General features: G+C 39.2%; 4 protein-coding genes across 4 annotated transcripts; 1 reads left to right on the top strand and 3 right to left on the bottom strand.

Moving 5' to 3' along the window:
• Positions 1-29,954: 29,954 nt before the first annotated feature.
• On the top strand, positions 29,955-33,151 carry LOC138871771 (uncharacterized). Its single transcript, XM_070149671.1, has 6 exons — positions 29,955-30,392; positions 31,138-31,268; positions 31,323-31,479; positions 31,731-32,059; positions 32,174-32,953; positions 33,061-33,151. The coding sequence occupies exons 1-6, from the start codon at positions 29,955-29,957 to the stop codon at positions 33,149-33,151; spliced, it is 1,926 nt and encodes a 641-aa protein (XP_070005772.1).
• A 9,597-nt stretch (positions 33,152-42,748) lies between these two features.
• LOC138871770 (uncharacterized) lies at positions 42,749-43,610 on the bottom strand. Its single transcript, XM_070149670.1, has 2 exons — positions 43,485-43,610; positions 42,749-43,378 (listed from the first exon to the last, which is right to left on the bottom strand). Exons 1-2 carry the CDS (start codon positions 43,608-43,610, stop codon positions 42,749-42,751), a joined length of 756 nt encoding a protein of 251 aa, XP_070005771.1.
• A 495-nt stretch (positions 43,611-44,105) lies between these two features.
• On the bottom strand, positions 44,106-44,696 carry LOC138871769 (uncharacterized). Its single transcript, XM_070149669.1, has one exon. It carries the CDS (start codon positions 44,694-44,696, stop codon positions 44,106-44,108), a length of 591 nt encoding a protein of 196 aa, XP_070005770.1.
• A 16,519-nt stretch (positions 44,697-61,215) lies between these two features.
• LOC104227318 (geraniol 8-hydroxylase-like) lies at positions 61,216-63,373 on the bottom strand. Its single transcript, XM_009779544.2, has 2 exons — positions 62,498-63,373; positions 61,216-61,839 (listed from the first exon to the last, which is right to left on the bottom strand). Exons 1-2 carry the CDS (start codon positions 63,371-63,373, stop codon positions 61,216-61,218), a joined length of 1,500 nt encoding a protein of 499 aa, XP_009777846.2.
• Positions 63,374-72,089: the final 8,716 nt, after the last annotated feature.

Genomic DNA, 72,089 nt, shown 5'->3' with positions numbered 1-72,089 from the left:
AATATTTATATACCAATAGTGAATCTCATATGTTGTAATTATGTACATGTCTCCAACTGGCCGTAGTTCAGGCTTGTAACTCAAAAAAAAAAAAAAAAAAAAAAAAAACACAAAAGAATAATTATATGAAATATGTTCGTACCTGTAGATGCCACCATAAGCTACTGAACATGTATATTAGCCAATGAACTTTTGCGACGAAAGATCAAAGCTGGCTGTTTTACAGTTAAATTGACATTCAATCTAAAGTACAAACATAGGAGAAGCCTACAAACATACTCTGCTTGGTAGAGAGCAGCTACCTCATCAAATGATTAATTGCCCACCTAAATTACGAAAAGATTCTTGTTTACTAAAGTCATGTTGTAAAAGTAAATAAAAAATGAGCTTAATTGAAAGCCAAAAAAAAAAGTTCAATCCCTAAAGCATGTTAGCATCTGCGGATGTGATTGTAAGCAATTGAACATCTACATTAAGCCAAACAACATTTGTTTAGAATATAGGACAAGCTATGTTTGACACTATATTGCAGTTAAATTCATGTTTTTGTATAACACAGAGTTTCTAAATTCTAAACACATCACTCCTTTTTGTACTTTTGTTTAGAAACAGTTCAAGAACATTGAACCTGTTAGCTAGATTAATTATTATTGTAGTAGCGTCATAATAGACCGGTGAAACTTATTCCCTACATCATTAACAATGCCATGCCATTAAATTCTCTAACATTTATATTCAAATTTTTTCGTTGTTATCATGCAATTTATGAGATTTTCAAACGTCAGAGTACAAACTGATTAGAAATCTGTTAGATAGATCTGGTATTTTCAAATGCTCAAACATATATATGTAGATGCCGATCTAGCTAAAGTGCATTAGCAACATCCATCTCTAGCAATTTTGTTACGCACCATCTCTTTCCCTTTTCATGTGTGTCTCTGTCTTCTCTACTTCTCTACCTTATCTAATTTTTCAAGACATAATCCAAATTAGTTTCAAAGTGCCAAATAAAATATTAAACCTATCCAATTACAGTTACATATTCTATTTGATCATTCGTATGTCCTTAACATCCTAAAGGGGATATGTTTCAACAACCTTATGCAGTCTTTTTTATTCTAAAAGTTAATTATTTATTCAATGACCTTGCTAACTTGTCTTCTCACAAGTTATTTGTTAACAATTGCTTTGCTGGTGTATATATTTTGTATTAAAAAAGTAAAAGAGAAGAAAGGTGCTGATAAAAAAAGAGTGAAAAAAAAATGTTAAAATGAGTATATTTCAAAGCTAAAGGTGTAACGATTTGAAGCCATTAATACATGATAAACGGCCAAAAATGCATATTTTTCGATGTACTTTCATCTCATAACTTGTGTGGTTACGGTAGGTTACATGAGATGTTGTAGTGAATTATGCTCATTACGTGCATTCTTATGTGTAGGAGCAAGTTGGACGAAATGTGAACAAAAGAAAGACTTTGCTCGTTTACTCTCGCGTGCACACGAGAGAGTGAACGAGCTATTGAGGAAGAGCTTGTAGAAAAAATTAGCGAAATATAGCAAAAAGGCTTGGAAGTGCACGAGAGACCTAGAAGAAAAAAAAAGAGAAGAATTTTGCTCGTTCACTCTCGCGTGCGCACTAAAGAGTGAACGAGCTAACCTAAAAGGGATGTTTTGAAGTGGGCTTGTATTATTTCACCACGTGCTAACCCTATCCCATATAAATAGTCTTTAAACGCACTTTTGAAGGGGGAGGACATGACTTGTGAAGAGAGACGCCACTTGTGGAGAGAAATTACAAACGAGAAATATTCAGGAGCAAAGATATCTCTGACTTCATCATCATTTCTTAGTATTTTCAATTATCCACACTTAAATTTATTTAATACTATCATGAGTGGCTAAAACCCATAGTTCTGGGGTTGTGTGACGATCCGGCCGGTCGTTTCGAGAGTAATAGTCTGGTTTCCCCATTTCCTGCTTCTTTTGTGTTCTACAGCTATATTATGATATACCAGATTAGTTGGTTGGGGTCCGGAGTGGTTTCGGAGTGAATTGAGACACAATCTCTTATTTGGAAGCTTAAGTTGTAAAATTGACCGTATGTTGACTTATGTATAAACTATCTCGGGTTTGAATTTTGATGGTTTTGTTAACTTCGTTAGGTGATTTTGGACTTAAGAGCGCGTCCGGAATGTAATTTGGAGGTCCGTGGTAAAATTAGGCTTGAATTGGCGAAAGTTAGAATTTGGGCGATTTTGGCTGGCAGTGAAAATTTTGATATCGGTGTCGGATTGGATTTTCGGAAGTTGGAGTTGGTTCGTGGTGTCATTTCTGACTTGTGTGCAAAATTTGAGGTCATTCGGACCTGGTTTAGGAGGTTTCGACATCGTTTGTGGAATTCGGAAGTTTAGAAGTTCTTAGGCTTGAATCCGGGGGTAATTTGGTGTTTTGATATTGTTTTGAGTGATTCGAAGGTTCGACTAAGTTTGTATGATATTATGGGATGTGTTGGTATGTTTGGTTGAGGTCCTGAGGGTTTCGGGGTGAGTTTCAAGTGGTTAACAAATCAATTATGGCCTTTGAGAGATAGTTGATCTGCTGGTTTTTGTTGTTGCTGGTTTCCACTTACGCGTTTGCGAGGCAGGTCTCGTATTCGCGAAGAGTATCTAGAGATTGAGGAAGGTTGTTCTTCGCGTTCGCGAAGTAAGGGACGCATTCGCGAAGTTTTAGGAGTAGAGTGCATCGCGGTCGCGGGATGAGTAACGGGTTCGCGAAGAAGAGAAAAGGCAGATGGGGACCCCATTCATTTGGTCTACGCGTTCGTGGGGGTGAGGTCCCGTTCGCGATGAGAAGGTTCAGCAAAGGTTCGCATCAGCGAGTGGTAGATCACGTTCGCGTCGAAGGGATTTCTGGTCAGAGGCAGTTTGTGCTTCGCGAACACGAGGGTACTTCCGTGTTCGTGAAGAACGAAATCTGGGCAGGTAGTGTTACATTCAAAATTAAGGGTTTGAGCCCATTTTCATATTTTGAGCTAGAGACCACGAATTTGGGCGATTTTTGAAGGGATTTTAGGGAGTTTATGGGTAAGTGTTCCTCACTTGATTTTGGTTATATTCCATGATTATATCTTGATTTTTATCATCTAAATTGTGATTTTGGGGTAAAAATTGGGGGAAAAGTGGAAGAGTTCTTGATATGGAATTTTGAGGTTTTGAAAGGGATTTTATTATCGGATTTGAGTAAATTTGGTATGGTTAGACTCGTGAGTAAATAGGTTTTTGGGTTTTGTGACTTTTGTCGGATTCCGAGACGTGCCGGGGGCCGAGTTTGTGCCAATTTTAGGTTTTGAGTCTAATTTAGTAGCTTTTCATGTGGAATTGATTCCTATAGTATATATTAATGGTATTGTACTTCTTGTGGCTAGATTCGGGATGTTCGGAGGCCGATTCGAGAGGAAAAAGCATTGCGGAGTAGAGATTTGCTCGGATTGAGGTAAGTAACAGTTGTAAATCTGATCCTGAGGGTATGAAACCACGGATTTTCTGTCATGTGACTATTTTGGAGGTGACGCACATGCTAGGTGACGGGCGTGTGGGCGTGCACCGATGGAGATTGTGACTTGGTCCATCCCATAGAAACTATAAAGTTGAACAACCTATTGTTAGCTATATGCTCCCTATGTGTTATAGAAAGATTGACTGTAAATCATGTTAGACACCATGTTTAGACTTTATGCCGGTGTTGTTGGGACCCTTAGTAGTCGTTTCTTGCTGTCATTTCACTATTTTCATTGATATTCCACACTCAGTCATGTTCATGCATTCGTATATCATATCTTAGTCTCTGTTATTCTATTTGATGCATCATATTATTGTTGTTTGGGCTGATTATCTTGATTTCTGAGAGCCCGAAAGACTGGAGAGATTGATGACTGAGTGAGGCCGAGGGCCTGATTGTGAGGACAATTATGGGATTGGGCTACACGCCGCAACATGTTTTATTGATTCTGCCATGATTGACATTGATATAGCGCTTGGGCTGAAGGAGCCTTTCCGGAGTCTGTACACACCCCTAGTGAGTGCAAGTACCTACTAAGTGCGAGTGCCAAGTGTCGAGTCCCGAGTGCTGAGAGATTGTGAGGAATGAGTGGCTGTGAGGTTGGAGTGATTGGGAGGGCTGAGTGATGATTGCCCGAGAGGCAGTATATTATTTCATTATTAATACACATAGTTGCCTTATGTTCTTGTTTTTATGAACTGTTGAGAGATATTTTATCTGACATTACGTGAACTTGACTTAAACCAACTGATTTGACTTAAACTCTGGATTGAAAGCATGCCTACACATTACTAAATTTAATGAAATGAACTGTATTTGCATAGCTCGTCACTACTTCTCAGTTCTCTATTTATTTCTGTTACTTACTGAGTAGGTGTACTCACGTTACTCCTTGTATCTCGTGTGCAGATCCAGGAGTTGTAGGTCGCGGAGAATGATGATAGTCATCGTAGCTGGTTATTGGAGATATCGAGGTAGCTGCCCGATTCGTAGCCTTGCTTTCTTCTTCCCTATCTTTCCTTGAGTTGTATTTTGAATTTCAAACTATGTTAGTCTTATTATTGTCGTAATCTTAATGCATTCTTAATAAATTGATTTCATAGGAATACAGGCGTTAATCTATTTTGAATAGTCGAGTAGTACTTCGGGAGAAGGCTGTGAGAGCAATTGTTCGATTAATTAGCAACCATGAGTGAATTGCATGAAAGAGAGAGTTAACCAGAATACAATAGGATTGATGAAATGATCACAACCCTGGAATATTTATCTCTACTGAATACATAACAACCATTTTACTGCTTGATAATTTAGTTACTACTTAGAATTATTATTTAGTATACTTACACTCTTGAACTCGAATTTGCTCGACTGAATAACAATCTTGGTCAATTTAGTGTATAGTTGATACAAGTCTCTGTAGGTTCAATACTCGACTTATCATTTTATTATTTGTACGACAACGTATACTTATATGTGCGTTTGGAAGCAACAAGTTTTTGGCATCGTTGCCGGGGACTTGAGTATTGACTACTTTCTAGTTTTTGCTTTCATTGTTTATTTCGGCAAGTTTAACGTTACTTGATTGTTGCTCTGATCTTAGGAACTTTGATTGAATGCACAAGGTCAGAAGCCAGGACAGACTTCAAGGCTTTGACCCCGAACCTGAGAGAACATTTCACAAGAGGTTGAGGGAAGCAAGGGACAAAAATAATCTTCAGGCACTTGTTCAATTTCTTGTAAACATGGTAGAGGAGCAACATATGGTTGTTCAAGAGGTGGCGATGTCCAACATTGCTAAAGTCACCTCCATCATTGTGAAGCCCAAAATTACTGGGCAATTTGAGCTGAAACAAAGCATGATCCAGCTATTACATGCGAACAGGCAATTTATGGATCTTCCACACGAGGATCCACAACAATATATCCTGAACTTCTTGGAGATTAGTGATTCTTATATCACTAACAGAGTCACTCCAGACTATGTGAGGCTCACACTTATCCCATTCTCTCTGATGGGCGAAGCACAGTGATGTTTGAAGGCAAAACCAGCTAATTCTATTACATCATGGAACGATCTGGCAAGGAAATTTTTGGCAAGGTTCTTCCCTTTAGGCACAAATGTAAAGATCAGAAGTGAGATAGTCGCCTTCAAACACAAAGCAAGGGAGTCTTTATACTCAGGTTGGGAGAGGTTTGTCACACCTCCTTTTTGCGCGCCCCACCCCGAAGGGTAAAAATGCGAGGGTGGGAGTTTTTCCAATTTAAGTGACAATATTCGAAATGGGATTATTTATTTAATTCAGAGTCGCCACTTGGGAAAGGTTTGGCTTTTGGTGTCCCAAGCCACCGGTTTATCTTGAATCCCAAATCGAGGAAAATATTCGACTTTTCAAATGAAGTCTGCGAACCAGAAATTCTAAGTAAGGAATTTTGTTGACCCGAGGGAAGGTGTTAGGCACCCTCGAATCCCGTGGTTCTAGCACGGTCGCTTAAATTGTTATAATGGCTAAATATCTGATTTAAATACAGGTTGTGACTTATGTGCTTTTATTAAGTTTAAACCGCTTTTATTATTATCATTTATTTTTATAGAATTGCAACGTCGTGAAAATGCATCTTGAACCACGTCACAATCAATGCACCCGTAGTTGTTAACACATTTCGACTCCGTTGAGATTTGGATTCGGGTCACATCAATGCGCACCCAAGTTTAAGAGTTGTAATTCATTAAGGATGCCTAAGGGGTCTAGCGCGTTATTATTTGTAGAAGGCCATGAAATTTATTAAATGGCCCATCCTGAATTCTAGATAATTATCAAGGTTATTTATTGAGGGCCCCGCGATTTACATCTCATTTGGCGAGGCTCGTCTCATTATTTTAGAAGGAACATCCTAAAACGGTTACATTTCTGATGTGTTTATCTCTTAAAAATAGAAGAAAAGATGCGTGCTATTTTTAACTATGTGTTTGGCCCAAATCCGGATTTTAGCTAATCGTCCGATTAATTATTTACGGACTGAAGAAACATTGTACCTCATGAAAACATGCTTTGAACTTGATAAAAGAAATGTATATGGGATTGATGAAATGCTACGACTGTTACAAGAGCTCCCTAACTTTAACTTATTCGGACAAGATTAATTAAAATTGCTTGTTTGGGAAATGCGACTAGTGGTATTTGAAACTCATCCTGTAAACTGCTTCACGCAAACTGAAACTCAAGAGTTTGAAACTGTATTGTCTTTAGCTAGATCTAAACAATCATTTGCCCTTACATATTCGAAACATGCTTAAATAGCGAGTATGAGTTAACAATTGTATTAAAATGGCTGCACATTTCATGGATTGTATTTACATCTTATGTACTACTAAACGAATAAAATGTCACAGTTTCAGATTGGCATAAACTTTAATTAAGTACAACCTTACTAATGTGTCTCTATTAGGCTAACAGACCAAGAAACTACATATCTTAACAACATTAAAAGGCAATTCATAAGCAATACAACAGGTGCTTCTAACTCCTTCAAATCTTTTGATTCATGCTTTCATTGTTACATCAAATGCGAGTCTTAGTATGTACCTGGATATTGGATACAACAGAAGGAGCAAGGGGTCAGTAGGACAATAGAAGCGATACCAAACAGCAGCAGTAACAGCAGGTACCAATAGAACAACTCCCAGTGCAAGATACAGTTAGAACCGACAAGAAATGGTAGACAGGTAGCAGCAAACAATGCAGTAGGAATAATACTCCAAGACAGACCAATCCAGGGGAAACGAACAATATGAATCAACTAATGAACTCAGCTGATACTTGGAAGAAAACAGAGTTGATTGAACAGGTTGAACAAGACTGGGAATCAGACAAACAAGACAGAAGTAATTGCTGATTTTCTGTTTATCCCTTTCCCTATCTTCTTTCTTTTCAAGAATCCAATATCAGTCTGCAGTCTTGAACTTATACTTAAGTTATCAGAAAGAGACCTTTTCCAGTTTTTTTACTGTTTTCCCCCAGAACTTCAATTCTCAAAATTTCAGTTTAGGCTCCCTCTGTGTCTCTCTATGTATGTCTGTGTGTGTATACTTCTCAGTGTGTATTTCAGCTCTCTCTTTCAAAAATTCCTCACAGTCTGTCTATTTTCTCCTCCTTTTTTTTGTGTCCTATCCCCCCCCCTTTTTATAAGCCTCTATCCTACTCTTTTTAACAGCCTGTTTTCAGAAATCACAGTACCCTTCCCATGTGCCTTCCATTTTCAATTCCAACTTTAGCTAATTAAGTATTAAAACCCATTCACATTCCCTGGCAGATTCAACTTTTCATTTTATTATCTAAAAGCAAGTATGGGCAGTAGAATATATCTGACAGCATATGCTGTCAAATTGTTTAAAACTTAAAAGCTTCTTAATGCAGAAAAACAGGCTGTGCACAAGGCACATGAGGTGCACCAATGCACATGCTGTGCACGAGTGCACATGCCTTCCAATTCAGAATTTAAACATAAACAATCCTTTTTACATTGACTGATCCAAATCAACAGCTATAAGTAAACAAAACTGGTTCTGAATTGATCTCAACAAATGTTCAACAGAAGCAAATCGATTTACTATGCTCAGACAGTTGAAATTAATTGACGACACATGTCGACTCGACTATATTAGTATTAACATACACAAACGTAGCCAAATCAGACATTCAAAAGCATGGGACACATGACTCGACTTATACTGATTAAGCAGGATTATACTTTGAGGAATCAGTAAGTCAGTACAAATTTGGGATACAACCAATACACATGTCTTATCAGAATAGGAGGGGTTCAAACAAAACACAGTGGTTCAGGCAAAGTGGTCAATCAGAAGGTAGTAAAATTTAAAGACACAAATTGAAACAAAACATGACCAGATATTTAAAACAAAACACACGGACTAAAACAAATAAAGGAAACCAAACAAACTCACCTTAAAGCTTGCAAAGTTAAAAATTTGAACTCGGATTTGAACAACTTTCTTAAGGCTGAACGGGCTTTAATCGAAGTGTTTCTCAAATGAGAAACACTTGATTAAAGTCCATCAGACCTTAAAACTCTTTGGTTTGAACCGGTTTGAACCAGTGACGAGGGACCTTGTGGTTTCAAAACTCAGATCTAATATTCGTGCTTCCCTGGTTAGATTCGGACCAAACCAAGTATGGTTTGGTCACGAGGAAGGTCCGGGGAGTGTCTGGTATGAAGCTGGGGTTGTTTGGTGTAGATCGAGTTTGACTCGAATCTTCAAATGAAGATTCGAGGACCTGGGGGGTGATTCGAACCAAACGGTCAACAGGTCTATGTTCAGGGTGGTGAGGGGGTTCTATGGTGTTCATGGCGAGGTCACCGGTGTTCATGCCGCCGGTTTTCATGGTGGGGGATACAAGGGCGGCTCTAGGGTTTGAAGGGGATGAGGTTGAAGACGAAGGCTGGGGTTCGGATAGGGGGGGCAGGGTAGGATTATGACTTTATATAGTTAATGGGTGGATTGATCTCGACCGTTAGATCAATCTAGATCTACGGTCTGGATCTGATAGCTTAAGTGGAACGGTGTCGTTTCAAGGGTAAAGGGTTGGGGTCGGTCCGGGTGAGACGGGTCGGGTTTATTGGTGGGTTACGGGGGATTGATCTTGGCCGTTGATCATTCTGAGATCAACGGTCCAGATCAGGTATGACTCAAACGACGTCGTTTGGACGTCCTGGGCATCAGGTGGCCTGGACCGGGCAGGCCTGGGTCTTGGGCTGTTTGTTTGGGCCAATTTTGTTAAAATTGGCCCAAGTCCGGAAGGGAAGGGGTCTATTTTTTATTTATTTATTTTTTTATTTATTTATTTATTTCTGATTTATTTTAAAACAAAACTAAGCCAAAAAATCAAATTTAAAATTAAATACACACTCAATACAATTATTTGCACACACACTAAAGTATTTCAAAACAGGTAAAGTCAAACCAAATAAAATCACGGACGAAAATGCCTATTCATGATTTTCTATTTAACGACCGGATTACGGTTTGAATTATGCAGGACACATATATTTTTTTTGATTTTTATTTTAATAAAGTAAATAAATAAAAATGGGCTAAGGTCACAAATAAATCAACAAAGTGCCGCACAGAAATCCGAAATTGTACAGCAGGGCCAATTATATTTGTTTTTATTTCTTTTTGGAGCGATTGTCGTGCGAAAACAAAAATCACGTGCTCACAGCTGCCCCTCTTTGTTTGGAAACACGAAGGGTTTTCGTGCAAAGATAAAGTGAGCGTGTATGAGCGATTTTTGCCTATAGACCACTCCGTATGAAGCATTTTTTGAAAGATCTGACCGAATCTTGCTTCAAAGATTTCCTACATATCCTGGGCTAAACAGGAATCAGGTCAATGTAGTTCGGGAAGTTTTGGTAGCTGGGACTACCATGGGATTGCAATGCTTGCTGCTACTGCTGCTGCTGTTGTCACTGCTACGTTACTGACCGCCTTATTACAACCAAACGAAAATTAGAAACTGAACTAACTACTTATACGTATGTCAACTGCTAGTTACAAGATTCCTATCTATGATTCTTTCACGACTTGATCTTGGGTCTTAGCTGATTCTGCTTGTAGACTCTGATCTGAATCTTGATGCTTGCGAGTTGCGGCGACTGGTTTAATCTCCGGGATACCGAATAAAATGTGACTGGCAGAGTTCAGGACCTTAGTCAAATGTAGGAGTCGATCTGCTTTTCCTTTACTCTGATATCTCGGGACATCTTCTTTTGTCTTTTTCTTCTTTTGATTCCAAACTGGGATTTATCTCGTGGGTCATTTCGATCCATGTGGCTCGAGGTCAGACCTGCGGGAGAAAACAAACAAACGAACGAAATTTTCTGCCCCAGTTTCACTAGGAAAATTTCGTTAATTATTCACCAGGAAGTTCATAAAATTGATGAAAGAGGATATGCATGCTCAGTTCAGGGTTGGAGTCCTAACACCGGCTAGCTGGGGAGAGGTTCGGTTTGGGGTTTAAAACCCTAATGCCGAACAAAGGAAGAATTCAGTTTAGGGTTCAAAACCCTAATGCTGGCTGGAAGAAAAAGTTCAGCTTAGGGTTTAAAAACCCTAATGCTGACTAAAAAGAAAATTCAGTTTAGGGTTTAAAACCCTAATGCTGATTGCATGGAAAAGCTCAGTTTAGAGTTTAAAACTCTAATGCTGGCTGAAAGGAAAATTCAGTTTAGGGTTTAAAACCCTAATGCTGATTGCATGGAAAAGCTCAGTTTAGAGTTTAAAACTCTAATGCTGGCTGAAAGGAAAATTCAGTTTAGGGTTTAAAACCCTAATGCTGATTGCATGGAAAAGCTCAGTTTAGAGTTTAAAACTCTAATGCTGGCTGAAAGGAAAATTCAGTTTAGGGTTTAAAACCCTAATGCTGATTGCATGGAAAAGCTCAGTTTAGAGTTTAAAACTCTAATGCTGGCTGAAAGGAAAATTCAGTTTAGGGTTTAAAACCCTAACGCTGATTAAAAGAAAATTCAGTTTAGGGTTTAAAACCCTAATGCTGATTGCATGGAAAAGCTCAGTTTAGAGTTTAAAACTCTAATGCTGGCTGAAAGGAAAATTCAGTTTAGGGTTTAAAACCCTAATGCTGATTGCATGGAAAAGCTCAGTTTAGAGTTTAAAACTCTAATGCTGGCTGAAAGGAAAATTCAGTTTAGGGTTTAAAACCCTAATGCTGATTGCATGGAAAAGCTCAGTTTAGAGTTTAAAACTCTAATGCTGGCTGAAAGGAAAATTCAGTTTAGGGTTTAAAACCCTAATGCTGATTGCATGGAAAAGCTCAGTTTAGAGTTTAAAACTCTAATGCTGGCTGAAAGGAAAATTCAGTTTAGGGTTTAAAACCCTAATGCTGATTGCATGGAAAAGCTCAGTTTAGAGTTTAAAACTCTAATGCTGGCTGAAAGGAAAATTCAGTTTAGGGTTTAAAACCCTAACGCTGATTAAAAGAAAATTCAGTTTAGGGTTTAAAACCCTGATCGTTCCCAATTGCTTCGTTGCGTCTTTACTTCTGTTGCGAAGTCCCGCCATTGATTCGAATTGAATGGCGAAACCTTTAGACTGCTCAGGCTTGTATTTCCGGATTCTGTGATGATTTGCCTCGTAAGGCCTCTTTTTTTTTCTTTTTGTCCCGTTTTGATTGAAGGTTCTCAACGGGGATTTTATTGGAGGTGTTCTGTGGGGAACTTGTACAAGAGGAAGCTATGTGGGGGAAATATTTACAAAGTGGATTCTTTGTGCGGATTCTGTACAATGGGGTATGCTGGGTTTTGGTTTCAAAACGGGTTTCCCAGGGTTTGTTGGGGTAAGCTTGTTGGGGAATATTTACAAAAGGACTCGCTGGGATGTGCTGGGGAGACTCTGTTGGGATTTGTACAGGGGGAGACTCTGTGGGGATTTGTCCGAAGGTGGACTTGCTGGGGAAGATTTCAAGATTTCTCTCTTTTTCCTTTACTCCGGAACACCATCAAACGTCATGATTCATCATGCTTGGGTAATCATATCAACGAGATGAGGTGCTTTCCTTCATGAGACGGGATTCCGCGCAAACAAACCTGCCACCTGTCCTTTCCGGTGTGTCCTGAACTCGGGGTTAAAATGCGAAAGGGATTCGAAAAGAAACAAAGAAAAGAGAAAACAAATCAGAAAAGGAGGAACCTTTTCGGAATGAGAAAGACTTATCTGAGGAAGATAATGCTGGCTTTCAATGACATGACATGCTTTTTGGACTGGACGTCTGACCTTCTAAGAGCTTGCGTTTTCCTTAACCAGAACGGATCTGTGATTCCAAACTGGTGGCACTCTACCGAAACTTTCTTGGGGTGGCGTCATTCTTTTCGGCCAACAGCGCCCTTTGCGGGTTTTCGCTGGCTGACCTCTCTCATTTCTCTTCCTGTCATCGCTTGATAGCACTCTTTGCGAGTTTTTACTAAACAAGCTCTCTCATTTTGGTTTCTCTTCTCCCGTCGCCTCGTGGTGCCCGAAGGTTTTCACCGCCGAGACTCTCTCATTTTATCTCTCTCAATTCAGAGTGTGATGGTCTTCGTTTGTGACGCTTATTGATTCCCCACCATATTTGGTAATTGATTTGAAGGCTTGTGCTTGGTAAAGAGAGGTAGTGATACTAACTTCTCAACTGCTCGACGTGCCCCGGTTTTCAATTTCAGGGTGGATGGGATTTTATTGTTGGTGTGACTGAACCTCAGGGAGAGGCTGCCTACGTATCCTTTCGGAATCAAGTCAAACGTAGTTCAGGCCTCAATCAAATTTTGTTTTTGTTTTCTTTTTTTTTTTGTTTTTTTTTTGTTTTGTTTTGTTTTGTAAGCGGCTCAAAAGTTGGTGGAGAGGATTGGGTAGTGTTTGAGGAGTAGTGGGGAACAAACGCCTTCGCCATTTTCAACGTGTCAGGACCACTGGAGTATGCTTTAGACGTAATACCTCTTGACTGCATCTGCATTTACTGCTGTGTCGGGGTCATTTCCTTCGATATCACCCAAATACAATGCTCCTCTCGGCAATATCTTCCTTACGATGTATGGGCCTCTCCAATTTGGGGCAAACTTTCCTTTTGCTTCTTCATGATGCGGCAAAATACGCCTTAGTACCAACTGACCTACTTCGAAATTCCGGGGTCGGACTTTCTTGTTGTAAGCACGGGCCATCCTTCGTTGGTATAACTGTCCGTGACAAACTGCAGCCATCCGCTTTTCATCAATCAACGTCAATTGCTCCAGTCGAGCCTTGACCCACTCGCCGTCTTCGATTTCGGCTTCGACAATGATTCGAAGCGAAGGAATCTCTACCTCTGCCGGTATTACAGCTTCGGTCCCATAAACCAAAAGATAAGGAGTTGCTCCCACCGATGTGCGCACCGTAGTGCGGTACCCCAATAATGCAAAAGGTAACTGCTCATGCCACTGTCGGGAACTTTGTATTGTTTTCCTCAAAATCTTCTTGATGTTTTTATTTGCAGCTTCCACAGCACCATTGGCTTTTGGCCGATAAGGAGTGGAATTCCTGTGTGTTATCTTGAATTGCTCGCACACATCTCCCATCAAGTGACTGTTCAAGTTTGCTGCATTATCTGTAATGATAGTCGCAGGAATACCGAAGCGACAGATAAGATTTGAGTGTACAAAATCCACCACAGCTTTCTTGGTGACCGACTTGAGAGTGACGGCTTCTACCCATTTTGTGAAGTAATCGATGGCAACCAGTATAAACCTGTGTCCATTCGAAGCCTTTGGTTCAATTGGTCCAATGACGTCCATGCCCCAAGCGACAAATGGCCAAGGTGCGGACATGGGATGCAGTTCCGTGGGAGGTGCATGAATCAAATTACCGTGCACCTGACACTGATGACACTTCCGAACAAAGCTAAAGCAATCCTTCTCCATGGTCATCCAGTAATAACCTGCTCTAAGGATCTTCTTTGCTAAGACATACCCGTTCATGTGAGGTCCGCACACACCTGCGTGTACTTCGTGCATGATCTTTTTCGCTTCCTCGATATCGACACATCTTAGGAGATTGAGGTCCGGAGTCCTCTTATATAACAAATCACCGCTCAAAAAGAAACCACTTGCATGTCGCCTAATGGTCCTCTTTTGATCTCCAGTAGCGTGCTCGGGGTATTCTTGTGTCTTCAGGAATTTCTTGATGTCATGGTACCAAGGCTGCGTATTTGATCCCGCCTCGATTACACTGCAGTAACCGTGTCTTTCCTTGATTTGGATTTCCAAAGGATCGACGTGGGCGTTGCCCGGGTAGGGTAGCATAGAAGCCAGAGTAGCAAGTGCATCTGCCAATTCATTGTGACACCTTGGAATATACCTGAACTCTATTGAGGTAAAGCGCTTGCTGAGGTCCTCCACATGTTGTCGGTATGGGATAAGTTTGACATCCCGAGTTTCCCATTCGCCTTGAACTTGTCGGATGATCAGGTCAGAATCTCCCATAATCAGTAAGTCTTCGACATCCTGATCGATTGCCATATGCATGCCCATAATGCAGGCTTCATACTCAGCTGTATTGTTTGTGCAAAAGAAACGCAGTCTAGCTGTGGCGGGATAATGCTGACCAGAAGGCGAGATCAAAATTGCCCCAATCCCTACACCCTTGGCGTTCACGGCTCCGTCAAAGAACATCTTCCAAACATGAGCTTCCTCCGAGATCATTTCTACGGTGTTTACTTCTTCATCTGGGAAGTAGGTATCCAATGGCTGGTATTCCTCATCGATCGGATTTTCGGCCAAATGATCTGCTAACGCCTGGGCTTTCATTGCCGTGCGGGTGACATAAACTATGTCGAATTCCGTAAGCAGGATTTGCCATTTAGCCAGTCTCCCAGTAGGCATTGACTTCTGAAATATATACTTCAAAGGATCCAACCTGCTGATGAGGAATGTAGTGTGGGCTTGGAGATAATGTCTCAGCTTTTGTGCAACCCATGTGAGAGCGCAGCATGTCCTTTCCAACAGTGTGTATTTGGCCTCGTAACCGGTGAATTTCTTGCTCAGGTAGTAGATTGCTTGCTCCTTCTTTCCGGTTACGTCGTGTTGCCCGAGGACACAGCCGAAAGAGTTCTCTAAGACTGTCAGATACAAGAAAAGTGGCCTTCCCGGTTCTGGAGGGACCAAGACTGGGGGATTCGAAAGGTATTCTTTGACTTTATCAAAGGCTTCTTGACACTCTATTGTCCACTTAATCGCCGCATCTTTCCTTAACAGCTTGAATATGGGTTCACACGTGCTTGTCAGCTGGGCAATAAACCGACTGATGTAGTTCAACCTGCCCAACAGACTCATCACGTCTTTCTTTGTTCTTGGAGGAGGCAAATCTCTGATGGATTTTATCTTAGTTGGATCCAGCTCGATACCTCTCCTGCTTACGATGAAACCCAAAAGTTTGCCCGACGGAACTCCGAAAGCGCATTTGGCTGGATTTAGCTTCAAGTCATACTTCCTTAGCCTCTCGAAGAATTTCCTCAAGTCTTGGATGTGGTTATCCTGCGTCCTGGACTTGACTATCACATCGTCCACGTACACCTCTATTTCCTGATGCATCATGTCATGGAAAATGGCGGTCATGGCCCTCATGTAAGTAGCCCCAGCATTCTTTAAACCAAATGGCATGACCCGATAACAGTAGGTGCCCCAAGGCGTGGTGAAGGCAGTTTTCTCGGCATCCTCTTCATCCATCAATACCTGATGGTATCCAGCGTAACAATCTACGAAAGACTGTATCTCGTGTTTGGCGCAATTATCAACGAGGATGTGGATGTTAGGCAGCGGGAAATTATCTTTAGGACTTGCTCTGTTCAGATCTCGGTAATCTACACATACCCGAGTTTTCCCGTCCTTTTTCGGTACTGGAACCACATTCGCCAACCATGTTGTGTATTGGACTACCCGGATCACTCCTGTTTTCAGTTGCTTGGTGATCTCCTCTTTAATTTTGTCACTGACCTCGGTTTTGAACTTTCGTTGCTTTTGTTGAACCGGAGGATAATCAGGATGAATTGGCAATTTGTGAACCACTAGATCGACACCTAGTCCTGGCATGTCATCATATGACCAGGCAAACACGTCTTTGAATTCAAGAAGAAGTTGAATTATCGCCTCTCGCATTTTCTCGTCCGTGTGAATGCTTATCTTGGTCTCCCGGACTTCTTCCGGGGTTCCTAAGTTTACCGGTTCAGTGTCATTCAGATTTGGCTTAGGTTTATTCTCGAAATATTCCAACTCTCGGTTTATCTCCCTAAAAGCCTCTTCCGCATCATATTCTTGGTTCTGGGTTCATTAATTCGCAGTTAAATAGCTCATTGTGGTCTGGGCGTGAAGTCCGCAAGCATGTCATATTTAAAGCCGCATTATTAGGACTGAAAAGGAAGATAAGAGGAAAAGTAATAAAAATCAGAACAAGAGAAAGAATAGGAAAGCAATGATGATTTTTTTGTATTTTTGTATATTTCTTTTGGAAAGTTGGAATACAATAATGTTTTCAACTAGGAATTCAAAACAACAATCGAAAAGAAGAAAACGTTCAAGTTAGGTCCCGGGGACAACTTGTGATACAGGAAAAGTGGCAGGGCAGGTCTACCCGGACTTCCGTCTAGTCGGGAATGGCGTGGCCTTCTAGTTTTGAAGTTGGGCGTTCGGTCCCATGTACAGCATCTCAGCAGTGCTTGTGCCTTCACCTGGTTGAACCATGTGGACCTCGTAGAGCATTTCTCTCATCGCCCCACATATTTCCTCGATTTCCTCAGCTGTGAAGACCTCATCATCTTCTTCTTCCGCGTACCTTGGCCTGACGAAAGTCGCATATAAATCCGGCAGCGGTTGAGGCAGCTTCCAGCCCTCATTTCTCCTTTTCTTTGCCCATTTTTCGTCTGTTGGAGTAGGTTTGAAACCTAGTCCAAAAGGTTTCTTGATGACTGGTAAAGTAATGGGTTCCGTCATTCCCTGAAGGGTTCGTCCAAGCCCCTTCCCTGGCCTAAATCCGTGTCGGATCATCTCTTTGGCCACCATAACCGAAGCGTTAGACAAGAAAGGCTGGGGGCAAGGTACTCCCTCTTCGTGCTGCTCTGCCAATACCACCTCGAAAGCTTGATAGACCGTATGCTCGCTCCCTTCTCTTGGTTCAAGATACGGGATAGATGGGTCCCGATAAATGGCATGTTCGTCTTCTCCATGGACCACGATCTCTTGGTCTTCATACTCGAACTTCACCATCTGGTGAAGAGTAGAAGGCACGGCTCCTGCCGCATGGATCCAAGGCCTGCCAAGGAGGAAATTGTAAGATGTGTCCATGTCGATCACTTGGAAAGTGACTCGAAATTCGACTGGTCCTATGACCAGCAGCAGGTCTATTTCTCCCATGGTGTCTCTCTTGATACCATCGAAAGCTCTTACACAGACGTTGTTGGGTCGGATTCTTCCGGTCTCAATTTCCATTCTTTGCAGCGTGGAGAGCGGGCAAATGTCAACACCTGATCCCCCATCCAGCATTACCCGCTTGACATAGTAGTCCTCACATTTGACTGTTAAATGCAATGCCTTGTTGTGTGCTGCTCCTTCCGGGGGTAGATCGTTCTTGCTGAAGGAGATTTGGTTGACGGCGAAGAATCTTTCTGTCATCCGCTCTAATTGCTCCACCGAGGTTTCAACCGGCACATATGCCTCATTCAGGGTCTTCAGTAAGATCTTTTGATGCTCGGCCGACCTTGTCAATAATGATAGCATGGACACCTGCTCAGGGTGCTTGCGCAACTGATCTATCACTTCGTAATCCGGCATCTTCATTTGTTGGAAGAACACTTCCGCTTCTTCAACACTCACGGGCTCCTTTGGAGGGAAGCGCCTTTGTGTGGCGTTGTTCAGTTCTTGGGTATTTGAGTACCCTCCAACGAAAGTATTTTCTGGAAGTTCTTCCATGACCTCCTTACCTTTGTATGTTACCAAAGTCTTTTGATAATTCCACGGCACTGTGGACGGGTTGGTCATTGGCTTTTGTGGCACGCGTCCGATAACCACTGGCTCATTCAGCCGAGGTGGTTGAATCGTCCCCCGGACCACATAGGCCCCTTTTGGCACATACATAGGTTTTGTCTTTTTGATCCCGAAGTTCTGCGTCTTCTTGGCTTGACCTCGCGGTATGTAAAGAACTCCACCCTTTGCCGGTACCATTTTCTTCTCCACCTTCTTTTCAGGCTTGCTTTCCGCAGCCTTGACCTCCTCCCCCCTTTCTGATTTCTGGTCTATTTCAGGCCTCCTCCCCGTGTCGACGATGGCAATTATAGCTTTCAAGGCAGGGTCGAACTCTTTGTCTTCACAAATCATGCCGATCAGCGGCCCATTATTGTGAGCGGGCAATGGATTGTTAGTCACATTCGGGATCTCTTCGTCCCTTAGCACTATTTTCCCCTGCTCTATCAAATTTTCGACCACTCTTTTCAATGACCAGCAGTCGTTTGTATCATGTCCCTCGGCCCCTGAATGATAGGCGCATCTGACTCCGGCTTTGTAAGAAGGAGATGTCGGGTTTTGCCTCGTTTGGGGAATTGGTTGCAAGAAACCCAACTGGACTAGCTTAGGGAACAATGTAGAGTATTGTTCACCGATGGGCGTGAAAGTCCGCCGTCGAGGTGGCTCCTGGGGGCGGTAGTTATTCTGCGGGGGTTGTGGGTTATAGTGGTTGCGGTAAGGAGGCTGATTTCTGGGAGGTGGAGCTAGGCCTCGGTTGGCTTGTTGTGGTGGATGGTTATAAGGTTGGGCATTCATGACCATATAAGGTTGATGAGCATATGCCACATTTGAGTGGGGGTAGTAGTGTTGTGGGGCCCTTTCCGGAAAATGGGGCCTGGGATGACGATACTCCCTTGCTTCAGAGGCTGCCATAGCCGTTTCTTCCTTCTTCTTCCCCCTTGTCGTTCCTCCCGACCCGCTTTGGACGGCCTGAGAGGTTGCCCTTATGGCTGCTTGACTCAAAATCCTTCCCGTTTTCAACCCATTCTCTACCATCTCTCCTATCTTGATCGCTTCTGCGAATGGCTTACCCATGGCCGACATCATGTTTTGGAAATAGTCAGACTCTTGAGCCTGGAGAAAGGTGGTGACCATTTCCACTTCATCCATGGGGGGCTTCACCCTCGACGCCTGTTCACGCCACTTAATAGCGTACTCTCTAAAGCTTTCCGAAGGCTTCTTCTTCAAATTCGACAGAGAGTTTCGGTCTGGCGCAATGTCGATGTTATACTGGAATTGCTTTACAAAATCTCTGGCGAGATCATCCCATATATGCCATCGGGACATTTCCTGATCCATATACCATTCTGAAGCTATCCCTACTAAGCTTTCCCCAAAATATGCCATGAGCAGTTCTTCTTTTCCGCCGGCTCCCCGCAATTGGTTGCAGTATTTCTTAAGATGTGCAATGGGGTCACCGTGCCCATCGTATTTCTCGAATTTGGGGGTCTTGAAACCCGTTGGCAGGTGCACGTGAGGGAACATGCACAGGTCGGCGTAAGAGACGCTCTTTTGTCCGCTCAACCCTTGCATATTCTTCAAACTTTGTTCAAGGCTTCTCATTCTCTTAGCAATCTCATTTTGTTCCGCAATCCTGGGGTTCTGATCCTGTCCCGGTGCGAGTTCGCACTGAGGCGGTAGAGGATTATTGTTGGTAGCGAACCTGGTTGGTTCCATTGAGAACGATGGTGCTTGGAATGTAAAAGAGGATGAGTCAAAGCTTGGCTTGTATGTGGCAGGCTGTGCCGTAGCTGGGCAAGGCGATGCAGTAAAGATGTTCATGCTTGCATCAGTGGCCGACATTCGGGGATGAGGCTCAGAAGGTGATCCTGCGGAGAAGGCGGAGGTGGCTGGGTACCCGAATGGGGTAGCAGGGTAATTTATGGGGACATTAGAAGTCCCACCTGACCTGGAGAATAATTCAGGGAATCCGGGGACGACACTTGGCGGCTCTTTCCCATTGTTCCAGTCATCCAGCATTTCCAACATGCGGAGCCGTAGGATTCTATTTTCTTCCGCAGTTGCGGATTCAGGCGTGAGGACGGCTGAGATTGAGCTCTCCTCAGAGACGGGGACTGTTTGCAATGGAATTTCCGAAGACATTTCCACACTTCCTTTTGACCTGGTGAAGTAAGTGTGAGTACTGCTTCTGGTCCTAACAGCAGGTAGTTGAACACCTCTCCTTGATCTCGTGAAGTATGAATGCGAGGCCAGACTTTCACCAAACCAACCGTCTTTTCAAAAAAACCCTAAAAAAAATGCTCAATGACAAACGCACGGTTAATTCTGCAGCAAATAATAGATAGTTAATCTCACGTTGGGCATGATGCACCTATACAGTTAAGTGGATTACTATATGTTTGCTACAAGAGCATGCGTCATTCCGGCATTTTTTTCTCTTATTAGTTTTTCCCTTTTTTTTTCTTTCCTTTTCTCTTTTGTTTTCCCTTTTATTTTATTTATTATATATATATATATTTTTTATTTTTGTAGTAAAAGAAATGCGACCGGATTCGATGAGGATTGCCTACGTATCACGATGCCTACGTGAATCAGATCATTACGTAGTTCGAAAAACACAAATGGACGTAAAAGAAACAACCTCTTCATTGTTGAAATGTTCTATTACAAGCTACATTCTGCAAAAGAAAAAGCAAACTTGGAAAATGAACCTAGACTCAAAATAGACTGAAAATCACCTTGATGAAAAAAAAATAATAGGCAGAAGATGCTAAAATACAGATTTGACCTATGAATGCATTATGGTTTTAAAAATCGGTTTCCGCGGGGCATCGTTCGGCCTCGCCGCGGTCCTAGGCGTGAGATCCCTCTCAAGTTGCTCCAGCTCGTGCATAGTCTGCTTGACATAACCCATTACTGCCGAGAGGACGGTAGCGCTGGACATGTTCTCACATCGTAGGCATCGTCTGGTGATGGCATGGGCAATGGCCTTGATCCTATCTCTGGTTTGCTTCTTCTCTACGAGCAGGCGTTTTGTCTGATCGCTGCATATCTTGAAAACTTGAGCATCTTGTACATGCTGATGCTTCAGTCGTCGTACTTCCAACTTCATCTGGGCTATTGAGTCATACCAGTATCTGCTCTCAATTTGGAAATCCTTGGCCTGATTAGCTGCTTTGATCTCAAGTGCAGCCATCTCTCTCTTTATCTTAGCAACAGTCTTCTCATGGTCGCTTTCCAATCGATTCAGGTACCTGCGATGCTTATCCGTTCTTGTATCCCACTGTGCTTTGAGCTCTGCTATGATGTTTTCAGATTTCTCCAAACCATCTCGCCATTCCCTGATTTCACCTTTTAGCCCTTTTATCAGCTGCTCGTCCGATCGACGCCTTGGTTGTCTATCTGCATCCAACCTTATCTGTTTGATCTGGGCTCTGAGCATTTCATTTTCTTGAATCAACCTGTTCCGCTCTCCCAGATCGGTAGCAACTTGCACGTTGTGTTCATATTTCAATTTTTCCACTTGTTGCTTTAACCTGCTGATTTCGGTGCAATAGCCTCTTTCTTTTGCTAACCAATCCCACTGCTTTTGTGATGATTCGGTAAAATTCCGGATGTGGGGTCTCTTAGCTGGCCTTTCATGCTCGAGTTCCCTTCTGTACCATGCAAGGTAACCTGGCGCCGTTTCTCCTTTGGCTTGATCCCGCACGCAAGTATCTGATTTCAAATATTGACCCTCATTCCAGATTTGGCGAATCTTTGCTTCTGGGAACTGTCCGTTAGGACTTATCTCAATTGCTTGAGTGCTTAGATCTTCCTCATGAGGTACTGTCTGGCATCTTCCGAACTGTCTTAAAACTCGGCAGGGTGCGTAAGGTTGAATGCTCTTAAGCCCCATCAGCAAGAAATGAGTTTTAGCCGCTGACATATATAAGACCTCATCAACGGGCAACCATCCCAACTTCCATTGTATTTGGCTGGCAGTAAGAGCTTGAAAGAACGAGGTCCAAGCCAGGACTCCTTCGGGCAAACTGATCTCTTTGGCTCTCGCGTAAGATTCTTCTATGCGGGTCTTTTCCGGGGAACCATGGCTCAAAATCTCGGAATGATGGCAAAGGTGCTCGGTCATCCATATCTGCAGGAGCAAGTTACAACCTTCGAAGAAATTTCCCCCAGCTTTACAAGCTGTGAGAGCTCGAAAGATGTCGGATACCACCATAGGCGCGAGAGTACTGTCACTTTGCGTGAGTAAAGTGCTGACGACCCCAGATATCTTCAAATCAATGTTTCCATCTTTCCTGGGAAATACCAGAAGACCCAGAAACGTTATTCATGAACGCCACCCGTCTGTGCTCGTCCCACTTCTGACGAACTCCTTTGCTGCACAGTTTGTTGATTGGATTATTGAATCCCCCCTCGTGACCGTATCTATCATATATGAAGCATGGAGTACAGAATCCGGCTGCTAGATCCGGGTTGTGGACTGTTCTAGGTATTTTCAATGAATCCAGGAACCGATGTACCGTGACGACTCTTGGGGCGACCAAGTATTTTTCCCTCAACGGAAGTTCAGTATTCCCGATGTATCCGGCCATTTCTTCCAAAGTTGGGGTGAGCTCAAAATCAGAGAAATGGAAAACATTGTGCGCCGGGTCCCAATAGGTAACCAAAGCTCTTATGATATCTCCCCGAGGCTGGATTTCCAACAGACCCACAAGACCTTTCAGATTTTTCTTAACCTCATTTTGCCCTTCAACACCTAGATCATTCCACCATAGCCGTAACTTGATAGGGATTTTGGTCATTATTGAAAAATGTTCATTTTGCATCGTGCTCATCCTGCACATTTATTAAGGTGATTTTAACAAAAATGACTGACTCAAAATATTTTACAGAGGGGACCAAGCTTTGAACACGGCCTTTAAGCACTTCGGGGAAGAAGATTTTAAGGCTGTGTGGGTCTAAAAATGCTAAGCAAAACCCAAAAGTGGCTATTTATGCAAAGTCAGCCTTCCGGCGTCCCTTTCGGGAACATTCGGCTATTCATGTCAAAACAGCATCACCTGACTTATTTATGACTCTTTAAAAATTTGAAACATATTTTTTTTTGATTTTGGCTATTTTAGCAAAATGGGGGTTGAACCCGACGAGGGTTGCCTACGTATCTCACATCCGGTGAGAATCAAACCGGCGTAGTTCGGGGTATCGTAACATAGGAAAAAAAATCGAATAAACCTAGAAATCAGGAATGCGTATTTTTTTACATTTTTTTTTTGAAAAGAGATAAAGATTAAAGAAACTATATTTTTTTTATATATTATTATTATTTTTTTAAGAAAAATTTGGACTATTAGTCTGAATTCATAAAAGGGGTACTACGAAAGAAACAACTCATTTTTTTTTTTTGAATTATGAATTTTCGATTTTTTTTTTACTTTTAAAATAAATACCTTTTCTTTTTTTTTTGATCTTTGAAAGTGATAAAAGAAAAATTTTTGTATATATTTTTTTTAACAACTCTCAATAAACAAAACAGTTTTTTTTTAGAAAAATTCCGGCGAGGTTTTGACACTACTTGGACATTGGTTTTATTTTCCAAAAATAAGTAATTATCTCCCCTGCGCTGCTATTTTCCCTTCTTTTTTTTAAGAACCGGTCGACATGCGGAACCGAAGCAAATAAATGCATAACACAGATAGGAATGCAGCATGATGGTCTTTCCATTTCAGGTTGCCTGTCCTAGACGGACCCAACCCCTGTGTTGAGTCCCCTAAGTCAAATGCAACATGATGCAAATAAGCGTTCCTACTAGGGATCCGGCATGAAGTCAAGTTATTCTAGGTTCGTAACCTGGGTATTTGTTCTAGACTGTGTACCCGAGCGGACAACTCGAGTCGAGGAGGGGGCTACGTACCGGGGACCCGCGAGATCGTCCGGCTTTGTAACTTGTCCGACCTCTTTCTTATTTCAGGTATTGACACTAACAGAATAGGGAGTCTCGACCAGCGAGCTTCTCCCCGGAGGTAAGAAGAGAAGGGTTTCGGCACAGTTTATATACAGTTCAGATAATATCAAAGCGATAAAAGACAACATTTAGCACGTTATGCAAAAACATGTAATAAAGATCAGATAATAAAGACAAATATAACAATAATTCTAAGCTCGAATTCTTGAACCCTGAACCAGAGATTCTGGGTTCGTTTCCCCAGTGGAGTCGCCAGAGCTGTCACACCTCCTTTTTGCGCGCCCCACCCCGAAGGGTAAAAATGCGAGGGTGGGAGTTTTTCCAATTTAAGTGACAATATTCGAAATGGGATTATTTATTTAATTCAGAGTCGCCACTTGGGAAAGGTTTGGCTTTTGGTGTCCCAAGCCACCGGTTTATCTTGAATCCCAAATCGAGGAAAATATTCGACTTTTCAAATGAAGTCTGCGAACCAGAAATTCTAAGTAAGGAATTCTGTTGACCCGAGGGAAGGTGTTAGGCACCCTCGAATCCCGTGGTTCTAGCACGGTCGCTTAAATTGTTATAATGGCTAAATATCTGATTTAAATACAGGTTGTGACTTATGTGCTTTTATTAAGTTTAAACCGCTTTTATTATTATCATTTATTTTTATAGAATTGCAACGTCGTGAAAATGCATCTTGAACCACGTCACAATCAATGCACCCGTAGTTGTTAACACATTTCGACTCCGTTGAGATTTGGATTCGGGTCACATCAATGTGCACCCAAGTTTAAGAGTGTAATTCATTAAGGATGCCTAAGGGGTCTAGCGCGTTATTATTTGTAGAAGGCCATGAAATTTATTAAATGGCCCATCCTGAATTCTAGATAATTATCAAGGTTATTTATTGAGGGCCCCGCGATTTACATCTCATTTGGCGAGGCTCGTCTCATTATTTTAGAAGGAACATCCTAAAACGGTTACATTTCTGATGTGTTTATCTCTTAAAAATAGAAGAAAAGATGCGTGCTATTTTTAACTATGTGTTTGGCCCAAATCCGGATTTTAGCTAATCGTCCGATTAATTATTTACGGACTGAAGAAACATTGTACCTCATGAAAACATGCTTTGAACTTGATAAAAGAAATGTATATGGGATTGATGAAATGCTACGACTGTTACAAGAGCTCCCTAACTTTAACTTATTCGGACAAGATTAATTAAAATTGCTTGTTTGGGAAATGCGACTAGTGGTATTTGAAACTCATCCTGTAAACTGCTTCACGCAAACTGAAACTCAAGAGTTTGAAACTGTATTGTCTTTAGCTAGATCTAAACAATCATTTGCCCTTACATATTCGAAACATGCTTAAATAGCGAGTATGAGTTAACAATTGTATTAAAATGGCTGCACATTTCATGGATTGTATTTACATCTTATGTACTACTAAACGAATAAAATGTCACAGTTTCAGATTGGCATAAACTTTAATTAAGTACAACCTTACTAATGTGTCTCTATTAGGCTAACAGACCAAGAAACTACATATCTTAACAACATTAAAAGGCAATTCATAAGCAATACAACAGGTGCTTCTAACTCCTTCAAATCTTTTGATTCATGCTTTCATTGTTACATCAAATGCGAGTCTTAGTATGTACCTGGATATTGGATACAACAGAAGGAGCAAGGGGTCAGTAGGACAATAGAAGCGATACCAAACAGCAGCAGTAACAGCAGGTACCAATAGAACAACTCCCAGTGCAAGATACAGTTAGAACCGACAAGAAATGGTAGACAGGTAGCAGCAAACAATGCAGTAGGAATAATACTCCAAGACAGACCAATCCAGGGGAAACGAACAATATGAATCAACTAATGAACTCAGCTGATACTTGGAAGAAAACAGAGTTGATTGAACAGGTTGAACAAGACTGGGAATCAGACAAACAAGACAGAAGTAATTGCTGATTTTCTGTTTATCCCTTTCCCTATCTTCTTTCTTTTCAAGAATCCAATATCAGTCTGCAGTCTTGAACTTATACTTAAGTTATCAGAAAGAGACCTTTTCCAGTTTTTTTTACTGTTTTCCCCCAGAACTTCAATTCTCAAAATTTCAGTTTAGGCTCCCCTGTGTCTCTCTATGTATGTCTGTGTGTGTATACTTCTCAGTGTGTATTTAGCTCTCTCTTTCAAAAATTCCTCACAGTCTGTCTATTTTCTCCTCCTTTTTTTTGTGTCCTATCCCCCCCCCCCTTTTTATAAGCCTCTATCCTACTCTTTTTAACAGCCTGTTTTCAGAAATCACAGTACCCTTCCCATGTGCCTTCCATTTTCAATTCCAACTTTAGCTAATTAAGTATTAAAACCCATTCACATTCCCTGGCAGATTCAACTTTTCATTTTATTATCTAAAAGCAAGTATGGGCAGTAGAATATATCTGACAGCATATGCTGTCAAATTGTTTAAAACTTAAAAGCTTCTTAATGCAGAAAAACAGGCTGTGCACAAGGCACATGAGGTGCACCAATGCACATGCTGTGCACGAGTGCACATGCCTTCCAATTCAGAATTTAAACATAAACAATCCTTTTTACATTGACTGATCCAAATCAACAGCTATAAGTAAACAAAACTGGTTCTGAATTGATCTCAACAAATGTTCAACAGAAGCAAATCGATTTACTATGCTCAGACAGTTGAAATTAATTGACGACACATGTCGACTCGACTATATTAGTATTAACATACACAAACGTAGCCAAATCAGACATTCAAAAGCATGGGACACATGACTCGACTTATACTGATTAAGCAGGATTATACTTTGAGGAATCAGTAAGTCAGTACAAATTTGGGATACAACCAATACACATGTCTTATCAGAATAGGAGGGGTTCAAACAAAACACAGTGGTTCAGGCAAAGTGGTCAATCAGAAGGTAGTAAAATTTAAAGACACAAATTGAAACAAAACATGACCAGATATTTAAAACAAAACACACGGACTAAAACAAATAAAGGAAACCAAACAAACTCACCTTAAAGCTTGCAAAGTTAAAAATTTGAACTCGGATTTGAACAACTTTCTTAAGGCTGAACGGGCTTTAATCGAAGTGTTTCTCAAATGAGAAACACTTGATTAAAGTCCATCAGACCTTAAAACTCTTTGGTTTGAACCGGTTTGAACCAGTGACGAGGGACCTTGTGGTTTCAAAACTCAGATCTAATATTCGTGCTTCCCTGGTTAGATTCGGACCAAACCAAGTATGGTTTGGTCACGAGGAAGGTCCGGGGAGTGTCTGGTATGAAGCTGGGGTTGTTTGGTGTAGATCGAGTTTGACTCGAATCTTCAAATGAAGATTCGAGGACCTGGGGGGTGATTCGAACCAAACGGTCAACAGGTCTATGTTCAGGGTGGTGAGGGGGTTCTATGGTGTTCATGGCGAGGTCACCGGTGTTCATGCCGCCGGTTTTCATGGTGGGGGATACAAGGGCGGCTCTAGGGTTTGAAGGGGATGAGGTTGAAGACGAAGGCTGGGGTTCGGATAGGGGGGCAGGGTAGGATTATGACTTTATATAGTTAATGGGTGGATTGATCTCGACCGTTAGATCAATCTAGATCTACGGTCTGGATCTGATAGCTTAAGTGGAACGGTGTCGTTTCAAGGGTAAAGGGTTGGGGTCGGTCCGGGTGAGACGGGTCGGGTTTATTGGTGGGTTACGGGGGATTGATCTTGGCCGTTGATCATTCTGAGATCAACGGTCCAGATCAGGTATGACTCAAACGACGTCGTTTGGACGTCCTGGGCATCAGGTGGCCTGGACCGGGCAGGCCTGGGTCTTGGGCTGTTTGTTTGGGCCAATTTTGTTAAAATTGGCCCAAGTCCGGAAGGGAAGGGGTCTATTTTTTATTTATTTATTTTTTTATTTATTTATTTATTTCTGATTTATTTTAAAACAAAACTAAGCCAAAAAATCAAATTTAAAATTAAATACACACTCAATACAATTATTTGCACACACACTAAAGTATTTCAAAACAGGTAAAGTCAAACCAAATAAAATCACGGACGAAAATGCCTATTCATGATTTTCTATTTAACGACCGGATTACGGTTTGAATTATGCAGGACACATATATTTTTTTTGATTTTTATTTTAATAAAGTAAATAAATAAAAATGGGCTAAGGTCACAAATAAATCAACAAAGTGCCGCACAAAAATCCGAAATTGTACAGCAGGGCCAATTATATTTGTTTTTATTTCTTTTTGGAGCGATTGTCGTGCGAAAACAAAAATCACGTGCTCACAAGGTTCAAGGGGCTACTAAGAGACTGCCTTCATCACAATCAGACAAATGAAGTGTTAGCTCACACTTTCACAGAAGAGCTACATCCTTAGAGAAAGATTGCAGTAGATGTTGCAGCTGGAGGTCAAGTGTTGGAGAAAATCTTTGATGAGATATATTTGATATTGAACAAATTCTCCAAAAGCAATCCTGATTAGCAAGGAGAGATGGGTAGACACACACTGCAAAAGTCTGCAGGGGTTCTCGAGTTAGATGTCGTCTCTGCATTATCAGCATAGATTTCCAAATTGACCAACCAAGTCAATCAGATGACCTTGGTTATTAACAAGCTCAGCCAATGCAACAAGTTCAATTATTTTGTGAAGTATGTGGAGAGGGTCATATGAGCGACTTATGCCAAGTTAATCCAGAGTCTGTCTATTTTGTGGGTACTGCAAATAGGAGTCAGACAAAGCAGTATGGGAACACTTACAATCCCAACTGGAGGAACCACCCAAACTTCTCTTGGGGTGGAAACCAAGGTGCTCAGAATCAATAACGACCACAAGCACCTCAACAACAATATAGACCACCTCAGGCTGAACAATATGAAAACTCAACAAGTCACCTTGAGGAAATGATGAAGAAATTGATAGCTAACTAGCAAGCCCACACAGCATAGATGATGAAAAAAGTGATGGCTGATCAGCAAGCCCATGCAACAGAATTGAGAAGTTTGTAGCAACAAATGGGACAACTTGCCAGTTCCCAAAATACTCGACCAGTTGGAGCTCTTCCAAGCGAAACTGAGGCTAATCTTAAGGCATCTATTAATGTTGTGCCATTCAGAAATGGGAGACAATTAGAAGAAGTCCAGTCAAAAAAAGAGAAAATAAGTGACCTTTAATGAGAAGTCGGCCACTATAGAGTCAGAATCAGAAAAATCAAAATAGTCAGAGAAGCCAACTGAAGAGGCGGTGGCTAAGCAAACCCCACAATTAGTTGCGAGGCCACCACCTCTGTTCCCTCAAAGATTGCATAAAGTGAAGGATAATGCTGCGTATAAAAAGCTTCTTAATATTTTGAAGTAGGTGCAAATTAATATTCTACTAGCAGACATCCTACAAGAAGTGCCCAAATATGCTAAATACATCAAGGACATAGTGGCAAATAAAAGCAAGTTGACCGAATTTAAGAATGTGGCGCTCACTGAGGAATGTAGCTCTAGAATCCAAAGCAAGCTACCTCAAAAATTGAAGGATCCAAGTAGTTTCACTATCTAAAGTTTGATTGGTAAGCATGCAGTCGGGCGAGCTTTGTGTGATCATGAAGCGAGCATCAATTTGATGCCGCTATCTATGTTCAGACAATTGGGGTTGGGCAAGCCACGCCCAGCAATGGTAATCTTATAGTTGGTTGATCGCTCCCTTGCTCATCCTGAAGGAGTGATTGAAGATGTGTCAGTTCAAGTGGGTTCGTTTTAATATTCCCTGCCAATTTCATTATCTTGGACTACAAGCCTGATCAGGAAGTCCCATTAATTTTGGGGCATCCATTCTTAGCCACAGGCTGAGCTTTTATTGATGTATGCGAAGGAAAAATGACAATGAGAGTCGGTGATCGAGTGGAGGTATTCAATGTGTATAAGGCACTCAAATTGTCAGCCCACTATGAAGAGTTATCTATGATTTCTGTGGTGGAAAGTGATGTTACGTCATTAGTGCCTTATATAAGCCCCATAGATCCTCTTGAACGAGCTTTGACTAGGGATGAAGAAGACCGTGACGATGAAATGATGGGAGAAATTGATCAAGTACTTGACATGTCTTGCAGTTATGTCCATGGGTTTGGGAAATTTGAGGAGTTGGATAGGCCTGTCACTCAGACCCCTCCTAAGCCATCTATTAAAGAAGCTCCAAAGCTAGAACTTAAGCCCCTTCCAGTGCATCTGCGCTATGCTTATTTGGGGAACTCTGAGACATTTCCAGTGATTATCTCATCCATCTTGACTAACATACAAGAAGAAAAATTGCTCAGAGTACTTCGCTAGCATAAAGGCTATTGGGTGGACAACTGCTGACATCAAGGGAATCAGTCCATCGTTTTGTATGCATAAAATATTTTTGGAAGACGGACACCACCCTAGTGTTTAGTAGAAAAGGAGATTAAATCTCATTATGAAAGAAGTCGTGAAGAAGGAAGTAATTAAGTGGCTCGATACAGGTATCATCTTTCCTATCTCTGACAGCAACTTGGTAAGCCCAGTGCAATGTGTGCCTAAAAAGGGAGGGATGATTGTAGTAGAGAATGAGAAAATGAGCTAATTCCTACTCGCACCGTAACGGGGTGGAGATTTTGCATTGATTATAGAAGGCTCAACAAAGCAACCTGCAAGGACCACTTTCCACTTCCATTCATTGACCAAATATTGGACAGATTAGCGGGTCATGAATATTATTGTTTTCTTGGTGGTTATTTGGGATACAACCAGATTGTCATATGTCCATAGGATTAGGAGAAGACCATTTTTTCTTGTCCTTATGGCACGTTCACCTTCAAGCGAATGCTATTTGGTCTTTTGTAATGCACCAACATCTTTCTAGAGATGCATAATGGCTATTTTCACCTATATGGTAGAAAAATTTGTGAAAGTTTTTATGGATGATTTTTCAATCTTTCGGTCTTCTTATGATGACTATTTGAAGAATTTGATCAAGGTGTTAGCCCGTTGTGAAGAAACAAATCTAGTGTTGAATTGGGAAAAGTGCTATTTTATGGTGCAGGAAGGCATCGTGTTGGGTCACAAAGTGTCTAGAAGTGGCATTGAAATTTATAAGGCGAAGGTGGAGGCGATTGAAAAATTACTTCCATCCATTTCGGTGAAGGGTGTCTGGAGTTGCTTGGGACACGCAGGGTTCTATCGGCGCTTTATAAAGGATTTTTCAAAAATTGCTACTCCTTTGTGCAGGTTGCTTAAAAAGGATGTAACTTTCAATTTTAATGACGCGTGCCTTAAGGCATTTGAAGAGCTTAAAAAGAAGTTGGTGGTTGCCCCCATTATTGTGGCACCGAATTGGTCCTTACCATTTGAACTTATGTGTGATGCAAGTGACCATACTATTGGGGTAGTCTAGGCCAGAGGAAATACAAGGTATTTTTTTCCATCTACTATGCGAGTAAGACTCTTGATGATGCACAGCTGAATTACACTACCACTAAAAAGGAGTTGTTATCCATTGTGTGGGCCTTTGAGAAATTTTGGGCATACTTAGTGGGAACAAAAGTCATAGTCCATATCGATCATGCAGCAATCAGGTATCTATTTACAGAAAAAGAATCTAAGGCTAGATTGATGTGATGGGTTTTGTTGGTGCAGGAATTTGATGTAAAAATACAAGATCGAAAGGGCACAGAGAACCAAGTAGCTGACCATCTATCAAGGCTGGAAAATTACGACCATGTGGAAGAGGGTGGACAAATTAAAGAAGCATTTCCTGATGAGCAACTTTTTGCTATCACCCAAGACCCTCCCCAATGGTACGCAAACTATGTGAATTATCTTGTAAGTGGGGTACTTTCTCCTGAAATTAAATCTGAAGCTAGAAAGGGGTTTCTACATGATGTGAACTTCTTCTATAGGAATGAACCACATTTTTACAAGCAGTATATTGATCAGTTGATGATGAGATACATTCCAGAAAGGAGGTAGAATTAGTGTTGTATGATTGTCATGCATCACCTTATAGGGGCCATCAGGGAGGCGATAGAACAACTACAAAGGTATTACAATCTGCTTTCTTTTGGCCAACATTTTTCAAGGCTGCCCATGCAATTGTTAAGAAGTGTGACCAGTGTCAGAGAACATGGAACAATCACAAAGAGGCATGAAATGCCTTTGAATAACATACTGGAGGTCGAGATTTTTGATGTGTGGGGAATAAATTTTATGGGACCATTCCCATTGTCCAAAGGAAACAAATACATTTTACTAGCAGTTGACTACGTATCAAAATGGGTAGAGGCGATCGCATTGCCAACAAATGATGTCATGGTGGTAGCTATATTTGTGAAAAATAACATATTCTCGAGGTTTAAGACTCCACGTGCATTGATTATTGATGAAGAGATACATTTTTGCAATTGGTTGTTGAATAACCTTCTAGCTGAATATGGAGTCCGCCATAGAGTTGCTACAACATATCATCCTCAAACAAGTGGACAATTTGAGGTGTCTAACACAAAAATAAAGCAAATCTTAGATAAAACGGTGAGTGTGAATAGGAAGGATTGGGTTGCAAAGTTCGATGATGTCTTGTGGGCATATAGAACTTCATATAAAACTCCAACTAAGGCATTGTCGTATAAGCTTATTTATGGAAAGGCATGTCACATTCCTATTGAACTTGAACATAAAGTGTATTGGGCTATTAAAAAGTTGAATATGCACCTTGAAGCCGCTGGTGAGAAGAGACTCTTGCAGTTGAATGAGTTAGATGAGTTCAGGCTGCACTCTATGAAAATGCTAAACTATACAAAGAGAAGACGAAAAGATGGCATGACAAGCGTATCAAGCCACGTCGCTTCGAGCCAGGACAACAGGTATTATTGTTCAATTCTAGGCTCAAGTTGTTTCCTGGAAAGTTAAAATCGAGATGGTCTGGCCCGTTTGGCCAGGAAATTGAGCTACGTGCTTTAAATGGTGAAAGGAAATTTTTAGTGAATGGACACAGAGTCAAGCACTATTGGGGAGGAATAATTGATCGTGAGAAGACCAATGTTTTACTCGCTGATGAGTAAACGAGGCCCTACATCGTTTGCGACGTTAAATCAGGCGCTTGTTGGGAGGCAACCCAGTTTTACTGCTTTTTTATTTTTATTTTTATTATATTATTTTATAGTGTTTATTTTGATTTTTTAGGATGATAAGCATAGGAAACAAAGCCATTGGAAGAGTGCAAAAGCGAGCTTGATGGTGAGAACTAAGTGTGGGGTGCCCACACAAAGAACCATACCTGGGAGAAGTTAGAGTATCCCGTGAGCTACTAATTCTTTTGCCTTTAGCCTACCAGAGAGTCTCTTTTACCTTCTTGTTATTTATAGTGTATATTGAAGATATTGCAAAATTTTAAGTGCGGGTGAGGAGATTATCTGGGTGATTTTCTGTGCTATCTTAGCTTAGTTGTAGTACTTGTTCTGAGTGTAGTAGTTCTAGTTTTAAATAACCGAAAAAAGTAGAAAAATTAAACTTCTCCCGATGATAGATCTCATTCGACAGGTTTATTGAGAGATTTAAGTCGAAAGAAAAAAGACAAGAAGATTTTCTTTCGTAAGGTAGTGTAATAATTCCCCCTTGATTTTTCTTTGTACCACGGTTCTTTTCCAAGGGTGTTGTTTGAACCAGGTGTAGCTAGATTTATGTTTTTTAAGGAGTTGGAGTCGGTGTGCTATGATTGGAATTGAAGCAATATCTCTTGACTTTGTTATGCCTTGAGAATAGTGAGTACTTTGGTTGTGACACTTAGGCTCAGTTTTTGACTCTTGTTTAAGTACCTTAAATTGTTTGATCTTAACTTTGCTTAACTGGTTTGACTAGAGTGTCTTGATGAGTCCAATCCTAAGTGTGTTATGTGCCGTGTGTGTGAGGTTTGTTTGTGTCATTCTATGCATTGAATTTGATATCTAGAACTTGCCTCGTGTGTTTGTAAAGCGAAATAGTAATTTTGTTCAGTCTTGGAAGTGATATAGATATTTCTTTGTTGAGCCAGATATATATATTTTATCCGCCTAATTGTTACGTATCACAGTTATTTCACCTCTCATGAGCAATTGAATCGTAATGAACTTTGTAAAAGTTATGGAGGTTGGTTTGGCTTTTGAGTGGAACTAATAAAATAAGGAGAAAAATATATTGTTTGGAAAAAGTAAGAGCCAATTGAATTGAAAAAGAAAGAAAAAAAATAGTTGTATTGTGTGGAAAATATTCCTTGATAATGGTATCTTGATGTAATTGAGCTTAAACAATTATGGAGTTAATGTACATTAATGTGAAGGTGGAGTTATGGTTTGACATAAGTGTGGGGTTTTAACTGTTAAAATATATGTATTAAAGTTCTTAGGAAGGTGTAGCCACTAGTATATCTAAATGTATCCTACCCGTCTCGCAGCTTACATTACAACCAATTAAAGTCCGAATTGATCCTTGACTGAATGAGCTCGATTAGTAGAGTAGTATACTACGGGCAAGCATATGGTTCATCTTTTATGGCGTATGAATGTTGTTTCTGAGAGTGAGTGAATTCTTTCTATATTAAGTTCCTAATTGTTCTTGAATTTTATGTGTGTGGAACTACTCTCTTTTGTTGTATGAGGGCACTTGATTCATAAAGGAAAGGTAATGTCGTTGACCTCTATGTTAGAGTAAGTGAGCAGGTTGTGAAAAATGTGTGGTGCTTGTGAGTCAAATCTTGAGGTGAGGATGTTATACTATTGTGCTTAGTCTATTTTAAATATTCTTGATATGATGAGTTATGAGAATTGCTTAAAAGGGTCGTGTTGTTGTAAATTGTAGAAAGTTGCTCGAGGATGAGCAAGAGTTTATGTGTGGGGTATTGATAAACGACCAAAAATTCATATTTTTTTGTATACCTTCATCTCATAACTCGTGTGGTTACGGTAGGTTACATGAGATTGTGTACTAAATTATGCTCATTACGTGCATTCTTACGTGTAGGAGCAAGTTGAATGAAATGTGAGCAAAAGAAGTTAATTTGTGACTAAAAGACCAAAGAAGGACTTTGCTCGTTCACTCTCGCGTGCACACGAGGGAGTGAATGAGCTATTGAGAAAGAGCTTGGAGAAAAAAATAGTGAAGTATAGCAAAAAGGCATGGAAGTGCACGAGAGACCTAGAAGAAAAAGAAAAAGAGAAGAACTTTGCTCGTTCACTCTCGTGTGCGCACGAGAGAGTGAACGAGCTAACATAAAAAAAGCTGTTTTGAAGTGGGCTTGTATTATTTCACCCCATGCTAACCCTATCCCATATAAATACTCTTTAAACTCATTTTTGAAGAGGGAGGACGTGACTTGTGAAGAGAGACGCCACTTTTGAAGAGAAACTACACACGGGAAACATTCGGGAGCAAGGATATCTACGATTTTTTCAACTTTTCTTAGTATTTTCAATTATCCACACTTATGAATTTGTTTGATACTATCATGAGTGGCTAAAACCCATAGTTCTGGGATTTGTATTTAGCCATGAATATTGTTGTTTGATGTAGACTTAACCTTGATTATTTTTAACCATTATATGGTTGTTTCTTCAATTCTGTGATTAATTGCTTAATTATCTGGCCAGCAGTTAAGTTCTATTTACTATCTATGCTATGCTTGGTGTCACACCTCCTTTTTACACCGGAGGGGGATATAAGGGAGTTTTTCCAATTAAAGTGACATAAATCGAAATGGAATTGTTTTATTTAATTTTTAGAGTTGCCATTTGGAATAGTTTATTTGGTGTCCCAAATCACCGATTTATTTTTAAATCCCAAATCGAAGAGAATTTTGACTTTATTTAAAAGTCTGCGAAACCAGAAATTCTAGATAAGGAATTTTCTTAACCTGAAAGAAGATGTTAGGCATTCCCGGGTTATGTGGTTCGAGCATTGTCGCTTTAACTAATAATAATTGGCCTAATTATCTGATTTACTACGCGTTTTAAATCTATTGTGCATTATTAAGTTTTGACCGCTTTTAACTATTTATGAAACTATTCTAGAACAAGTTACGATTGTCGTACACTTGTTTGTTTGATACACATTGTGAATCGTGTCATGGGAACCGTACCCACAATCTACAATATATTTAATTTATTAGCATTATTAGAAGTTGTAGCCGGGTCACATAAATGTACCCCCAGATTTGGAAATTATGTATCGCAACTACGTCACGGGAACTGTACCCGTAGCTGTGAAAGTTTTATTATAAACGCGCCCAAAGCAAACTACGAATGTTCAAAGTATTTTATACACTAGTTATGAATATTCAAAGTCTTTTTCCACACTAGTTTTTGCATTAATGTGAGGGCCATAGATTATGGGATTCATTTGTAGATGGCACGCCTCAATTTATTTCAAAGAATTTAACTCAACTAAAATAAACTATGGATGTTCATATTTAAAACTAATTTGAAGTTCAATATAAGGCTACTAATTATATACATGCTTGGGGCATATGTGTTGGACCTTTAATCATTTTGGATAAGGGAATTGGGCTAGCAGTAGCCCATTGGTTACTTGGTCAAGGACAAATCAGCGTTGAAGCTGCATTAGGCTCAGAATTTAGCCCAGAAGCAAAAAGAAACTCAAAGGCCTTGACCGGCCTGCTTTTGATCACGGCTACCCTGACATAATAAAGAGGAGTTGAAATGATTCAGGCCCTTTAACTCATAATAAAACTGGCCTTTCGTGGGCTTTGAATTTCTAGCCCAATAAAGCCTTGCTAGGCTATGTGACAGATGAGTGAATGCTAGCCTACCTAAATCGAATTTCAACAGGAACAGTCCAAGAATCACGGGGCATCATATTTCCTTAATTACTTTGTGACTCACCATTAGATTTACCTTTAAGAAATCAGTGAAATCGAAAGAACTCTAAATTTTAACGTCTAATGAATTTTTCAAACCTTGACATGCATCAGTAATAGAGAAATGTTGAGGACAATGCATAGTTCCCAAAGTCATGAATACATTCAACTAAATAAGAGATAAATGCTAGTTTAATAATACTAGGGAAACATGTTGAGTCATTAGATCACCCCACAAGCCAAATATAATCAAGGTTTACTAGAATCTAACAATGACTAAATAATTCTACCAAATTTCACGGGATGCACAACTAAAGATTTTATATTACAATGAAAATCTAATATGAATGACAGTTACAAAAAAATACAAAAAGACATTTTTGGCATTCTGTAGCATCACGAATGGGGCCCGTAGCCCTTTTTTATAACAAAATGCTCGATTCTACATATTGAACCTTTACTTCATGAAATTAAAAGCTCCATTTCAACATATGGCTTTAATACAAATTTTCATGAGACAAGGAGTTATATGACTAAATGTATCATAAAAAGGTTAAATATTGACTACTAACATGCTCCAACAGGATGAACAAATATCAACAGCATCTGAACTGGAATAGTCTTAATTTTTAAAAAAATTCAACTGATGATTAAGTAAAGAAAGAGCTGATATTAACAGCTGATGCTAACAGAGAGACATAGGCAACACATGTAGCAAATTAAATACAAAAGAACTCAAACAATAGGCATAGTCATGGAATCAACCAACTAAGAAACCTCATTTTTATACTTCAAAGAGAAATACAAAGGTGTTTTGGCATACCTAAAAGTAGCATGTAGCAACAAAACACCAGAAATAGAATATGAAATCCTGAATCGATGATATCTAGCCCAGAACCTCACAACAGCCAATGGAAGATGAGAAAACACAGCAACCAACAACAGTAAATCCCAGAAAAAGAAATCCTTACATTCAATCCATTTTCGACTTATGAGAACCAGAAATCCCAAAGAGGTTCTTTAAGTTTTTGCTAAAATCAGAAGAAAAGGGAATCGGCTACTAATGAAACAGTAGCTAAACTTTTAGAGTATTTTTTAGGGTTTTGAAAATCTATCTTAATGAAAGAGTAACTTTTATTTATATAGAACATACAAACACAGCATCCAAAGAATATTATGACCTAAATTCTTTGGATAGTACAACATATTGACAGAGAATAATGTACAACTTTCCATTTTTCAGCATCTTTTCCAACAAATTCTGAATAGCTGGTACATTTCTAGAACTTTCCTCTTAGGTCTGGGCCAAATGTCATGGCCAAATGGCCCAAGACAGGCCCAAGTCATGGCCAGATGGCCCAAGCCAGGCCCAAGCCCAATACAACTTAGGCCTTGACTGATTAGGCCTTCATTGGCCAACCCAGAACCCAAAAATCAGAGTAAAATTGTACAAACTAACCTAGCAAAAACCAATCAACTAATAATTAAATTCAATTAAACTAACCTAAGGCAAATTGTAATTAACCTAAACATGCTAACAAATGAACTAAATACTGATTAAAATTAAACTAAGATCTACTTATCATGCAAACAAAGCTAATGAAGAAAACACAATCAATAAACAAATGGGAATATAAGTGGTGAAATCAAATTGGCACTTAAAGAAAGGGGAGATGAGATTTTACCCCGTTTTAACTTAGAAAAAGTAATGATAAAGAATTTGAATGGAACCGATGAATTCTGGCTGGAATCCGGCGAACCTGTCCGAATCAGATGATCTCGGAATGACTCAAAACTATCGTCAACCGATTGCTCTTTTTGAGATCAATCTATTAATGTAAGATTTAGGTCAAAACGAGTCTTAATTGCACAAAAATCAGTAAAGGAAAAGGAAATTAGGGTTTGCTTTTTTGGGGGTTTCAGATCCGAAATTAGCTAGATTTGGCTGGGATTTAGGGAAAACTAGTGATGGATTTGGAAAGAAGGGGGATGAGGATTGCATGGTGCCCTTTTGGTCAGATTTGGAGTGTTTCCGGCGCCGTGAGGCAATTTCCGGCGGGCGGCGGCTGGTGGTGAAGGGTTGGGGAATCCTTGGCGGCTAGGGTTTCAATTTTGGAGCTGGGGTAAGAGACTTATGAGTTTGTTTGGAGGGTTAGGGGATTTTCGGACAGATATATGGAAATGGGAAGTTCAGTTCTCAGCAGTTGGATCATTGAAGATCAACGATTGAGATTTAGTTGGGCAAAACGACGTCGTTTGGGTGTTACTGAAGGGCTGGACCGGGTAAGGGATTAGGCTGAGTGGTTTGGGCGGGGTTTTAAAGTTAATTGGTCCAATTCAAAGGATTGGCCCAATTTTAAAGAAACAAGACCAAAAAAATGTTTTCTTCCTATTTTTCTTTTCTTTGTTTTTACTTTTCTTTTTCTCTAATTAATTAAAATCCTAAATTAATCTAATTTGTAAAATTAAACTAATTATCTAATTATAAAAACTACAAAATTAGTTAAACATAAATTAATGAAAAGGAAATTACTAAATTAGCATTAAAACTAAAAATGTAAAAATGAATGATATTTGTTTTTGTGATTTTTATTTTAATAAAGCAATTAATTAACTAATTAATCATAAAAATATGGACACAAAATCTAAATGCAATGCATGATATTTTTTGACATTTTGGGGGTATTTTTCATGATTTTAACAAAATTAAATGTGCACAAAAATTCAAACAATTAATAAAAAAACTTTAAAAACCCTAAAAATTGAAAAACAAATTGGAAAAAATCTATTTCTTCAATTTTGAAGGAGTATCTTTTGGTAGGGTAAAAATCATGTGTTCACAGCTTCCCCTCTTTGCTCGGAAATGCGAAGAGTTTTCGGGCAAAGATAAAATGAGCAACTACGAGCGATTTTTGCCCGTTTGAAACTCCATGGGAAGCATTTTTTTGGAAAAAGTCTAACCGAACCTTGCTTCGGAGGTTGCCTACATATCCCTGGCTATAAAGGAATCAGGTCATGTAGTTCTGGAATTTTGGTAGCTGAGACTACCGAGAAACTGTGATTTCACTGTTGTTGCTACTGTTTCTGCTTGCTGAGCTCCTTATTACACTAAAATGAAAGAAGAAAAGCTAAAGTAGCTAAGCCTATCAACTATGAGTTACAAGATTCCTATCTATAAACCTTCTAAATCTTGATCTTGAGTCTTTACTAGTTCTTCCTGCAGACTCTGATCTGAATCTTGATGCCCGTTAGCTGCAACCACTCATTCATTCTTCTTTAGCTTTTCGAATCAAGGCGGGACACGCAAGGCTTGTGACTTCAATCATCTCTTGAATAATCTGCATCTTTTCTCTGCTTCTACACTTAGAGTTTAATTCTTTTCTTATTTTTCTTTTCTTTTATTTGGATTGAGGCTTCTTCTTTTGGTCATCTCAAACCTCGTGCCTTATGGTAAAAAAAAACTTGTTCAGGCACCAAAAATACAAATGAATGAAATTTTTCTGCCCCAGTTTTTACTAGGAAAATTTCGTGAGTTATTGCAACAAAAATCTAAACTATTTCTTTATTAAAAGCAATAAAATTAGGATTGTGTATCCTTGAGAAAAAGAGATTAGGGAGTAGAGACCCTATATCTAAAATGAAATCAAATGGGAATCAGAGGCCCTAAGTTGGAAAGATTACCAGGTTATGCTGGCATCAACTAGAGAGTGGGACCCTATACTGGAAAAGACTACCAGGTTATACTGGCAGAGTCCTCGGGTTATGTTGGAAGAGTTCTCAGGTTATGTTGGGAAAGTCATCGGGTTATGCCGGAAAGGTCCTCGGGTTATGCCGGAAAAGTCAACGGGTTATGCCGGGAAAGTTATGGGGTTATGCCGGAAAGGTCCTCGGTTATGCTGGGAAAGTCATCGGGTTATTATCGGAAAGGTCATCGGGTTATGCCGGGAAAGTCATCGGGTTATGCCGGAAAGGTCCTCGGGTTATGCCGGGAAAGTCATCGGGTTATGCCGGAAAGGTCATCGGGTTATGCCGGGAAAGTCATCGGGTTATGCCGGAAAGGTCCTCGGGTTATGCCGGAAAGGTCCTCGGGTTATGCCGGAAAGGTCCTCGGGTTAAGCCGGGAAGTCATCGAGTTATGCCGAAAAGGTCCTTGGGTTATGCCGGGATCAACTAGGGCGTGGGACCCTATTTTGGAAAGATTACCAGGTTATGCTGGCATCGACTAGGAAATGAGGCCCTATGTTGGGAAAGACATAGCTAGGGATTGGAGACCCTATACTACCATGATTTTGAATTTTTCTTCTTCCCTCTTTTTCATTTTCATCATTTTTCTTCTTTTTCTTTTTTATTTCATAGAACGAGTAAATGCGGGAAAGAATTTTGGAGGGGGCTTCCCTTTTTTGGATTGTTGCTGCAAAGCTGTTTCTAGCCCTTACGCAGTTTTCTTTCGGTTGCACCTGCTTTTTGCAAGGTTGCTTTGTCTTGCACCTGTTTTCATGCTTTTCAAACAAAGAACAATTTGTCAGTTTAAAATGGTGGTTGGTTTTGTTGCCTTGATTATTTCAATCACTTGATCTTGGCCCTGCTCTTTCAATAAAAATCTCCATTGCTCGCTGGTTCTTGTGGAAGCTGGTTTCATTTCTAAACCCAAGGATCTTGACTTTCCAAATTCCACATAATGATTAACCCGTGTGGGGCTGGGCCTTTTTCCATCTTATTTTGCCTTTATGGGCACTTGATTGATTTCCTTTATTTTTAAGAGTTTTTTATTCTGGAGCATCGGCCATCATGGCCAGTCGAGGTCGACTTGAAGCACCTACCTAGGCTGGGTGCTTTTCTTGAATTTTAGCTTTTCTCAAACAAAATCCTGTAAAACCAATCTTTCCATCTTTTCTTTGTATTAGTTTCAGAGGATAATTAGACCGAAAGGGATTCAAAGAAAAGTTAACAACGGACAGGATAATGAGTTTAAACGAGCAGTGTCATTTTGGGTGAAAGGAAAGAAGGGCTTATCTGGAGTGCATGCAGACTTCAATAGACATGACATGATTCTTGGACTAGACACCCGATCTGTGCAAACCATCCAATTCTCATAAACCCATCATAACCCCTATCTCAAAACCGAGAAGCCTTGCCACGACTCTATCAGTACCAATGGTTGTAAGGGATCCTTTTTTTTCGATCAGTGGCACCCTTTGCGGGTTTTCACCAACCGACCTCTCTCATTTCTCTTCTCACCATCGTCTTATAGTGCTCTTTGCGAGTTTTCACTAATAAGACACTCTCATTTTAAATATTTCTACTCACCTTCGCCTTACGGTGCCCGTGTGGGTTTTCACCAATAAGACTCTCTTATTTTATTTCTCTCATTTGATTGTATTCGGTTCAAGTAACCAACATCCTCCCATTTTGAACATTTTTACCGATTAATCAGAAGGACTTTGAACAGGATTTAGGGTAAAAAGAGTTTGGATTGAATTACAACTTCGGAACCTTTCAGGCGAACCATCACTGAACCATTATAAATTTTTCCCCAATTTCACTTTTGGGGAAATGTGAAATTTTGTTTTGGTGTGACTGAACCCCAGAGAGAGGATGCCTACGTATTCTTTCGGAATCAAGTCGAAGGTAGTTCAGAAAACTTTTTTTTATTTTCTTTTTATTTTTGTTGTTTTGTTTTGTATTTTCTTCTTTCTTTTTTTAACATTTTCGGGTTATAATAAGGATAATCAAAGAAAGGTAACTGGCTCAAACGGTTAGCAAAGGTTAAAAGTGTTTGGGGTAGCAAGAATGAAAGCCTTCGTCATTCCAATCAGAGAATATTTGTACCGCAGAAGGGTTGAACGTAATACCGTTTGACCGCGTCTGCATTGGCAGCTGTGTCAAGGTCATTTCCTTTAATGTCTCCCAAGTACAATGCCCCTTTTAGCAACAATTTTCTTACAATGTACGAACCTTTCCAATTAGGAGCAAATTTTCCTTTTGCTTCCTTATGGTGCGGGAAAATATGCCTCAAGACGAGTTGCCCTACTTCAAAGTTCCTGGGCCACACTTTCTTGTTGTAGGCACAGGTCATTATCTTTTGATACGACTGCCCGTGGCAAACTGCGCCCATCCGCTTTTCATCAATCAGAGTTAACTGTTCTAGATGGGTCTTGACCCATTCATTGTCCTCAATCTCAACTTCAACGATGATTCGAAGAGATGGAATTTCAACTTCTATGGGTACTACGGCTTTAGTGCCATAAACCAATAGATAGGGTGTTGCCCCAAATGATGTGCGCACAGTGGTGCGATATCCCAACAATGCAAAAGGCAACTTTTCATGCCATTGTCTAGAACTTTGAATCATTTTCCTGAGAATCTTCTTGATGTTTTTGTTCACTGCTTCAACAGCACCATTAGCTTTAGGCCAATAAGGGGTAGAATTCCGATGTGTGATCTTAAATTATTGGCATACCTCCCTCATTAAATGACTGTTCAAATTTGCAGCATTGTTCGTAATAATAGTTTTAGAAATACTAAAACAATAAATAATGTTGGAATACATGAAGTCCACCACTGCTTTCTTGGTGACGGACTGCTTTAACCCACTTTGTGAAATAGTCAATGGCAACTAAGATAAATCTGTGCTCGTTTGAAGCTTTTGGCTCGATCGGCCCAATTACATCCATAACCCAAGCAACGAACGGTCATAGTGCTGACATAGGATGTAATTCTGAAGGCGGTGGATGAATCAGGTCACCGTGTACCTGACACTGATGACACTTTCGGACAAAACTAAAGCAATCCTTTTCCATAGTCATCCAGTAATAACCTGCCTGAAGGATTTTCTTTGCAAGGACGTATCTATTCATATGGGGCCCGCATACTCCTGTGTGCACCTCATTCATGATTCTTCCGGCCTCTTAGGCATCCACACATCTTAAAAGGTTTAGATCTGGATTCCTTTTATACAAGACTTCTCCGCTCAAAAAGAAACTACTAGCAAGCCTTCTAATGGTTCTCTTTTGGTCTCCACTAGCTTGTTCGCGATATTCCTTTATTTTCAAGAATCTTTTGATATCATGATACCATGGATGAACATTTGGCTCTATCTCAACTGCATTACAATAACTATGTCTTTCTCGAATTTGGATTTCCAGTGGGTCAATGTGGACATTGCCTGGTTATGGCAGAATCGAGGCTAAAGTAGCTAATGCGTCAACTAACTCATTGTGGAATCGAGGGATGTACCTGAACTCAACAAACTTGAACCGTTTGCTAAGATCTTCCATATGTTGCCTATATGGGATAAGTTTGATGTTCCGAGTTTCCCATTCACCTTGAGCTTGTTGGATAATCAAGTCAGAATCTCCCATGATTAACAATTCTTCCACATCCTGATCGACTACTATGTTCATGCCCATAATGCAGGCTTCATACTCGGCAGTATTGTTCATACAGAAAAACCAAAGTCGGGTTGTGGCCAGATAATGCTGACCAGTGGGCGAAATCAAAATTGCCCCAATCCCAACACCTTTTGCATTCACAACTCCATCGAAGAACATTTTCCAAGCATTAGTGTCTTCTGGAATTACCTCAACTGAATTTACTTCCTCATGCGAAAAGTAGGTACTCAAAGGCTGATATTCACCATCAACAGGATTCTCAGCTAGGTTATCTAACAAGGCTTGAGCCTTCATTGTTGTGCGTGTGACATAGACTATGTCAAACTCGATGAGCAGGATGTGCCATTTCGCTAACCTTTTTGTAGTCATCGTCTTTTGGTATATGTACTTCAAAGGATCCAGTCTGGTTATGAGATAGGTGGTATAAGCCAACAAGTAAGGCCTAAACTTCTAAGCGACCCAAGTTAAAACGCAGCAAGTTCTTTCCAACAAAGTGTACTTGGCTTCATAACTAGTGAATTTCTTGCTCAAGTAGTATATGGCTTGTTCTTTCTTTCCGGTCACATCACGTTGCCCGAGAACACATCCAAAGGAATTCTCCAACACTGTCAAGTATAAGAACAAAGGCCTTCCAAGTTCGGGTGGAACCAACCACTGGCGGATTTGACAGATACTCTTTGATTTTGTCTAAATATTCTTGACACTCATATGTCCATCTGATCGCTCGATCGTTCTTCAATAGCTTAAATATGGGCTCACACGTGGAAGTCAACTAAGCAATGAACCTACTAATGTAATTCAACCTTCCCAACAGACTCATAACTTCTTTCTTGGTTCTCTAAAGGGGAAAATCCCGAATAGACTTTATCTTCGTTGGATCTAACTCGATGCCCCTCCGACTGACTATAAACCCCAAGAGTTTCCCAGGTGGAACTCTGAATGCACACTTAGCTGGATTTAACTTCAAGTCATACTTACACAGACGCTCAAAGAACTTTCTCAAATCCCCCACATGATCGTCCTGCATTTTGGATTTAATGATCACAGCATTCACGTACACCTCAATTTCCTGGTGCATCATTTCATGAAAGATGGCAGTCATAGCTCTCATGTAAGTTGCCTTGACTTTCTTCAAACCAAAAGGCATGATCCTATAACAGTAAGTACCCCAAGGTGTCGTGAAAGCCATTTTTTCTGCATCTTCTTCATCCATCAGAACTTGATGATACCCAACATAACAATCCACAAAAGATTGTATCTTATGTTTGGCATAGTTGTCAACAAGGACGTGGATGTTTGGTAATGGAAAGTTATCCTTGGGGCTTGCTTTGTTCAAATCCCGATAATCAACACACACTCGGGTTTTTTCATCTTTATTTGGAACTGGGACCACATTAGCCAACCATGTGGTGTATCGGACCACTCGGATCACACTAGCTTTCAACTGTTTGGTGACTTCCTCTTTGATTTTGTCACTGATGTTTGTTTTAAACTTTCTCTATTTTTGTTGGACAGGGGGGAAAACCGGGGTAAGTTGTCAATTTGTGCACCACTAAATCAACACTCAGTCCTGGCATATCATCATAGGACCAAACAAACACGTCTTTGAATTCGAACAAAAGTTGGATCAATGCATCCTTAGTTCTTTCATCAGCGTGAATGCTTATCATGGTTTCTTGGACCTCTTCCGAACTACCCAAATTAACTGGCTCAGTTTCATTTAAGTTTGGCTTAGGACTATTCTCAAATTGTTCCAGTTCTCGGTTTATTCCCCTAAAAGCCTCATCTTTATCATATTCGGGTTCTTGATTCATTATTTCACAGTTAGACAATGTGTTAGGATTTGGACATGAAGTCCTCAAGCATGTCATGTTATTTAAGTCCGCATTATTAGAATTGAAAAAGAGAGATAAGAAAAATAACAAAAATAAGAAAGAATACAGAGAGATATTCATAGACGATGAAATATTGATTTCATTTCATTGAATTTGAAGATAGAAGGGTTTACATCGGAATTTAAAAGACAATAAACTAAAAACATTCGAGTTACACCTTGAAATAACTCGAAATGCAGAAAAGATGTCAAGACTGAACTATCGGGATTCCCTCCTGACTGGGAACGGAGTAGCCTTTCAATTTTGAAGTTTGGCATCTGGCCCCATAAATTGCACCTCAACAGTGCTTGAGCCTTCACTCGGCTGGACCATGTGAGCCTCATATAACATTTGCCTCATTTCTTCACAGATGTCCTCAATTTCTTCGGCCGTGAAGGCCTCTCCATCTTCTTCTATGTACCTTGGCTTAATAAACGTTCTGGCGAGATGCGGGACTGGCTGAGGCAGAACCCACCCATCGTTCTTATGTTTATTAGCCCATTTTATGTCGGCTTCTGTAGCTCAGAAACCGACGCCAAAGAAGTTCTCACTGGCAGTCAAAGTGATGGGCTCTGTAACGCCTTGCAAAGATGCCCCTAACTCTTTCCCGACCATGCTTGATCATCTCACTGGTGACCATGATTGATGCGCTTGACAAGAAGGGCTGAGGACACGAGGTTCCTTCCTCACATTGGTCTGAGACCAAGATCTCAAAAGCTTGGTAGACTATGTGCTCGCTACCTTCGCTAGCCTCCAGACATGGGACTGATGGGTCCCTGTAAATTGATTGCCCATCTTTTCCGTGGACCACGATTTCCTGGTTTTCATGTTCAAACTTAACCATTTGCTGGAGATTAGAGGGTACAACTCCTATCGCATGGATCCAAGGCCTTCCTAGGAGAAAATTGTAGGAGGTCTCCATGTCCAAAACCTGGAATGTTACTTCAAAGTCCACCGGGCCGATGGTTAGGATCAAATCAATCTCCCCTATTGTGTCCCTCTTGACGCCGTCAAAAGCATGTACACAAACATTGTTGGGTCCAATCCTTTCGGTCCCAATTTCCATTCCCTATAAGGTCGAGAGAGGGAATATGTCAACCCCAGACCTGCCATCCAACATAACTCTTTTCACGTAGTAGCCTTCACATTTAACGGTCAAATAAAGAGCTTTGTTATGGGCATCCCCTTTCGGAGGCAAGTTATTTTGACTGAATGAGATCCGGTTGACTTCAAAAAATTATTCTGCCATTCTTTCCAATTGCTCAATCGTGGTCTCGATCGGAACATATGCTTCATTGAGCGTCTTTAACAGCACTTTCTGATGCTCATTCGATCTTATCAGCAGGGACAAAAGTCAGACCTGAGAAGGGGACTTCCAGAGTTGGTCAATTACATCGTAGTCTGAGGATTTCATCTTTTGGAAGAAATCCTCTGCCTCTTCAGCACTGACTGGATTTTTAAGCGGAAAATGTTTCTGTTTGGTCTTGTTCAATTCTTCCAAGTTGAGGTACTTCCCAGACGGGTTTGTTTCATTCACTCCCCTCACGATTTCTTTTCCTTTATACATCATCATTGCTTGTTGTAGTTCCAGGGGACGGCAGTAGGGTCCTTCATGGAATTCTGTGGTGTGCGGCTAATAACCACAAGCTCAGGTGAAATTACCGGCCCCCGCGCCACATAAGTCCCCTTTGGTATGTACATCTTTGGTACCTTAAGCACGACCTTCTTTTACTCAAACCTTTTGGGAGGACTCAACAAAAGTTGTCTTTTTCTAGGGGCCCTGGAAACATAGAGAACGGCATCTTTAGGGGGAACTGCCCCTGTTTTGGTTTTCATAGTCTTTTCTATGCTTTGAGGAGTGGAATTGCTTTTCTTCTCATCCTTAGCTTGCTTTGTTGTCGCTCTAGGCTTCTTTTCAACATCGGCAATGGCTAATAGCTTTCAAAGCTAGGTCAAAATCTCTGTCCTCACAAATCATCCCAATGACTGGCCCATTATTGTGAGCCGACAATGGGTTATTAGTTACATTGGGGACCTCCTCATCCCTCAACATTACCCATTTTTGCTCTATTAGATTTTCGACTACCTTTTTAAGGGTCCAGCAATCCTCAGTGTCGTGCCTTTCTGTCCCTGAATGATAAGCATATCGGGTACTTGGTCGGTAGGAGGGCGACTCAAGGTTTTGCCTATTTGGAGGTATGTGCTGCAACAAACCCATTTGGACCAACTTTGGGAAGAGGCTGGAATATGATTCACCGATGGGTATGAAGTTGGTTTTTCTGGGTGGTTCACGGGCACGGGCGTTATATGGAAAATTATTCTGTGGTAGACGGGGATTATATGAAGCTTGGTGAGGAAAGTTATTTCTGGGAGGTGGAGCTCGGTTCTGGTTATAGTGTTGTTACGGCCGAGCCTATGGCTGGGCATTCATCATTGCATAAGGCTGAGGACTCATGGAATATGCTGCATCTTGGTGGGGATATTAATGTTGCGGGGTGCTTGAAGAGGAACCAAAGTAACCTTGAGTTTGACAGGGGTTTCTCAGACTTGAGGCCATCATTGTCACTTCTTCTTTCTTTTTCCGATTTGCTGCAGCTCCCGATCTACTCTGGATTGCTTGAGAGGTGGCTCTTATAGCCGACTGGCTCAGGATGCGACCCGTTTTCAAACCATTCTCCACCATTTCCCCAATATTTATGGCTACTGTAAATGGCTTGCTCATAGCCGACATTATGTTCTGGAACTAATCAGCCTCTTGGGCTTGCAAGCAAACACTGACCATCTCGGTCTCATCCATTGGGGGCTTCACCCTGGCAGCTTGTTCACGCCACTTGATGGTATACTCCCGGAAGCTCTCTGAATATTTCTTTCTGAAATTGGACAAAGAGTTTCGATCTAGAGCTATATCCACATTGTACTGGAACTATCTGACAAAGTCTCGGGCCAAGTCATCCCATATATGCCAGCATGAGATGTCTTGGTCCATATACCATTCGGATGTAATTCCAGCTAAACTCTCCCCAAAGTAAGCCATCAAGAGTTCTTTTTTTCCGCCCGCTCCTCTTAACTGATTGCAATATCTTTTCAGGTGAGCTATGGGGTCTCCATGTCTGTTATACTTTTCAATCTTGGGAGTCTTGAAATCGATGGGCAGGTGAACATGAGGGAACATGCACAAGTCAACGTAGGAGACACTCTTCTAGCCACTCAAGCCTTGTATGTTCTTGAGACTTTGTTCTAGGCTTTTTATTTTCTGAGTGATCTTTTTTTTCTCGGGATTCTTTACAATTCTCTCTTGTCCCGTAGTAAACTCATACTGAGGTGGTTGAGTGTAGGATTTTAGGGTGACATGAGTCGTGTCCGATTGGAATGGTGGTTTGGAAAGTAAAGGATGACGGCTCAAAACTTGGCCTAGGAAATGTTGGTTGCGCCGTAGTCGAGGTTAGTGGTGCGGTGAATATTTTAGAAAATACTCCAAAAATCGATGCCTGGGGGCGAACCTTAGAAAGTGTTCCAACGAACATAGTGGGGTATCCAAATAGGGTAGCTGAGTATTTTATAGGGATGTTGGAGGTTCCACTTGTTCTGGGAATCAGCTCAAGAAAACCAGGTATTGCACTAGGCGGTTCTCTACCATTAGACCAAGCGTCCCACATTTTCAACATACGGAGGCACAGTGTCCCGTTCTATTCAGCAGTTGCTGACTCTAACGTCGGGATAACCGACAATGGGCTATCCTATGAGGGGGGAATTGTTGGTAGATGACTCTCTGACATCATTTCGACACTTCCTTTGGACCTTGTAAAGTAAGGGTACAAAGCCAGGTTACCACAAAACAAACCACCTAAAAACAGAACCTATAATAGCATACACAACAAACCGGTTAGTTTGAGATAATTAATACATAGGGAATCGCACGTTGGGGAATGCAATGCATCTAAAAAGTTAAACATTTTTCTATATGTTTTGCAACGGTTACGTGTCTCATCCCAGCTTTTGTTATCTCCCAGATCTTGAATCTTTTCTTTTCTTTTGTACTTTTTCATTATTTTCTCTCTTTTCTTTGTGCTCTCTCTTTTGCATTGTTTTCTCTCTTTTTCTTATGCCCTCTTTTAATCATTTTCTCTCTTATTTGAGCTATCTAAAGCCATGACCAGATCCGATGGAGATTGCCTACGTATCATGACACTGCGTGAATTAGATCATCAGGTAGTTCAGCGGATAAACGAGAAATAAAAGAAGGAAACATTTTTTGGTTTTCAAATTTTCCTTAAATAAAAACTTCTGGTTTTCTTCTATTACAACGACTCCAACATGTATACTGAAAACTAAAACAGACTCAAAATAGTCTCTAAAAGGAAACTGAAATAGAGACTCGAAAAGAAAAATCAAAAGTACATAAGTGCCTCCGATACTACTTTAGGGTCCCGCGGGACATCAGTCGGTCTTGTCGCGGGCCTACGTGCCATATTTTCTTGGAGGTGATATAGGTTATCCATTATCTGACGGACAAAAATTATCACTGCAGTGAAGAACATGGACCTAGTCATGTCCTCGCATTCATTTCACTTCATCACAATATAGTCAGCAATTCTTCTAATCCTCTCCCTGATAACGCCCTTCTCTTGGAGCAAACGTCCAATTTGTTGAGATCTGGCCTCCAAAACTTGGGTGGCCATATGATTTTGCTCTTGCAATTATTGTAGGTCCTCCTCTAGTTGTGCCATCAAAGTGTAGCAGTGCTCTCTTTCTGCTTTGAAGTTCTTTGCTTGTTTGGTCATTTCATTCTCAAGGGTGTTGATCTTTTTCTTCAGACCCGTGATTCCTTTGTCGTATTTTTTCTTCAATTGTCAAATGAAACTTGCTCGTTCTTATGCATTCCTGGCCAACTTTGCTCGGGTCTTTGCTAGTTCAACCTCAGTCTTTTCCAAATCAACCCCATAGTCACATACTTTCCACCTAAGACTGTTTATAAGTTTTTCATCTGTTCCACTCCTGACTGGGTTTTCGGCTGCCATTTTCATCTTCTGGATTTGGGCTCGGAGGGCCTCATTTTCTTGGGCTAACCTTTTCTTTTCACCCTCATCTACAGCAGCTTGCAAACCACTATTAAATTTAAGATCCCTGATTTTCCCTTTCAACATGCTTATGGTGGCCGTGTATTCATTTTCTTTGGTCATCTAATCGCATTGTTCTTATGATGCTTCAACAAATTCTTGGAGGTGGGGTCTCTTAGCTGGTTTTCCAAACTCAACACTCCTTTTATACTAAGCAAGGTAACCGGACGAGACTTCACCCTTGGATAAATCACGTACTCGGGTGTTTGACGTCAAATATTGGCACTTACTGCAGATCTGGTGAACCACCGCTTCATGAAATTGGCCATCAAAGCGGATTTCGACTGCATGAATGCTAAGTTCTTCGTCCTTGGGGACTATTTGGCATCTTCCCAGCTGTCTCAAAACCCGGTATGGGGCATAAGGTTGGATACTTCTGAGACCCATTAGGAGGAAGTGAGGACCGGTGGTAGGCATGTATACAATCTCATTAACAGGAAGCCAACCCAACATCTATTCTATCTGATTTGCAGTTATGGAGCAAAGGCAGGATATCGAATCTACGACCCCTTCTGGCATCTCGAACCCATTGACCCTTGTACCAAACTCCTCTATGCAGCTTTTCCTTGTAGATCCGTAGTTCATGTACCGAGGACGATGACACAAATGCCTAATCATCCACATTTCTTGTAAAATATTACACCCTTCAAAAACATCTACCTCGACTTTGCAAGCTGTGAGAGCTCGGAATATTTCTGATACTATCATAGGTGCGAGGATGCTCTTGGCATTAGTAATCAAAGTATTGATGACGCCGGCTACCCGTAAATCAATATTCTCATCCTTCCTAGGAAACTCTAGAAGACCTAAGAATGTCACCATAAAAGCGAAGCATCTATGCTCTTCCCACTTTGGTCGGTTCCATTTACTACAGATTCTGCTTTCCGAGTTTTCAAATCCCATCATATGTCCATACCGTTGGTATATGAAGTGTAGAGTGGAAAACCCACCCGCCAAATCTGCATACTGGACCTGCCTACTTATTTTTAGCAAATCCAGAAACTTGTGAGGGGTGACGGCCCTTGGAGCGACCAGGTATTTATGTCTTAGACCCTTGGTACTCCCGGCATAACCCACTATCTCCTCCAAAGTAGGTGTGAGTTCGAAGTCCGAGAAATGCAAAACGTTGTGAGCTGGGTCCTAAAATGTCATCAGTGCTTTTATTATGTCTCCCCTAGGCCTGATCTTTAGTAATCCGGTGAGCGCCCCTAAGTAATGGTTGACCATGTCTCGTCCTTGCTTACCCAAATCTTCCCACCACATGTGTAGTTCCAACGGAATCTTGGTCATAACCTTCATTGGTAAATTTTGATTCGTGCTCATTCTGCACATTTAGATTAAGGTGATTGGTTTAAAACAAAGGGAATTTTATTAAGGCTGATAAAAAAGGGTCATTTTGCAAAATTCAAATAAATACGGCTACTTTTGCAAATACGACCCTTCAACACTTCAAAAGGGAAGATTTTAGGGCTATGTTTGCTAGGTGGCAAAAACATTTGGCAAAGAAACCGTCGGTGGGTATTCTTGCAAAAATGGCCTTCCGACGCCCCGTCGAGACGTTCGACTATTTAGACAAAAATGACTTCACCCACTTTATTTATGACAACAATGATGACATTTTCAAAAAAATTGGGTTATTTTGCAAAAATGTGGCTGGACCCAATGAGGTTTGCCTACGTATTTCACATCCGGTGAGAATAAAACCCGCGAAGTTCGGTCAATTTTGACGCAACAGAAAACATGAAGTATTTTGAAACAATTTTCCCTTCTTTTTTTTTCAAAATTTCTGTAGAGTTTCGGTATATTTTGGACATCAGATTTTTTAAAGGCGGGTAATTATCTCTCTCATACCTCAATTTGATTTTTTCCAATTTTCTCCCTATTCTAGAAACCGGTCAACATGCAAACCGAAGCAAATAATTGTACAAGTAGCACGTAAAAATGCATCAGGATGGTCTTTTGATTTTTGGGTACACCTGTTCTAGATGGACCCAACCCCTGTGCTGAGTCCCCAAAGTCAAATGCACATGATGCAAACAAGAGTTCCTACTAGGGATCCGACATGAGGCTGCATTATTCTAGGTTTACAACCTAGGTATATTGTTCTAGACCCGGCTTACCTGAGCGGACAACTCGAGACGAGGCGAGGCTACATACCGGGAACCAAAAGGCCACCCAGCTTTGTAACTGATCCGTTCCTCGTTCTAAATTAGCGTATAACACTAATAGAAAAGAAGTCACGCAGCGTGCACTTCCTAGAAGATTAGAAAAGAGGGGTTTCGCAGCAATTTATATACAGTTCAAATAATATCAAAGCGGTAAAAGGCAACATTTAGCCCAAACATGTAATAAAAATCAGATAATAAATAAAAGCCAATTATAAAAGTTATTTTAAGCACGAATTCTTGAACTCTGAACTGGAAGTTCTGGGTTTTTTGATCCCCAGCAGAGTCGTCAGAGTAGTCACACCTCCTTTTGACACCTGAGGGGGACATAAGAGAGTTTTTCCAATTAAAGTCACATAAATCGAAATGGCAATATTTTATTTAATTTTTAGAGTGGCCACTTGGAATAGTTTATTTGGTGTCCCAAGTCACCGGTTTATTTTTAAATCCCAAATCGAGGAGAATTTTGACTTTATTTAAAAGTCTGCGAAACCAGAAATTCTAGATAAGGAATTATGTTAACCCGGGAGAAGGTGTTAGGCATTCCCGGATTCCGTGGTTCGAGCAAGGTCGCTTTAACTAATAATAATTGGCCTAATTATTCATTTACTACACATTTTAAATCTATTGTGCATTTTAACTTTTGACTGCTTTTAACTATTTATGGAATTATTCTGGAACAAGTTACGATTGTCGTACACTTTTTTGTTTGATACACATTGCGAATTGTGTCAGGGAACCGTACCCACGATCTACAATATGTTTAATTTATTAACATTATTAGAAATTGTGGCCGGGTCACATAAATGTACCCCCGGATTTGGAAATTATATATCACAACTACGTCACGGGAACCGTACCCGTAGCTATAATAATTTCATTATAAATGCGCCTAAAGCAAACTACGAATGTTCAAAGTATTTTCTGCACTAGTTAAGAATATTCAAAGTCTTTTCCACACTAGTTTTTGCATTAATGTGAGGGACATAGATTATGGGATTCATTTGCGGATGGCACGCCTCAATTTATTTCAAAGGATTATACTCAACTAAAACAAACTACGGATGTTCATATTTAAAACTAATTTGAAGTTCAATATAAAGCTACTAATTATATACATGCTTGGGGTATATGTGTTGGACCTTTAATCATTTTGGATAAGGGAATTGGGATGGCAGTAGCCCTTTGGTTACTTGGTCAAGGACAAATCAGCGTTGAAGCGGCATTAGGCTCAGAATTTAGCCCAGAAGCAAAAAGAAACTCAAAGGCCTTGACATGCCTGCTTTTGATCACGGCTGCCCTGATTTCTAATTGACCAAACATAATAAAGAAGAGTTGAAATGATTCAGGCCCTTTAACTCATAATAAAACTGGCCCTTCGTGGGCTTTGGATTTCCAGCCCAATAGAGCCTTGCTAGGCTATGTGACAGATGAGTGAATGCTAGTCTGCCTAAATCGAATTTCAACAGGCCCAGTCCAAGAATCACGAGGAATCATATTTCCTTAATTACTTTGTGACTCACCTTCATATTTACCTTTAAGAAATCAGTGAAATTGAAAGAAATCTACATTTTGACGTCTAATGAATGTTTCAAACCTTGACATGCATCAGTAATAGAGAAATATTGAAGGACAATGCAGAGTTTCCAAAGTCATGAATACATTCAACTAAATAAGAAATAAATGCTAGTTTAATAATACTAGGGAAACATGTTGAGTCATTAAATCACCCCACAAGCCAAATATAATCAAGTTTTACTAGAATCTAACTATGACTAAATAATTCTACTAAATTTCACGGAATACATAACTAAAGAGTTTATATTACAATGAAAATCTAATAGGAATGTCAGTTACTAAAAAAATAAAAATAAAAATGACATTTTTGGCATTCTGTAGCATCACGAATGGGGCCCGTAGCCCCCTTTTTATAACAAAATGCTCGATTCTACACATTGAACCTTTACTTCATGAAATTAAAAGCTCCATTTTAACATATGGAATTCAGACTTTGGCATGTAGTTGCTCAAGCTCCCCAAACCTCTATTTTTCATGTTAAGCACATCACTAGTTATGGCTTTAATACAAATTTTTATGAGACCAAGAGTTATATGACTAAATGTATCATAAAAAGGTTAAATGTTGACTACTAACATGCTCCAGCAGGATGAACAAATATCAACAGCATCTGAACTGGAATAGTCTTAACTTTTAAAAAAAATCAACTAATGATTAAGTAAAGAAAGAGTTGATATTAATAGCTGATGCTAACAGAGAAACATAGGCAACACATGTAGCAAAACAAATACAAAAGAACTCAAACAATAGGCATAGTCATGGAATCAGCCAACTAAAGAACCTCATTATTATACTTCAAAGAGAAATACAAAAGTGTTTTGGCATACCTAAAAGCAGCAGGTAGCAACAGAACACCAGAAATAGAAAATAAAATCCTGAATCAATGATAGCTAGCCCAGAACCTCACAACAGCCAATGAAAGATGAGCAAACACAGCAACTAACAGCTGTAAATCTCAGAAAAAGAAATCCTCACATTCAATACATTTTTCGACTTATGAGAACCAGAAATCCCAAAGAGGTTCTTTAAGTTATTGCTAAAATAAGAAGAAAAGGGAATCGGCTACTAATGAAACAGTAGCTAAACTTTTAGAGTGTTTTTTTAGGGTTCTGAAAATCTATCTTAATGAAAGAGTAACTTTTCTTTATATATGGCATACAAAAACAGCATCCAAAGAATATTCTAACCTAAATTCTTTGGATAGTACAGCATATTGACAGAGAATTATGTACATCTGTCCATTTTTCAGCATCTTTTCCAACAAATTCTGGACAGCTGGTACATTTCTAAAACATTCCTCTTAGGTTTGGGCCAAATGTCATGGCCAAATGGCCCAAGTCATGGCCAAATGGCCCAAGCCCAATACAACTTAGGCCTTGACTGATCAGGCCTTCATTGGCCAACCTAGAACCCAAAAATATGAGTAAAATTGTACAAACTAACCTAGCAAAAACCAATAAACTAAAAATTAAACTAACCTAAGACAGATTATAATTAACCTAAACATGCTAACAAATGAACTAAATACTGATTAAAATTAAACTAAGATCTACTTATGATGCAAACAGAGCTAATGAAGAAAACACAATTAATAAACAAATGGGAATATTAGTGGTGAAATCAAATTGGTACTTAAAGAAGGAGGAAATGAGATTTTAACCCGTTTTAACTCAAAAAAAAGTAATGATAAAGAATTTGAATTGAACCGATGAATTTTAGATGGAATCCGGCGAACTTGTCCGAATCCGATGATCTCGCAATGACTCAAAACTGTCGTCAATCGATTGATCTTGTTGAGAGCAATCTATTAACGTAAGATTTAGGTCAAAACGAGTCGGAATTGCACGAAAATTAGAGAAGGTAAAAGGAAATTAGGGTTTGCCTTTTATGGGTTTCAGATCCGAAATTAGGTGGATTTAGTTGAAATTTAGGAAAAACTAGTGATGGATTTGGAAATAAGGGGGGGTGAGGATTGCATGGCGCCCTTTTGGTCAGATTTGGAGTGTCGCCGCCGCCGTGAGGTGATTTCCGGTGGGCGGCGGCTGGTGGTGAAGGGTTGGGGAATCCTAGGCGGCTAGGGTTTCAATTTCGGGGCTGGGGTGAGAGACAGATGAGATTCTTTGGAGGGTTAGGGGATTTTCGGACAGATATATGGAAATGGGAAGCTCAGTTCCCAACCATTGGATCATTGAAGATCAACGATTGAGATTTAGCTGGGCAAAACGACATCGTTTGGGCGTTACTGAAGGGCTGGACCAGGTAAGGGATTGAGCTGAGTGGTTTGGGCGGGGTTTTAAAGTAGCCCAATTTTAAAGAAACAAGACCAAAAAATATGTTCTTCCTATTTTTCTTTTCTTTCTTTTTCCTCTTATTTTTCTCTAATTAGTTAAAATCCTAAAATGCATCCTAAATTAATTTAATTTGCAAAATTAAACTAATTATCTAATTATAAAAACTATAAAATTAGTTAAACCTAAATTAATGAAGAGGAAATTACTAAATTAGCATTAAAACTAAAAATGTAAAAATGAATGATATTTTTTGTGATTTTTATTTTAATAAAGTAATTAACTAACTAATTAATCCTAAAAATATGAACAAAAAATCTAAATGCAATGCATGAGATTTTTTGACATTTTTGGGACATTTTTCATGATTTTAACAAAATTAAATGTGCACAAAAATGCAAAAAATTAATAAAAATACTTCAAAAACTCTAAAAATTGAAAAACAAATTGGAAAAAATCTATTTCTTCAATTTTGTAGGAGTATCTTTGGTAGGGCAAAAATCATGTGCTCACACTTGGGAAAGTCATGTTTAGATTGAGAACAATGAAGAGAGTGTGATCTTAACTCTGAAGGGGGGCGGATTTGTGGTTAGAATAGGAATATACCTAGTGACTATGCTTAATTAAATATCGTAATCTTAATGTGTTCTTAATAGATTGATTTCATAGGAATATAGGTGTTAATCTATTTTGAATAGGCAAGTAGTACTTCAGGAGAAGGCTATGAGAGCAATTATTCGATTAATTAGTAACCATGAGTGAATTTTATGAAAGAGAGAATTAACTAGACCACAATAGGATTGGTGAATCAATCACAACCTTAGAATATTTGTCTCTACTGAATACACAATAACCATTTTACTGCTTGATAATTTAGTTACTACTTAAAATTATTATTTAGTATAATTACACTCTTGAACCCGAATTGGCTCAACTGAATAACAATCTTGGTGAATTTAGTGGGTAGTTGATAAAAGTCTCTGTAAGTTCGATACTCGACTTATCATTTTATTACGTGTACGGCCATATATACTTGCGCGTGCGTTTGGAAGAAACAATAGACCTCAAAGATGTAGCCAAGCTAGTGTCAGAGACACCATCATATTAATATACAAATGTAGTCCTAGTCTGTCAATTTCCCATTGACGGTGTACTTGAGTTTCTTTTATACACCAGGCCGGCATGCATTTCATATATAATAGCCTCTAGTACCCTAGATGATTTACAGTTCACATCAAATTTGACAAAAAAAACAAATTAATTTTAAGTGAAAACCATGAAATAGAATTTTATCCAGCTGTAAAATGCCAAGCATTGCAAGGATCAAACCAATTCATTCAAATTAGCCATTTGCATATCAATCAAACAAATAAATTAATGTTATTAAGATCAATGCGAGAGCAAGAAGTTCTTCCTCCAGTATGCCCTTCAAGTTCATCCTAAATCAACTATTTCTTCATAGCATTAGACTTAAATCAACTGCTTAATAACAAGAATCAAACACAGCAAAAGAAAAAAGGGAAAAAAAGGAATACGAACAAAACTAACCCAGAAAGCTATTAAGACAAATCATGATAGCAACTATTTTTTTTTCTGACTAGACCTTCAATATGTTAGGACCGAAATAAGTCAGATGTCATGCAGAAGCTAACAAGTAAACCTTGAACGATGATAAATCAGACAACAAAAGAGAAATCTGCCAAAAGAGATACAAATATTTAACGTGGTTCGATCAATTGACCTACGTCCACAAGCAGAGATGAGCAATCCACTATATAAAAAGAGAGTACAAAATATCGATAAAATAACCTCACGAAGAGGCAAACATAAGTGACATACTAACACTTGTCCCGTAAAGTTCTCCCCCTAAACACGACTCTCAAATCTCATATGGCTACATTGTGGATCTGCTGAATGAGAAGGAATGATCTTCAATTTATAGAAATCCAAACCTTTTCCTACAAGAAAAGGGACTATCCAAATATGGAAGAATTATATTTTCCTTCTAGCAAAAGAAAAACCCAATTATGGTAAATATGTTGTTCTTTCCTTCATGAGATAGGAAAATCAATTATGGTAAGAAAATCTGGACAAACACCAAACAATTCTCCCCCTTGGCCTGAATTTTCTGACAAAATAAACTTGATCCACCTTCTTCAGATAGCCTTCAACAGTTCGCATTTCCAAATCTCCACCGCAAAGTTTATCTCAACGTGGGTAGCACTCCGGTCAAATTTCTCAGACACAAACCCATGATTACCGTCAAATAGCTTGCGGCTTGAACTTAATCCGCCAAGATGAACTTGTCTTGAACCTTGCTCTGATACCATTTGTTAGGACCGAAATAAGTCAGGTGTCATGCGGAAGCTAACAAAGTAAACCTTGAACGACGATAAATCAGACAACAAAAAGAAATCTACCAAAAGAGATACAAACATTTAACGTGGTTCGGTCAATTGACCTACGTCCACAGGCGGAGATGAGCAATCCACTATAAAAAAAGAGAGTACAAAATATCGAGAGAATAACCTCTCAAAGAGGCAAGCACAAGTGACACACTAACACTTGTCCCGTAAAATTCTCCCCCTAAACACGACTCTCAAACTCCATATGGCTACATTGTGGATGTTGTTGAATGAGAAGGAAGGATCTTCAATTTATAAAACTCCAAACCTTTTCCTACAAGAAAAGGGACTAGCCAAATATGGAAGAATTATATTTTCCTTCTAGAAAAAGAAAAACCCAATTATGGTAAATATGTTGTACTTTCCTTCATGAGATAGGAAAACCAATTATGGAAAGAAAATCTGGACGAACACCTAACAATCCTTCGAATATGCTGAAAAAGGCGGTGGTTGCAGATAAACATGAATTTTGCAGAAAATTGGCAGGTATGAAGCCTGTCAATAATTCCTCTATTTGAAGACATATTTGGCCCCTTGGCTGGAGGGGGAGTTTGTTGGGGTCATGCCCATGTTGTCCAACCAAAGGCTCAATGGTCTAATCCTATTCTTTTTTGGTTTCCATTCCTATTCGGAATTGGATTCGGTATTTATTCCTATTTAGAGTTGGTTTTGGTTTTAAGAGAAAGTACCACTCATGATCTATAAATAGGAGAACCTTAGAGAATCATTTCATTCTTATTGATACATGTCTTTGAAAAACTTAAGCACATAAGAGTGGTTTTTGAGAGAGCTTTCATTAAGAGAGAGAAGAGAAAAGAAAAATATATGTTTTTGCTGCAGATTTGTATTCCGACTAGCCAACTTCAAATCACATTTTCCGATTCCTTAACCGTTGAATCCGGCTGATATTTTGACTAAGTGTTAGTAACATCTTGATCTTTGATCTGAACGGTGGAGATCGGATTTGGAGGTCCGTAACATCTGATTTCGAGCCTCGAACAGAAGCTTTATTTTTGTGCATTCTCCTCTTGCTTCAATTGATTAGTTGTTGCTCTTGTTGCTATTATTGTTCCATGTTTGGTACTTGTTGTATAGCCAATTTGGAATACTTTTGTAATCCTCTTATTGTTATAGTAGAGCTTTTTGGATCTTTGTGATCCCCTGATTTTTACCTTCGATTTGAAAAGTTTTTCTAGTTTAAATTTGATGTTCTTTATCTTTATTATTTTCGGGTTTGCCTTTTCCGCGACATAACACAATAGCCAAGAAATATTTTGATAATCAAGACATACTAAAGAAAAAGTAAGGAAAATTAATTAGCTTACGCCTTACAGAGATAGATAAGATATTTGCAGTAAAGATATCCGGTCATAGTGGTGGAGTATATTTCTCACAATCATTGCTCATATGAGGACAATCCCATTAAGGTAATACACAGGCAATTATAGCATATGTCTAGACTCAAATCATGGCCTTATTTTCTTCCATACTAGGAATGGCAAGAAGAGGAATGGCCTTCCTCAAAGTAAGTCCGAACTGTTCCTCCATATCCAAATTCTCTGGTGCCATCCCTTTTGGTAACTTCCAACTAAATGGTTGAACAATAGAAGCCAACATCAAATTAACCATCCTTATAGCAAGTGGCATTCCAGGACAAATTCTCCGGCCGGCGCCGAATGGTATATACTCAAAGTCCCTTCCTTTGTAATCCACACTTGAATTGATGAATCTTTCAGGCATAAACTCTAGTGGGTTTTCCCAGTATTTTGGATCTCTCTCAATTGCCCATGCATTTACGAGAACTTGGCTGTTCTTGGGCACAATGAAACCGAATATTTCTGTGTCTTCTTGAGCTTTGTGTGGTAAGAGTAATGGAGCTGCTGGGTGTAGTCTGATGACTTCTTTTACAACTGCTTGAAGGTATGGAAGTTTGTCAATGTCTGATTCTTTCACTGGCCTTTCTATGCCTATTTGTTGAAGAATTTCTTCTCTTAATTTTTGCAACTTTTGAGGATTTCGAAGAAGTTCTGCCACTGCCCATTCTGTTGTTATGGCGGACGTGTCGCTTCCAGCAAGGAATAAATCCTGTCGTCAGATCACAAATGCCATGACATTCACATACAAAAACCTATTAACTTCTTATAAATCCAGAGTTTAATGTAAGAATTTTCTTCCCTCTTCATTAATAATTATTTGGATCACGCTTTATTTTTCTTACTTTAGTTGAACATTAATTAGTCCCTTCACATGCATATAATTATATTCACAACTCCAACAACCAACTTTACATAAAACGTTCAAACTTTAATAAGCTTGAAAACTCATTTCCAAAAACAAAACATAACGAAAAAAAAGAAGGAGAAGATTTATAGGCGACCGTATATCAATCCTGGCTCCATGAAAACCCACATGTATTCCTCCTAATAGCACAACGTGTTTTGTTTCGTGATATAATTGAAAGTCTTAAAATAAGTTTGACTTTGTTGGCTGATCTTTTTCTTTTTCTTGTTTAGTTTCAGTACGTATTCTTCGTCGATCTTGATAAAAAAAAATGCACTTAAAATGTCCAAATTTGATAAGCTTAAAACTCCTTTCAAAAAAAAAGGGGAGAGAAAAAGAATTATCGGAACAGATAATTGTCCTCTTCACTTTAATAATGAAAAGAAAAATTCGCTTAAACATAAAGAAAAATTAAAACGAAAATAGGAAAAAAAAAAAAAAAAGAGAGAAGAAAAACAATTACCAGGATAAGCGGCTTTATAGTTTGGCGATCAAATCCAGACCCTTCTTCTTCACATTGATCAAGTAGTACATCCAAGAAATCGCATGTTTTCTTCATCCCTGACGCTCTATCTTCTACTCTCTTCTCAATTACTTGGTCAAATATCTCATGCAACCTTAAATATGCTGGCTTTATATGACGTTTCACTCCTTGTAAATCAAGCCACCGTATAAACGGGAAATAATCAGACAAGTTAGGTTTCACTGAATCCTCCATAATTATCCCAACCAAATCCATAAACTCTTGAACCGTCTGGAATTCCGGGTCAACCAAATCAATAGAGAAAATAGTGCTCGACATTAAATTCAACGTCGTCGCGAAAGTAACGCGTCCTATGTCAACAGCTGCACCGCTTTGACACTGCTTTCTCATATGATTCACTAGTTGTGCAACCTTCTTGTGACGTATTTCTTGGAGAGAATCGAGTCTTCGGTTAGTGAACATTTGTGTGCTACATATTCTTCTTCTGTTTCTCCACTTGTCGCCTGTGACCCAAGCTAAGGTGGCTTCTGGATTTGGTTGAGCGGTGATAGCATCGGTAACAGTGCGTGCTGATAATGTTTTATCGTGTTTTTGGAGGATTTCTTTGGCCGTTTCAGGTGAGGAGGCTACTATGGTAGTGACTGAACCTAATTTTAGAGTCATGAGAGGGCCATGGATTTTGGCTAGGTTGGCTAGTGAATGATGAGGTTTTGAACCTAGCTCTAGTAGTGAACCGATTATGGGGAAACCAGTAGGACCAGGGGGTAGCTTTCTGGATTTAGAATGGAGATATGTTTTAAAGAAGAACCAGCAAAAAAGGGAGATGCACAAGAGAAGGATAGTATGAAGTTCCATTTTTTCTCTCTTCTTTTCTAGTGAATTGATACAAATTAGAGAGCCAGATGTACTTATGTAGAGTTTAAATTAAAGAGGCTCCATATACACTTCTCTTTCCTACATTGGCACGTAATAAATAGGTGGTGAAAGTTAAAGGAAAAAATAATATATGACTACAACTTAGGATCCGATTGGAAGCCACCTGGTAATTACAATTGGTGTAATTACTAGGGTAGTATTTATACAGACTAGTAATTATACAGTTGTATAATTACGACGACTTGTTTGTTTGTTATAGTGTAATTTTAATGTAATTACAAGTTTACTGTTTGATTGCATAAGTGTAATTACACAGTTAGATTAAATTTTAAATGAAGTAATTATCAAAACTTAAAAGTTAATATAATAAATATATGACTATAAAAATTTTAAAGTATAAATGATAAGTATTATATATATTTATATATATATATATAATATTCGTGAATATACATTATTTAGTAATCACATATTTATAACTAATATAATAAAAATAATTTTTATATATATTCCAAATTAATAATATTTAGTTTAGATACTTAAAAAAACTAAAAAGATATGTTTCATAAGAACCTCATAGAATCCATGTTTGATAAAATAAATTAACATTTATAATATAATGTCATAACATTATTCAAATGTTTGATAAAACTAATCTATCAATTCTAACTAAAAAATGAACAACATGCAATGTGAGCCAATACTACTAAAATAAGTAAAATTGGAACCATGAATATAACATAATTTCAAAATTTCAAAAAAAAATAGCTTAACATATGTTAAATTCCAACGTAATAATAGTAAGTTCCACTACAACGTAAGATTTGAAAACATATATAATAAGTTTATAGCCACATTCAACAACGAGATTTTATTTTAATTGCATCACTCATTATATGCCAAGGTTGATAATGACTCATTATTTGTAATATTTGGAGTTGTAGTTTCAAAAAAATAGAATAATAAAATACAGACAATTACATGAAATCACAAGAAATAAAGGTAGAGAAATAAAAGATAAATAATGTACAAAGAAAATATATTTTAAAATTTTTAAAGAAATTAAAATGTAAAAATAAAATATTAAAAAGTAAAATAATAGAAATAAAAATTTATAAAGAAAATAAATTAAAATTAAAACAAAAAGGAAAGAAACTAGAAAGCAACATTGCAATTACACAGTGTAATTACCACCAATTCTTACCTCCCTCTTTAGAATTGGAGAATGTAAATATACTCCTCCAATTACAGCCAATTTCATGTTGACCAAGTAATTACTTGGCCAAACAAACATGTCAAACTGTATAATTACACTCAATTACACCCAAATCCAATTCCTAGGTGACTTTCCAAATGGCTTTTAATTTGGTCCCTTCGTTAGTGATAATTTTTCTTTATTCTGATTCCTGTGATATTTTGGTTAAGAAGTTTAAGTTTTTTGTACAGACAATATAAAATATTTACATAATCAGATAATTTATAATTATAGATAATGTATTAATTGGCAATCCGGTAAAATTGGTACGTAATTTTGGTGTCGCAGAGTAATGACAACTTAATTAAAATGCCTTTTACACTGTGGATGTGTATAATTACCTAAATCCTTTGGTTATAAACACATAAGATCCAAATAAATCATTTTTGCAAGAATTTACAAGTAGAGGGACCAGAAACATAATTTTCACATTTTATTGATTTGTTCTATCTTAGAAGAACATAAAATTTTCGTTACATAATGCAGTCCCATGCACTTCAAAATTTTCTAAGGAAGGCGAGCAAATGTTAGCGTAAATTGTCAACTTCATTATAGGTAAGACGCTGAAGAGCTTCCGTATGTGTTCTTCGCTTTTCATTTCTAGTGCTGTGGTCAATTTCCTCGATTCATTGTGCGTAATCACAAAGACCGAACGCTTTTGTACATGAATTTTATTATACTAATAATATATATCCTATTAATAGGTGAAGTCGTGAAGAGCTGTAAATTGAAGAAATCACTTGGGACTAGGTAATTGCCTATATGCAAGACTGACACCTTGATTTATTAACTAGCTTTATTCTTTTCTTAGTAAAAGAAATAATGGTCCGTTCTGCATCACTACAAATCAAAGAGAAAAAAGTAATTTAGTTTTGATCATTTTATATAGGCTTAGAACAGGGGTTAAGCACTTCTTGTTGATAAGTTGTCGTATTCTTAAAGCTGTGGCCGGAGTTGGATGTTCTCAAATTGAAGTCATACAAAGTAGTAAAAGTCTAATTAGACATGAATTATAACTAAGTTCAATTATCCCTTACGAAAATTCAAAGGGAATTTTGGAAGGTTTAGTACCTAAAATTTGTTCTGACATTTTCCTATAATTTGAACTGAATGATTATGATGATATGACCAGTGTGTTTGTAAAAGAAAATGAAATTTGAGTCTAATTCTAAATTAAAACGTTATCCTATTAGTTGTGGATTGCGCCAAAAACCATACAAGAAAATAACTATTTATCCGTTTCAGGAAAGTGATCCATAAGCTTAACTCAATATCCAAAATTAATTTATGAGGCAAGTATTGCTCAAAATAAAATAAGAGACAATAATTTATCCCTTTAACCAATTTGGGGCATCGTAACAGTTTTGGAGAATTCCAACTCAAGGAGCTGTAAGAACACTGCAATTGTCAATAATGGCTAATTCTGTTCTTCTGCGGCAGCAAAAAATTAGGACCCCTTGTGTTTCCCGTGCTCAGTAATGTATATGGCTCTACAACGGGACAGGCCGTCCCGTCCCGACCGACCCACTTAATTTTAAACGGGATGGGCCTATGTTAAACGGGACACGTGATGGGATGGCCATTTCGTCCCATTTATCCCGTCCCGTCCCGCCTATCCTGCGTCTTTTTTAAAAAAAAAAAATTTGGGAATGAATTATAGCCGTTGGGCAACGGCTTCAATTGCAAATATAGCCGTTCCCAACGGCCAAAAAGGGTCATATTTGGCCCCCTCCCTCCAAAAAAACCCCTCCCCCAAACTTTTAATATAATCCTTAAGTTTATTAAATTATAATTTGGCCCAATTTTTTACTATAAATACCTCACGTCCTTCTTCATTTTTTCCCACAAAAATCAATCATTCTCTCTCAAATCTCTAACATTCTATCTATATTATTCTCTCAATTTTCTCACAATCAAATGATAAGTTTCAAGTATTTGGGCAAATTTTTGGAGCAACTTTCAAACTTCAAATTAATTCGTCAAGTATTTAGAGTAATTTTTGGGCAATTTCTTCAAGTTTCGATATTTAATCACGGTGCACTCGTTCCATTTCCTAATTTTAATATATAATTTTTGCGTATCGTTTTAGTGCTTAATTTTTGTGTTTACTTTACGTGTTATATTTTCGTATTTCATTTGTGTATTTAATTTTTGTGTTAACTTTTTTAATTTAATTTCATATTTAAATTATGGCACCTAAAATGTATATGGCCTATTTTAAAAAAATAGTAAAAAAAGTAGTAAAGGTGATAGTAGTAGTCTTAATCATAATCCTTCTCCTAGAATTAAAAAACATATAGTTGAAATAACTCATGTTGATGAAACTTCATTTTCCCAACCCCCGCATGTTATAATATTAATGTTAGAGAACAACTAGATCATACAACTTTACAAAGATAATTTGGCAATAATATTTTTATTGAGGACGAAGAAAATGAGGAAGAAGAAAATGAGGAAGAAGAATTAGATGAAACACCCACTAGTCCCGCAACACAAGCTCCAACTCAGAGTCAATCTCAGTCTGGAGCTTTACCCCATGTACCTCTTGTAAGGGGTAAGCCTAAGGCTAAACGTCCCAAAATATCACATGTATGAAATTTTTTTAAACATGATAAAGTCAATCAACGTGTTATACGTGAAAAATGTAAGCAACAATTTGTACACAAGACTAGTAGAGGGACGGGGGTTTAGCCAGGCACTTACATAAGGAGCACAAATCTTTATGGATACAAGCTAACATAGAAGCCGGAAAAAATTACGGATGCTAGCACCGGTACTGGCACTCCTTAGATAATACTTCTACCAACACAACCGCAACAACTAGCTTAAGAACTAGACTTTGTCAAATTAATCCGGTAATTTTCATGTTAGATGTGCATGCCGTATTTTTAATTTGGTTGTTAAAGATGGTATAAATTTATTTTCTTGTGCTTGCAGTAAAGTACAACATGCTTGCAGCTATATTTTTAAAGCTAATAAAATAGTAGACTTCGTGAATTTGCTCAACAATGTGCTAGTGCTAACCTTCCATACAGAAAAGTTCCAAAATATATATGTACTAGATGGAATTATACTTATGAAATGCTTAAAGTTGCTTATGATTATCGGGTGCCTTAAAAGGTATTTAATATGCACAATGGTATCCCCGCTGATCCAATTGTTGATTCTGATTAGGATGAGATCAAAGTGCTTATTAAATTTTTAGAAAATTTTTATTATGCAACAAAATAATTTTTTGGTATATATTATCCTACTGTTACACAAATATTATGGTATATTTGTGGAATTTCTGTTATATTTGATAAGTATAAAATCAACCTAACTTATGAATCGGCCATTAATGAAATGATTGCAAAATTCAAAAGGTATTTTTTTCATATTCTCCAAGTTTATTTAATTTTTACTCTCCTTAACTCATCTTTAAAATTAAGAGGTGCAAAGGAATTTGTTCGTAAAATTTACGAGAATTTAGCAATTCAAGAAAATGAACAACCATCGCTCGAATACTGCCAAACTAACATATATTCTTATGCTAGATCAATGTTTGATAAATATAAATCTATGAAAACAACAGGTGGTGAAATTGCTCCTTCTACTTCTAAGTATAGAGTAGAAGTTATATGGGAAGATATGGATTATATAACAGGTTTTGATTCCTCTATTGATGATGAACTTGATTCTTATCTTAATCAAGGATTGAAAAATATTAAAAATGAAGAAGGCAACGAACAACTTTTGGCATGTTGGAGGGAGTGTGGCAAGGATTTTCCAACACTTTTAATAATGGCCCGAGATATCCTGGCTATTCAAGCATCGTCCGTAGTTGATCACGACCAACTATTATAAAAGGACTAATTGGTCGTTGCAAATATAATCTGGTTTACAAGTCCAGAGTCGAATCTCACAGAGAACTAAGGTTTAGCTACAGTTGTTCAATATCGCTAAGAAACACAAGTCCAAACAATTTCTTAATTATAAAGACTATGATGTTTATTTTATCTAATTCACTAACAAATACTAGAAAGCAATAAAGCTATCAATTAACAAGGATAAGGATTTGGAGACAAGATTAAGGAAGTCTAGAGTCATGATTTCCCCTATTGTCAGAATCATTTCCGCTACGTTTTCTATAAATTCGCCTAAGTATTCTCTACCGATCATGAGCACGCTGACTGTCGTAACTCTCTCTCGAGTAATTGCCATAATTTACTAGACATATTCTCTCGAATTACGCTAGCTGGCATTAAGTACGACTCACTCGGATCGCACCCAAGGTTTCGTTATCCCTAATCCCACCTTTAAACCCTTCGTATTGATCCCTTATATACTTTAGGAGTGATTTTTTGCAACAACTACCTAAATATGTACTCTCTCCCGAGTAATACTCGCTAAATAGGCACAGACGATTGAGAGCTCTTCAATCAACCACAATAATAACGTAGTTGAACAAATAGAGAAAATACTACAGGAAATCTATATTAACGTAATAGGAAAATCATCCTCCAATAGGTTCCATCAAAACCCTAGATAAGAAATTAGCTCTTCATAATAGTATGCATAACCACAATACTAGAATTCATAACCAATAATGAAAATAGGAAGAAGGAAGTGAAAAACTTGTAGAAGAATTCTCTGCCTTGCTCCTAGTGTGTTCTTGCCTCCTTAGGTCGAATCCCCAATCTCCTTAGCCTCCTTAGGTCTAAATTATGTCAAATGTATGTCCCTCGTCTCAAAATAGCATTTTTACATGTATTTATATCAAGTAGGGTCGGGCCCAGACGAAAATACCTTCTCCCGCGCGAAATAGGACAATCACTCTGTAAAATTTGCACTACCGCGTGATCGGCTCCAATCCTACACTACTATAGAGTGGCAAGAGCGGTCGATGCAGCTTTTACCTGAAAAGGTCGGGATCGAATCCACAAGGAGCTAAGATATTTGGAGTTGGATTCCAATCTAATCTAACAATGTGCAGTGTTCTTGATTGCACTTCCAATTATTCTTTTGTTTGTTTGTTATTTCTAATTTAATACTAATGATGCACGAAATTAAGCTAAGTAGATATTTTTATAAGGTTTTCTAAATTGGTAAAAAGGCACTAAGGAAGTGATTTACTCCTAGGTGAGTATCTAACGGGATCTAAAACTTAGGGCAATAATGTTATAGTTGAAATCATGATATAGCCAATGCACGTAGCTACTCACTCTATACCTCTCGATAGTTTGAGTGACTTTGCCTTAATTGGCTTTCTCAATCCCAATTGGGTGTTCAATTTGTGCAAGCAAAGTTAGCTCAAGTCGGGTATTACTATCTCTAGGTTTAACCTTTTAATTGGGGCTATCAATCTCTTGAATACACCCCAATTCCTTGTTGGCCTAAGTTTCCTAGACTTAAGCTCTCTTTCTCAAGAAGAGCCTAAGTCAAAAAGGCACAAATTAGTATTTGCAATCACCAATTCAACATAAAAAGCACAAATCAGGACAAATATCAATTACCCATAAACATCTAAGCCCTAAAATAAGAGACCCATTAAATACCCACACTAGGGTTGAGCCGCAACCCTAGCTAATGAGTTTATCTACTCATAATTAAAGAAGAAATCATAGATTGAGATGAAATAAAAGCCATAAAAATTAATTACAAGATAAAAGTCTAAGAATAATTGTTAAACAAGCTCTAAAATTACTCAAAAAGGCAAAAGTAGGCAGTTCACGCGCTCAGATAAACAAAAGATAACCTAAAAATCTGAAAAAGAAGTATTTATACTCAGTTAACTTTTTCGGACAAAAATACCCTAAAGAGGTACCGCTGACAGCGGAAAATAGACCGCTGCAGTGCTTGGACTACCGCGGCCACATAAAATCAAGCGTAGACTGCGGTCTTCAACCTTTAGCTACATACTTAGTTCTCTAATTCTTGCTACCGCTGAGAGCGGTAAATGCATCGCGGCTGCGCTAAAGCTACCGCTGCCGCGTAATTCCACCGCGGTCAGCGGTTACTTGATAAGACCATAATTAAAACTCTCTGATCTTTTCCACCGTGGACCTCGAGATCAAAACCGCCTCAGCTGTAACGACCCGGCACGTTGTTTTAAGAATTAACGTCCTGATCCCGTATTAAAAGCTTTCCCCGTGTTTGTTTTTTGCTATTTTGATTTGCCGATGTTTGGTTTTGAGTTTCGGAGTGTTTTAGGACACTTAGTCCCTAAAGAGAGCTTAAGCTTTAGAATTTGGACCATAGTCGGAGCAGTGTGAAGACGACCTCAGTTTGGAATTCCGTCTGTTCCGTTAGCTCCGTTGGGTTATTTCGGGCTTAGGGGCATATTCGGATTGTGTTTTAGAGGTTCGTAGATTATTTAGGCTTGAAATGCCGAAAAGTTGAATTTTTGAAGTTTCCGGTTCGATAGTGAGATTTTGATATCGGGGTTGGAATGGAATTCCGGAAGTTGGAGTAGCTCCGTAGTGTTGAATGTGACGTCTGTGCAAAATTTCAGGTCATTCGGACGGAGTTTGATTGACTTTTTGATCGAAAGCGGAAATTGGAAGTTTTGGAAATCTTTAGTCTTGGATTGGAGAGTGATTTGTGGTTTTAGCATTGTTTGATGTGATTCGAAGGTTGGAATAAGTTCGTATGATGATTTAGGATTGGTTGGCAGGTTTGGTTGAGGTCCCAGGGGCCTCGGGTGAGTTTCGGGTGCTTAACGGAAGTTGAATTGGACTTAGGAAAATTTGATGTTGGCTGAACCTGTCATAACCGCACTTGCGTGAATGGGACCGCAGGTGCGGCGCCGCAGAAGAGGCTGGGTGACCGTAGAAATGGGATTAGCCCAGGCTCCAGAAGTTGCAGGTGCGAGGGGTTGGACGCACCTGCGGGACCGCAGGTGCGGTGAGTGAGTTGCAAAAGCGGAAATGGGAGTTTAATGAAAAGTCGCAAGTGAGACTTGGTCTAAGCAGAAGTGGGACCGCAGGTGCGGTCCCAGAGCCGCAGATGCGGTTTTACTGGTCAGAAAAGAGGCAGAACGTGGGTTTAGTCTCAAAACTTAGAAAATTAATTTGGGAGCTCGGGATTTGCGATTTTGAGAGAGATTCTCACCTGGGTGTTTTGAGAAAGTAATTCTAACTCGATTTTGATTAATTTCCACAAATCTATGCTTAAATTCATCCCTTGAATTCGAATTTAGGGTGAAAGCTTGGAGAAAAAATTGGGAAAAGTTCTTAGGCCTAATTTTGGAGTTTTGATCAAGATTTTAATGTCGGATTGGAGTAACTTCTGTATATATGAACTCATAAGAGTGTGAGGTTTCCGAATTTGTAAATTTTACCTGATTTCGAGGCGTGGGCCCGGGGGCATTTTGGTCATTTTCCTAATTTTGCGTATTAGCTTAGAATTAATTAGTGGAATGAGTCACTTGAAATTATATTTACATTATGCAATTGATTT

This window comes from Nicotiana sylvestris, chromosome 6, assembly GCF_000393655.2.
Source record: "Nicotiana sylvestris chromosome 6, ASM39365v2, whole genome shotgun sequence".
In the NCBI taxonomy this organism is placed as follows: domain Eukaryota; kingdom Viridiplantae; phylum Streptophyta; class Magnoliopsida; order Solanales; family Solanaceae; genus Nicotiana; species Nicotiana sylvestris.
Note: the sequence above shows the minus strand (reverse complement) of the source record. Positions and strands in the feature narration are given on the sequence as shown.

Coding starts and splice junctions, on each gene's coding strand:
- LOC138871770 (XM_070149670.1), bottom strand. CDS start 43,610: ATGGATGTAATTGGGCCGATCGAGCCAAAAGCTTCAAACGAGCACAGA. Junction 43,379..43,484: donor AAAGCAGTGGTGGACTTCAT/GTATTCCAACAT, acceptor CAATAATTTAAG/ATCACACATCGGAATTCTAC.
- LOC138871769 (XM_070149669.1), bottom strand. CDS start 44,696: ATGACTACAAAAAGGTTAGCGAAATGGCACATCCTGCTCATCGAGTTT.
- LOC138871771 (XM_070149671.1), top strand. CDS start 29,955: ATGACAATGAGAGTCGGTGATCGAGTGGAGGTATTCAATGTGTATAAG. Junction 31,269..31,322: donor AGTTGCTTGGGACACGCAGG/GTTCTATCGGCG, acceptor TCCTTTGTGCAG/GTTGCTTAAAAAGGATGTAA. Junction 32,060..32,173: donor AGATACATTCCAGAAAGGAG/GTAGAATTAGTG, acceptor ACATTTTTCAAG/GCTGCCCATGCAATTGTTAA.
- LOC104227318 (XM_009779544.2), bottom strand. CDS start 63,373: ATGGAACTTCATACTATCCTTCTCTTGTGCATCTCCCTTTTTTGCTGG. Junction 61,840..62,497: donor CTATAAAGCCGCTTATCCTG/GTAATTGTTTTT, acceptor ATCTGACGACAG/GATTTATTCCTTGCTGGAAG.